The sequence below is a fragment of the Phalacrocorax carbo genome, chromosome 2 (genome assembly GCF_963921805.1).
Source record: "Phalacrocorax carbo chromosome 2, bPhaCar2.1, whole genome shotgun sequence".
In the NCBI taxonomy this organism is placed as follows: domain Eukaryota; kingdom Metazoa; phylum Chordata; class Aves; order Suliformes; family Phalacrocoracidae; genus Phalacrocorax; species Phalacrocorax carbo.
In genome coordinates, this window is record NC_087514.1 from 70,739,801 (window position 1) to 70,811,889 (window position 72,089).

The 72,089-nt window shown below is 41.4% G+C and overlaps 2 protein-coding genes across 2 annotated transcripts; one reads left to right on the top strand and one right to left on the bottom strand.

Annotated features, from left to right (window-relative positions):
* Positions 1-26,931: 26,931 nt before the first annotated feature.
* NDUFS6 (NADH:ubiquinone oxidoreductase subunit S6) lies at positions 26,932-34,071 on the bottom strand. The gene is made up of 4 exons (XM_064443219.1): positions 33,886-34,071; positions 33,045-33,098; positions 28,924-29,046; positions 26,932-27,078 (listed from the first exon to the last, which is right to left on the bottom strand). Exons 1-4 carry the CDS (start codon positions 34,030-34,032, stop codon positions 27,013-27,015), a joined length of 390 nt encoding a protein of 129 aa, XP_064299289.1. The 5' UTR covers positions 34,033-34,071; the 3' UTR covers positions 26,932-27,012.
* A 2-nt stretch (positions 34,072-34,073) lies between these two features.
* Positions 34,074-35,415, top strand: MRPL36 (mitochondrial ribosomal protein L36). The gene is made up of 2 exons (XM_064443220.1): positions 34,074-34,175; positions 34,288-35,415. The coding sequence occupies exon 2, from the start codon at positions 34,298-34,300 to the stop codon at positions 34,634-34,636; it is 339 nt and encodes a 112-aa protein (XP_064299290.1). The 5' UTR covers positions 34,074-34,175; positions 34,288-34,297; the 3' UTR covers positions 34,637-35,415.
* The last annotated feature ends 36,674 nt before the right edge of the window (positions 35,416-72,089 follow it).

The window sequence follows — 72,089 nt, forward strand, 5'->3', positions numbered from 1 at the left end:
TCCCCAGACTGTCACTTCATTTCTGCTCTCATTCATATTCCTTTACCATGTCCTCAGTGGTCCTACCTATTCAAGCTGGAGAGGATCAGGCCTTGGCACCTTTGTTAGAATAACTTAGCTAGTAGAAAATTAAAAGGATGGGACAAGAGTTCAAGTTTTCCTGTTGTCAGCTACGAACACATTTGCAGAGAACATTTCTGGAGGGAGGGAAAAAACTTTCTGCTTTGTGAGCTTTTATTTTCAGTTAAGGGAGCCAAAACTATAGTCGTTGACCCTTTGCTCATCTGAGACAACACAGGCACACCTGCCTCAGCCTGGCAGCACTTTAAAGTTCACAGGCAACTCATTCACATCTGTAACCCTATCCGCACTGCCACTCACACCTAAGAAAGCTCCCAGGACTTCTTTGGGGATCTCTGAGAGGCCCAAAGCTGCTTTGTGCTACTTGGAGGAGTTCCTTCACCAAATTTGTGCACGGCTGGGTCCATCTTCTGTTTGTACAGAATGGAGAGCGCTCACTGGCGGTAGGAGAGACCAGGGCTCAGTGATGGCGCTCCCTCAGCTACCAGGAAGCTTTGCAAGTGCCAGGGATATTCTGGAGCAGAAGCAGCCTGAAGTCCTGCATATAGAAGGGGTCAAAATTTGAATGGCGGTACTGTTAAATCTGAATTAAGACACAGAAAAATCAGTGTGAGTGTGACAGCCTAGCCTAGCAGTCAAGAGCACTTGCTGGGCAAAAAGGAACTCCTGGAGTATATTTAATGGCTGTTTGATTACTGAAAATGTTTATTCAAGCAGAAGCTTTAAACCATGCTCTGTCTCTCATTGCTGAGTGTCCCAGCTCACAGTGCCACATATATGCCTGGGTCTTCACACACCTTTTCCATCTGATCCAGCAGACTTCTTTTTTTGTGCAATTCAAAGCACCAAAGCATAAATGGGAAGGTATGGGTTGCACTACCCTCTCATCGAGGGAGCCCATGGCCTCCTGCTGAGGGCTGCCAGGTACCAGCTTTGATTTTCTATGGGCAGAGGAAGGTGCCCTAAAGACTCGGTCCCCAGTCATGCCAGAAACTGTTGGAAACTCCTATCTTGAACTACATGAAAAGGAGTGTGTGATGAGCAAAGAAAATCACAGTACATTTCCACTGCCTTTCCCGATGGATGCCCCTGGCAGGTCCCCACTCAGTGCTCTGGATGCTCAGAGTCCCATTCTATGGCATGTACCCTTCCCTTTGGTCACGCAGGAGAATCAGGGACCTGCCCAACCTAAGATACGGTTATAAATTATAGCTGTGGCATATAACTGCTCAGGACTCCGTTGTACGCCTTGAAGAAAGAGAATTTTAGCCAACGCTGAAATGCTTTCCAGCCTCAGAAAGTCAGTCACTGCTTTCTGAATCGGCAAGTATCCTGAAGTCTCAGGGAAGCCTGTGTAAACACCACGACCTGGTATTTCTGAGGCAGACACGAATCTAAATCAGCTGAGGGAAATAGTAGGCATGCCTTTGAAGCTGGGCATAAAAACATATTTTGTAAGGGCTAATCTTCATGTTGTCCTGCACTTCATTCCCCATTCCTTTTCTGCATTTCAGCCAGAATCTGAGTCTGTATGTCTTTTCAAACAAACCACAAATAATTTCCCCTGTTGAATGTGTTTGCTATGGTAGTGACACTATTTTACAGTGCACCAAGAATTTCCTGAGGTTTTTTTGATACTATAACAACACCTCAGTTTTAATTACTTGAACAAAAGGGTTTCAAGTCCATCACAGTGCCTTTCAAGGCCTGCAAAGATATTAACTGATTCCATAACCAATTACCTACATTTTCCTTTACTTATTGCAAATGTGACCTTTTGTTAGAATTTGATTGCAAGTTTCCTGCTGTGAGTATATAACTATCTGTGTGTCTGAGAACGGCTACCCTCCACTCATGTGATGACTGCTGTTAATTTTAATACACTTTGATGGCTGGAGAACAAATAAGTGTCTGTGACACAGAGCAGAGACATTTGAAGGTGGATAAACTACCACTTTAATGAGTAGAAATCAGCGAGTAAAGGGGCCTTCCAGTGACAAACCAGAAGACCTTCAACCTAAGCAAAGCATTTTTCAGTCTGGAGGGGTTTAAAAAGAAAAATTCTACTTTCTGAATAGAAGTAGAATAACAAAATACCCCATAAAAATGAAACAAATTACAGAAAAGAGGAATAAATAAATAACTGCTTTCAAGAGAGAATCTATTTCTCTTATAAATGAAACTGTGTGAGAGAAAATATTTCAGAGAAACTATTGCAGTTGTACTTTATTACCTGTTGATAGTAATTCTCTGAGAGAAAAAAAATGGTTTGTAGACCTGTTTTCACTATACTGGCACTGTATTACTGTTGTTTGGTTTTGGTTTTTTTTTTTAACTTGATTCCAAAGACAATCCTCAGGCTAGAATCCTACCTCTGAAGAAAAATATACTCACAGACTTGTTGGAGTCCAGAGGAGAGCAAGAATGAAAATGAGGAAGCAGAATGGATTTGCTTGCAAGACAAGATTAAAAAAAGTTACTTACCCTAAGTAATGATCAAGGTGAAACATATTAATTCTTTATAAATATTTATATAGTGTGAATCCTTAAGAGTGAGAGGAATTAATTAACAATAGGTAAAGGAGGACTGGGATATCAGAAAGGTTGTAAATAATCTAAAAAGCTGTAGACAGGATTATTTATTGTACAGAAAAAATATACAAATCCTTCAAAGAGAATGAATTAAAAATATTGCCTGCTTATGTAAAACGATATGAGATTAAAGTTTGGTTCTTGAAGCTGCATTCTTTTCTTTACTGTTATTTCCACTAAAAACGCACAATTGCACAGAAATGTTGCATCATGCAAAACCAGGAGACAAACAGAAAAGCCTTGCACCCAAGCTCTTTTTTTCCTTCCTTTTCTAGTTTTGCTCCATAGTTTGTGGGTATATTCTGAACCTTAAATACTAGCTTGTTATCACTAATGGAAGAGTTTGCAGAGCACAGCAACATCTCTGATTACTTGTAAAAAAGGAGGAGCAAGCAGAACAGATTCTCTGAATACATTCTTTCCTACTCAGTCACTATTGAATTGTTCCCCAAAACAATGAAATAATCAATTATTACCCTACAGAATTATCTTTCCTTTTTTCCCAACCACTGATTATTTTCATTTATTTTCAGAAAAAAATCAGGTTTTATCTTGCCCCCAGAAAGAAATCCCATCTTTGCACTGACTCCGGAATCTACCACTTGCCTGGACCCTTACTGCCTCACCAAACACACTATAAAATTATAGGAAAAGTTTCAGATTTGTATGAGGACTTAGGGCCTTCTACAGCATTTTAGGTTCACAGCCTATAGCTGACTTGTTTTCTGTTATCACTGTTAATTTAGTAAGCAAAGGGGCATTGCCTTTGTTTAAGATGCAAAATACTTCCCATTATAAAAGTCTTTCTCAGTGATAATTATTTCTGCTAATCACTTAACATTTTGGTCTGAAATTGCCCATGCAGAGTCAGATCATTTAATACTAGTTGCTGGAAGAGAAAATTTCAGCAAAAACAACACAGCTGACTCCAACAGATGAGCAGAACTACCATGTTGCTTATTCCAGTGATGGTGTCAGAGGACACCCTGCTGTAGCCGACCTTTTTCTCAGAAGGCAGGACAAAGCTCTTGGTCTGGCCCCGTGTTCACTAGTTCATCCTTGCTAAGGTAAATTTTAATGGTCACTTTATGGCCACTACCATGAAGTGGTCCCATAGTTTACTGGGACTTCCACTGTTGGCACACGCCATCCACAGAGTCATCCAAAACTCAGGGTGATGTTCTCCTTTTTTCTTTTTCTATATAGGCCACTAAGAGAAGGTTGTCTTTGACCCATTAGCTGAGTAGCTCCATGGCTGGTGGGTAGCTGGCCTTCTCCAAAATTGCCCTTCTACTCTTCTAATGTCAAAAACCTGCCATGATGTGGCTACTAGCTTGCACCAATCTCTTTTATTCTACTGACCCCAGGTGGCCAGCAGTCATCCATAATCCGCCACTATTATCTTGGCAACTAGTCAATGAGCTTTCTAAGCCTCCTGCCTTGCACATAGTTTCTCCGCTAAAAGTAAAGTTCCATATCAGAAAATGTTTTTTTCAAGACATTAATAAATATGTTCTTTCTTTTAGTGCACCAGACTGGAGCCCACTAGATACGTGGTGCACACCGACTGGAAAACAAAGCCAGTTCCCAAAGCAGTACTGTAATGGCAAGAGCATGAAGGCAGGCAAGGCTTCAGCTGTCAGAGCTATACTGATCATAGGACAGCACTTGAGTGTTAAGCTCATTGCCAGCTGCTATCCAGACTTGGCCTTCTACAGTGCAACTAGCAGATGCACTACATAACATTTTGGAATACAAATTGACATGCAAGGGTTGAAAATGATCCTGAGGAGGATGAGCAAGGTTCACGCTCAGCAATAGCCTCATACTGGAACTAGCTTATCAGCCAACAGACACAGTCAAGAGAGATCTGGCACACAAGTCCAAAGGCTTGGGTGGTATTTCCAAGAAGAATGACTGGTAACAAGTAGTTCCACACAACTTCTTAAAAAATCAATGTTGGATCCATGTTCACATTGAATAGAAACTGTCTGTAAAACAAAGCACTTTGTAGAACATTGCTCACAAAAATGTTCAGTTGGTCTTGCCTTTTTGTATCAGTGTGGCCTGTGATTTCTTTTTTTGGTTCTCAATAAGTATTACTAAAGCAGGAGGGAGGAAGTGCTTATAGTAAAATGGATATTTTTGTAATAAAATATATTTCATAGCCAGATGTATGTCACTCAAGGTCATGAATCCTAAACTGTGAAATCGAGTGAAACAGCAAATCTTACAAAATCTGCTTATATTAAGGGCAAAGAGTGTTTCAAATATAAGGCAATCAAGATGAATTGAAATCAGAATGATACAAGATGCAAAGCTGCATGCCTTGGAGAACTGAAACCACTTGCTCTTGGCACACATTGTATTTCCACAACATCTTGCAGAATGTCCACAATTTGTACCTTCCCCCATTATCATCTTCCTTGTCTTGTTCTTGTCTTCTTATTTTCCAAAGGGAAGTGATTTATACATTTCAGTCTTTTTTTGATCTCTCAGAACTGTATTTGCCTTTTTTTTTTTTTTTTTTACTACTTCATAACCTTCTAAAAGTAATTACAAAAGTATCGATAAAACCTGTAAGGAAAACACTAAGAGCAAAGAAAATCATGTCTCTCCGAAACACACCTAATAAAATGCAGTCGGTCTTTACAAAACACATCTTAAAAGTTGTACTGTGACAGTGAAGTTTCTTTATGAGTAATAAAAAGGAAAGCATGATACTTTGTATCAGTGAAAAAGTGTTACTGGACCAGCTACACAATGGCAAGGGCTTTCAGACTGATTTATTTTTTGCTCCTTCCTCTGTAACAACAGAACAATTTTAACCACTGTGTAGATTGAGACAGATTGTCACATTAGTAGCCACTGGTCTTGCTGGTGAAGCAGAATGACAAGAGGAATTGCACTGCTTTCAGATGCTACAAGTATTGTATGTGCAAGATGGACAAGACGGGTGGGATTCAGTTGCCTAAACTTTGTCACCTCATGCTATCTGAGATACCCTGGGGCAGCCACAACATCTGCATGGGGCTGGCAGGTCTGAGGTAGGGCTTCAGGGAGATTTGCTCCCTTGCAAATAGCAAGTGGAGGCCAGGCAGGCTTAAAATGTCAGAGCCAATACCAAAAGTGATAATCTACACCCCTGTTTAGATAATTGAATCTTCCCCTCCTCCTTGAGTATTCATTAGCTTGACCTCCTTGGAGTGCTTGGGGCTGTAGCTCGCCTTTCACTCCGTTTCTACGAGAAAATGGAATTTCTCCAGAGATTTCATTGAAACTGAACATTGCACCCCAAGCTTTTGATTTCCCAGTTATTCAGCTGGGAAAGGACTGAAAAGGTTTTCTGTCTGTTTCCTTTCTTTCTCTTTAGGAGTTCAGAGAAACTATAGGATGCACTAGCTGGGTCCTCACACCTCACTTCTGGCCACCATGGCAGAACAGAAGGAAACTCCTCCTGGAGGTGTTAGGGTTTGCTAACAATTTTCAATCTCTTTTTGAATTAGATGCCTAAGACACATGACCTCTACAAAATAAATAAAAGCTACTGAAATAAAAGCTACTGAAATCTTTGCCGTCTTATAACATTGCACAATGGAGAGTGCTCTCTGATAGGAGGTGAAAGATTTGTTCTGACATACCTAATAATTTGGAAACAAGGAGCTCGACTCAGTTCTCCTACCGGCCAGGAGACTGCCTGCAGCAGAAAACCATTGAAGAATTGCAGGTGCAGACTTCCCAGGCTTGACAGAGCTGTTCCATCTCATGTTAATAATTAAATATTCATTGGAGCATGGACCAGAACCTGACTCTCCCACTTCCCAGGTGATAGCCCTAATTACATGCCTGTGTCATCAATCTCTGTCTTTGCTGTAATGAATTATCATTATTTGTATATATTGGAAGAATTTTAACAGGAGACAGCTCCGCTCCCTCTTCCCCTCCCCTCTGAATATCTGACAGCCAAGAGGTTGCAGCACTCTTTCTTGCACAGATGAAGAACTGGGTTCAAGTCTTCCCTCTGAATTACATGGAGTAATGAATCTGAGAAGAGGTGCATGGAGAATCGCCATAGTCACTGCAAGGTAGCCCTTGAAGACTCTTCCTTTTGCTAAGCTGAGGGAGACCGAATCTGGTAAGAATTCAACTGAGGTCATTGTGAAGAAGGATCCTGACCAGGATGGCTATGGGTACATGTTTGCGCATGTCCATTAGCCACTGAACTAGGGCTTTAGCAATCTTGCTAGTTCCTTGAGACTACAGTTATGCACCAAAAGGAACATACAGATGCTTAAGTCTCTCTGCACATCCAGCCCTTGTTATCTACAGGATTACCTGTGGAGCTTTACATTGCTTCAAGTAGTTTTCTAATGAAAGACAGTATCAATAATCAATATACTGGCTCTACGCTCCTCTCCCTTCAGGTATCATTACACAGTCCTTGCCACTGACTTCAACAACATAAAGATTTCACATTAAGACTCACACAAAAGATCCTTTAGACTCTATAATCACATATTGCCTCTCCAAGGCATTTTCTGCAATGCAATGCCGTATTTTCATATCCATTACTCACACTCAGTGTAATACTTCCAGCACTAACACTGTTGAAATTACTTGTGCAGGCTTTAAATAGGCTGTTTTTACTACACTAAGTAAGTGTTTCCCCAGAATTTTCCATAGCTAGATGCTTCCTGAAATGCAGCACAAGAGAATTCATTTATCACAAGTTAAGAGTCTGTTAATGCTTACCTTTTCTTTAGGAAAACAAATAAGATTAGAACTGATACACTTAGCAGTATTTATACTAGGCTCGCTAGTTCTATGCATTCTCAGTGTGCGCAGAATTACTAACTCTACAGTGCAGAAAAGCTTTTTCTATTACACTCCGGTTAAAAGAGAGCATGGATTTTTTTACACAACATCTTTACACATTAACCTCTTTAATATTGTAGCTTCTCTCTTTAGTGTCTGAGTGCTTTGCAAATTCAAGCTGCAGCAGGGGCCAATGCAGTCCCCATGTGACAGGGAGAGGCAAGGGACAGAAGAGGAGCTTTACCCCTTGCATATCTGATCACATACCAGGGCATGAGCCTTCTTGCCCCACCATACACTAGCCATGACACAGCTCCCACTCACCAGCTTCTGTGTGGTGTCACAGATCCCCTTCAGTGATCTGCACCTGCCTCCTGTGACCAAGATGCCAAGAAGAAACTGCGATGTTGTGCTGTGGATGCCCAGGCTCCCAGTGCTGCTGCAAGGAGCTGGATATGGGGACTATTGTGTCTTCACCTCCTTCTGTAAATCTGCACCTGCAAATATTGACTGAATTTCCTATTACAGATAACATGCCCATAGCCAATCCATGCCCATACCATTTATCTTTGGTCCTTCCCTGTTGCATCTATCATGTTTGTTTTAAAAGTAATTACTATGTAAAGCAGCAGTAATTAAAACATTGCTTTATAAAATCCATTCAAAGCTGTAATTTTGAAAGTAGTCCCATGCAAATCTTTTGCACTCCAGTTGTGCTTTCGCTAACAGCAGTTACAACAGTGTCACCCCAGTGAGTTATTTGGAATTACTATTAGTTTCACCCTAACAGAAGTGACAGGGCAATCAGGCTTTCTGAATCAGCTTTAACATGGTCAGAGGGAGAAAAACACTGAAGGCAACACTAAATTTTTGCTATATTAGTGCCAGCATTCACACATCATGCCCTCACCCCGGCACAGTCTTTGTGAAGCCAGAAAAGATGTGCAGCAGGACAGTGTATATTGATTGACAAGGTCTTATGGGACCAAGGAGAAAGTTTCACCTGCAGTTGGGTATGAGGGAGGAAATGGCACACTGCTAGAGCTTGAATCATAGCATTTCTACAGCAGGAAAAAAGGGAAAAGCAGTGAGAACATCTGTTGGGACTCAAGTGTGCTTTCTGATATACAGCTACAAGTACTATTGATTTCATCTTCTTTCATTCATACATGAGAGAGACAAACTTTACCTCTGCTTATAATTGCTTTAATAATTAAGAAGCTAAAAGCCTACATGTGATCTCCCATATATAAGTAAGAAAATTTGATGAAAAATATGAAGAAAAAGGGAAGGGAATAATGTTGGCTGAGCAGTTGACTGGCTACGGTGCAGAACATACTAGCACATCTGTTTTATCACATTATTATTATTGTGGTGGCTTGCCATGCCATCTAGCAGGGACTCAGGGAACTACCAGTTCTGGGAAAGTAGTGAAAAGGCAACACAAAAGCAAGACAAGGAAAAAAGATCTGGAATATATATTTACCGAGAATAAAAACATTTGCATTTTCCACATAAAATAATTTCTGAATGAAGAATAGCTTCTACAAAGAGTATCTTTAACCTAATTCTGTAAAACAGACAGCACTTTCACAGGATCACTATACATGGAGTATGAAAATATTTATTTTCTACTTTTAAGTGCCTCATGTTTTCTCATTTTTTCTAATATTAACAAAGAAAATCTGCAGCTGAGTTTCCATATATCATGCGGGATAACTATTTGAACTCTGTTGTGTTCATTGTCTTAATCCATTCTCTGACTATTTTTCTGATGCTTCTTTCGGTTGACCCCGTCATGCTTCTAGACCAATACTGAAATTGCACTCACAGTGGTTGGTGAACATCACTGATGACCAGCTAAACTATACTCAAATATCTGTTGAGTGTAGTTGCTCATTTTAATTTTAGTTTTAACTTTAATTTCATGTAACTTTACTAATTAATGGAATGCAAAAATGGCTTGTTAGACTTTTCCTTTTTTAAAAAGGTATTATGCATTTCTTTGGTTAAAGTAATTTCCAATCCAAGAAATTACTAACCCCCACCAAACATACCAAATCAAGAGTACATTAAGCAAAACTTCATCACTTCAGGATCATACTAGAAGATGGTATTTTATATTATATGGACAAAATAATATTTCTGTTGTCTATTTAAGTATTTTCTGAACCAGGAGAGCAGAATGACAAACAAAATATTTGTACTCAATAAAAGCTACAGACACTATATCCCATGGCCACACAGGCAAAATATATCCACACCTCTACATATACCGGTACCAGGTCAGTGGTGGGTCACTGAGGACCGCGGAAACCATTAGCACAGAGTCTAGTGCTGAAGCACGTTGAGTGTAACTTTGTGGTGTAGGTACTAAGGGAGACGACTGGAAAGGTGCCCTCCTAAGTTTGCTCCTTGTGAAGAGAGAGGGTCTAGCTTGTGGGGCCGCCTGGGCCTCCCTTTCCCACCGGTGGCAGCTCTGGACGCTTTGCCCCTCGGAGGCACCGTTGAACACGGGGGGGCTGTGCCACTTGCAGGGCGCCGGGTCAGTGGGGTTCTCTGAGGACCCCCGACCCTCCTGGAATGTGGTTGCCACTGTCTCGTCGAGCGGCCCCCAAGCACAGTACAAGGAGGGGGCTGGAGCCCAGGGCTCATGACAGGAGGTGGAGGGCGGTCCCCGCGGCCCAGGGCCAGCCTTTCTCTGGGGCAAGCAACGTGGCAGGTGGGAGCCAGCCCCAGGAAAGGAGCCCTCAGCCCCCACCACCTTCCTCCTTCTCCCACAGTTGGGCACCTTTCAGGCCACAGGCCCCCCCACACCCAAACCCCCCATATTTCACCACACGCATCGCCCACAGGCACAATCGACATCACAATGGCCTCCTGCTGTCAAGAGCCACCTCACTGTTGCTTGGGACCTATCAAAGCAGGGGCCCCTGCAGCTGGCCCACAGTTTGCCGAGCTGCCAGCATGCCTGTAAGGAAGAGGAGCCAGAGCAGCGAGGCGCAGGGCTGCCCACCTTTGCATGGCACGCCATGGAGCCCCTCCCCGCAACCGCGCAGGAGGAAGGCCCGTGTCAGGAGGAGGAAGCAGAGGCAGCGGAGGAGGAGGAACAAAACCACCCCTCGCGGCAGGAGCGCCACCAACCTCGCGCCTCTGATCGACACCATGCAGCACCTGTCTCTGGACCCCCCAGAGAACGGCGTGGTGCCTCCACATGCCTGCCTGCCAGGGAGCAGCCGCAGCGGCGAGGCGGGTGGCTGCCCACCTTTGCGTGGGACAGCAGCACAGAGACGGTTCCCGCAGCCGCCAAAGAGGAAGGCACCTCCCAGGAGCCTGAAGAAGGGCCATCAGGGGAGGAAGAGGAGCAGGACGAGGAGGAGCAGGACAAGGAGGGGGAACAACATCACCCCTCACACCATGAGAGCGATGGCCCACGCTCACGCCACCGACCTCGTCCAGTGCACGGCTGTGGGCACACAGGGCAACAGCACGGGGCCCTGGCGTGTCTATCTGCTGAGGCACGGCGTGAGGCCCAGGCGTGACAGACCACCAGAGGACGACGTGGAACCCATGGAGGTGGATCCACCTCAAGAACCATCAGCGATGGCAGCGGGTCCACCTGCCACGGGCAGCGCCTGGCAGTACCCCAGCCATCCAGGCTCCTCTGCGTGAGATGGCGCCAACAGCCTCGCAGGAGCGCCCGCACGGCTCCCTGCCGGCGGCCCAGCCTACGCACCCTCGAAGCTGCATGGACAATAAACAGCAGCGCAAGAATAAAAACGCTGTCGGCCTCTCTTAGTTGGCACTTTGCCAGATCTGCGCTGCCATGTCCCCTCCTGCTCTCTGTCCCATCCCTCTTTGAGTGGCAGGCTCTTTCTGGAAGCTCTCCGTTTCCAAGCCCACCTTCGTGCTTTGGCAGTGCCTTACATTCTGGCTTTTCTGAGGCTTTAACAGCAACCATTTGATAACAGTTTTTTAGACGGACTACAGTTAGCAGCAGGAAAACCACTGAACCCGAGGAATGTCTTGTTTCCAGAGAGAACAATCTCCCAACAGATCTGAACCGTAGTGTTGAGAAAGTAAGTTGGTTGCATAGGAAACGCCGTGACAAGTGCAGCACTCTCCTGCCTAGACCTGTAAGAAGTACCACCTTTTAGAGAAAAATTTAAATCACCCCTTAAATCACCTGCGACGATCACTTAACCTTTCCCAGCACATAGCTGATGCTCCGCTTTTGCACCTTTTGCCTGTGGCTTTCAAAATTTCCTCCTGTTCCCAAAGGGAGGAGCTACGCTGACATTGCAATGAACTCAGCGGGAGGTTTTCATCGTTCTGAGATACTCTCAGACTCTGCCTTGACAAGTGATGTTGACTAAGCCTAGGCCAAGCTTAGTGAGCCAGGCTCAGGTAGGCCAACCTAAGCGTAACATTTTTGCTCAGAAGAGACGTAGAACTTCACGTCTCTACACTAATGAATGGGCAGTGGTGTGAGGAATAAAGCGGAGGAGGAGGAGCTAGAAGCTTCGGCCCAGGCCCAGAGCTACGACGACCTCGGTGGCATAAGCGAAACCTGGCGGGATGAGTCCTCTGGCAGGTGTGCTGTGATGGACGGCTAGCGGCTCTGCAGTGGGGACAGGCAGGGCAGGCGAGGCAGGGGGGCGGCGCTGGATGTCGGGGAGGGGCTGGACTGTATGGCGCTTGCAGCTGGCGACCACACTGTTGAGAGCCTCTGGCTAAGGACGAAGGGGAAGGCAAATAAAGCACATGTCGTTGTGGGAGCCTACTATCCACCAGACAGCCAGGCTGCCGCCGCAACCTCTGCCGCCGCCGTTGAATTATTCCGTGAGGAACTAAGGGCTGTCCGGAGATCAGCTGCCCTTGTCCGGCCTTATGGGTGATTGGCACTTGCCAGGCGTCAAGCGGGAGTCTCACACAGCGGGCACAAACTGGTCCAGGAAAGTGCTGAAGCACGTTGAAGGTAACTTCATGGTGCAGGTACTAAGGGAGACGACTAGGAAAGGTGCCCTCCTACCTTTGCTGCTTGTGAAGAGAGAGGGTCTCACGGGCAAAGTGGTGATTGGTGGCTGTCTTGGTCCCCGTGAGCACCAGGTAGTCGAGTTTCAAGTCGCTGGCGACAGGAGAAAAACTGCCAGCCAAACTTCCACCCTGGACACGAGAAGAGCAGACTTGCACCTGCTGGAGTAACCACTTTCAAAGGTCCCCTGGGAATCGTCCTCTGAAGGTCGTGGGGTGCATGAATGCCGGTCACTCTTTGAAGAGCCTTCTCTTAAGAGCGCGGGAGCAGGCAATTCCAGAGTGTGGGCAGTCAAGCAAGCGGAGCAGAAGGCCAGCTTGGCTGAGCAGGGATCATCTTCTCAAACTTTGGTGCAGAAGGAAAGCGTACGGGCATTGGAAGCAAGGACAGGCGACACGGCAGGGCTGTGGGGGTGCTGTTTGCCCCAGCAGGGGGAGAATTTGTGCAGCTGAGCCTCGATTTAGAGTTCAAGCCATCCAGTACTGTGACGGGCAAGAGAATACTTGAACAGCAAAAGGAGCATCAGAGATAACATTGGCCCATTGCTTGGGGAGGCCCGTCACCCTCACAAAGAGGGGCACAGACAAAGCAGAGGCAAAAACTTCTAATGCCTTCTTCACCTCTGGCTTTAGCACCGGTGGTGGGCCCTGGGTGCCCGGAGCCCTTGTGTTGGAAGACTGTGACCGGGGTGATGATCATCGGCTCCCAGCCAACTCTGAACTTCTGGAGGCACGCTGCTCCAGCTGGATACACCCAAGTGTATGGGGCCCGATGGGATTCGTCCCAACTGAAAGAGCTGGACGATGTGATCGTGGGACCTTTCTCCGTTAGTATTATTCAACCACCTTGGGAACCTGGAGAGGTCTCGGTCCACTGGAAGCTGGCAAATGTGGTCCCAATCTTCAAGAAGATTAGACGGAAGACCCTGGGGTAATTACAGGCCTCTCAGTCTCACTTCAGTGCCAGGTAGAATTATGGAGAAGGTCATCCTGGGAGTTACGGAAAAACACTTGGAGAGACAACGCAGTCCTTGGTCCTACACAGCAACGGGTTCACGAGGGGAAAGCCCCGCTTAACTAACTCCACGTCCTTTTAGGACAAGGTCACCCATCAAGGCGAAAAAGGGAAGCCAGCAGATGTGGGCTTTTCTGGATTTTAGCAAAGCTTTGCCTACTGCCTCTCACAGAATCCGCCTGGACAAAACGTCCAGCAGACAGCTAGACGAGTCCGTAACACCTTAGGTGAACAATTGGCTGACGGCTCGTGCTCAAAGACTTTGAGGAAATGGGGTTCCATCAGGCTGGTGGCCAGTCACCCGTGGGATTCCCCGGGGCTCCGTTCGAGGGCCAGTGCTCTCCACTGTTTTCCTACATGATCTGGATGCAGGAGTCGAAGGCACAGGCCCTCTCCTCCCCTCTGCCTCGGGGCTCCGTGCACAAGAGATGGCACCTTTCCCCGCTCCAGGGGCGGCAGGGCCGGGCAACGGCAAGAAGAGCTCACGCCACACTTGGCAATCAACAGCTCCTTTCTGGAGTGCCCGGCAGAGCATGTGGGGCCGCCTGAGCCTCCCTTTCCCACCGGTGGCAGCTCTGGACGCTTTGCCCCTCGGAGGCACCGTTGAACACGGGGGGGCTGTGCCACTTGCAGGGCGCCGGGTCAGTGGGGTTCTCTGAGGACCCCCGACCCTCCTGGAATGTGGTTGCCACTGTCTCGTCGAGCGGCCCCCAAGCACAGTACAAGGAGGGGGCTGGAGCCCAGGGCTCATGACAGGAGGTGGAGGGCGGTCCCCGCGGCCCAGGGCCAGCCTTTCTCTGGGGCAAGCAACGTGGCAGGTGGGAGCCAGCCCCAGGAAAGGAGCCCTCAGCCCCCACCACCTTCCTCCTTCTCCCACAGTTGGGCACCTTTCAGGCCACAGGCCCCCCCACACCCAAACCCCCCATATTTCACCACACGCATCGCCCACAGGCACAATCGACATCACAATGGCCTCCTGCTGTCAAGAGCCACCTCACTGTTGCTTGGGACCTATCAAAGCAGGGGCCCCTGCAGCTGGCCCACAGTTTGCCGAGCTGCCAGCATGCCTGTAAGGAAGAGGAGCCAGAGCAGCGAGGCGCAGGGCTGCCCACCTTTGCATGGCACGCCATGGAGCCCCTCCCCGCAACCGCGCAGGAGGAAGGCCCGTGTCAGGAGGAGGAAGCAGAGGCAGCGGAGGAGGAGGAACAAAACCACCCCTCGCGGCAGGAGCGCCACCAACCTCGCGCCTCTGATCGACACCATGCAGCACCTGTCTCTGGACCCCCTCAGAGAACAGCGTGGTGCCTCCACATGCCTGCCTGCCAGGGAGCAGCCGCAGCGGCGAGGCGGGTGGCTGCCCACCTTTGCGTGGGACAGCAGCACAGAGACGGTTCCCGCAGCCGCCAAAGAGGAAGGCACCTCCCAGGAGCCTGAAGAAGGGCCATCAGGGGAGGAAGAGGAGCAGGACAAGGAGGGGGAACAACATCACCCCTCGCGCCATGAGAGCGATGGCCCACGCTCACGCCACCGACCTCGTCCAGTGCACGGCTGTGGGCACACAGGGCAACAGCACGGGGCCCTGGCGTGTCTATCTGCTGAGGCACGGCGTGAGGCCCAGGCGTGACAGACCACCAGAGGACGACGTGGAACCCATGGAGGTGGATCCACCTCAAGAACCATCAGCGATGGCAGCGGGTCCACCTGCCACGGGCAGCGCCTGGCAGTACCCCAGCCATCCAGGCTCCTCTGCGTGAGATGGCGCCAACAGCCTCGCAGGAGCGCCCGCACGGCTCCCTGCCAGCAGCCCAGCCTACGCACCCTCGAAGCTGCATGGACAATAAACAGCAGCGCAAGAATAAAAACGCCTTTAGCCTGTCTTGGCACTTTGTGACATAAATATGCACCAGGCTGAGGAGATCATTCACCTGGTCAACGGCAAGCAGCTGTTGTCTCTGCTGCCCTCCAGTACTAATGCCAGGCTCAGGCACTCCCTGGAGGTGGAGACCTGCACAACCGCACGTGTGTGGGGAGCTCCCTCTGGCTCACCACATTCCTTCTGGTGATGGTTTTCACGTGGGTGGAATCCTTTGACCACAGCCCAGGACACCACTACCCTTGACCTTGCCACTTTTTCCTCTATCTGCATATAACTGCCATTTCCTTAAAGAATTTTTTCTGGGCAAATTCTCTTTACATAAAATTTTCATTTTGACTGTTCGTTTATCTTTTCTGATAATGTAATTGAAAAGATGTATGGAGAATGGATATAATTATCTTTCTAGTCAGTTCTGAGGCATTTTATTTTTAAATAGAGTTTCCAAGCTTTTTTTTTTTTGTACCTGGTATTGAAAGTTTTCTAAAAATGCCTCCATGTAGCACACACAAATATTTTCTGTATTAGGAAAAAAAAACCCAATCAGGCAAAAATCTATAACAAATCTTTCTGCCTCTGAATTTCCCTCTTTCCCCCAAATACTCACTAGTGCTCATCTTCTCTTCACTACTTCTTACCCTATCCCGGTAAATCCCACTCCCTCCTTCGTTTCTGCGATGACTTATGACAAGACTTAAGTGATTTTTAAGGTGGAGCAGATTATAATGAGGTACAGATTATATGATGTTAAATACTTTTTCTTTGTTGCCATTTTAAAAAGCCACAGAAGTGTACAGAAAATATATAGGAACCTTAGATGTACCTAGAAGACGTATAAATCTGTGAGTCTTTCATACACCTAGACATGCACACACATTTTTCTTGGCATTTTGTATTCAAAAGTAATAAAGTTGGACAGGAAATATTTCACAGGTGACCTGCTGCCAAGAAGAATTTGAATTATTTTTGGTCATTTTGAGTTATGAGGTCTCAAGATAAAAGAACAGAACATTAAGAATAAGCCATTAAGTCACTTAAGCAAACAATCCTAAAGGAGTTTGCTGCTAAAGTGAACCACATTTCTCTGTTCCTCTACCTGCTGTAATGAATGATACATGAAGCACTTCAGATAGTACCATGGGGTTCAGAGTGATGAGCTGACAATGTGACTTTCCTTGGCTACAGTGGCAAGCCACCGAAGAAAAAAAAGAAAGTATTAAGTCATTGTGGGGTTGGGTTCCTCTCCCCTCAACTTCTTCCAACTACCTGATACACAAATATATATTTTTACTTGAATGACATAAGGCTCTTTTCCCCCACCCTTCATAATTAAGAAAGTACTGCATCATATTTGTTTTGTAATGAAGTTGAGATTTACCAACATGAAACACTATCTGTATATTTGTAAAAGTATTTTACAAATCATAGAATCATTAAGGTTGGAAAAGACCTCTAGGATCATCAAGTCCAGCCGTCAGCCCAACACTACCATGTCTCCTAAACCATGCCCTGAAGTGCCACATCTACATGTCTTTTAAATACCTCCAGGGATGGTTACTCCACCACCTCTCTGGGCAGCCTGTTCCAATGCCCGACCGCTCTTTCAGTAAAGAAATTTTTCCTAATATCCAATCTAAACCTCCCTGATGCAGCTTGAAGCCATTTCCTCTCATTCTATCACTAGTAACTTGGGATAGGAGACCAACACCCACGCCGCTACAACCTCCTTTCAGGTAGTTGTAGAGAGCGATAAGGTCTCCCCTCCTCCAGGCTAAAATGTCCATATAGTGAAATCCTTATGCAATGAATACGACTCAGTGAAGACAGTTGTGCTGGTTTTGGCTGGGATAGAGTTAATTATCTTCCCTGTAGCTGGTGAAGTGCCACTTCCTATGCTCTGCCACGTGGGCAGGAGGCCGGGAAGGGCAGGGCCATGGCCAGGGCAGCTGACCCCGACTGGCCAATGTTCATTCCATACCATGTGACACCACGACCAGTACATTAACGGGGGCAGTTGGCGTGTGGCAGGGCAGTTGTGGCTCGGGGACACATGATCATAAAAAGTGAAATAAAAGATAAAACCAGTAAAATACAGGGAATACAGAATATGTTCTGTATAAATTAATCAAAATGTAAGGGACAGAGGACACAAGGAAAAAATCCATTCTGTAAAATATGTAAGGCCAGTAAATGGGAAAAGTTTTAGGAAAAGTTTTACACTCTTGTTATATTTCTATCATTAGATGAAATCAGAAATAGCTAGGTTGCAGATTTCAAAAAGTTGTTCCAAATGAGAAAATCCTTGTCAAACAAGGGTGTTTCTCATTAAGCAAGGCCTGACACCAAGCAAAACTGTTACCCAGAATTAGAAAGAAATATAAAACTATATGTGTTCACTGGGAGTATATGCTTAACATCCTTTCCATTTACTGCTGGAATAGAACATATTTCACCAACATTTAATAAATATAAATATATCTGATGTTTACCAATCACAGGACATTATTCATTAAATACTTTCTCTCTTTGAATATTTCTGGTATTTTTATATCTTTAATGTAGACCACTTTATTCCATGGCTGTTCTTGAGGAACAAGAATGTAAGATGATGCTGGATGATAGCTACTTCATCAAAGCCATGGAAAACTTGAGAGGCCACGGTAATCCAGAATGGCATTTAAGAAGGTAAGCAAAGCTTAGAGAAGTGCAAGCTTCTTCATTCCAGAATCTGGTATAATATCAAAAGCACCATAAAAGCAATACTTATAAAAATAAAATTATGGTAACCTTTGGAAGCGGGACTTAAGTTTGAATGGAAACAATCCTTTTTAATTTTCATCCCAAAAAGCAATGCAGATTTCACATATGTTGTCTTAACTGAGAAAGTGAGAACAGACATGAAGTCATTTAATTGTCAGTGTCCTAAAGCTCTGACTTTTATTTTAGTTTGTTGGCTTTCTTAAGCACCAACCAGATGATTACAATTCCTCATCATATAAACATCAGGATTTGAGCTTTGATCTTTTTCCACATTGCTATAAAGCCAGAGACTCTTTTGCAACAGCAGAGTTCAAGTCTCCTTCCCTCAGACTACTAGAATATTTTTGTGGGAAAACAAAGTTCAAGTCCTTTCCGTGCCTTACTCAGAACAAGGTCTGGAAGACATTTTTAATGCACCAGTGTTCAACGGAACCAGTGTGTCTGGACTGATGCATCATTTCTACAGATTGAGAATGGACCACTGCAATGATCTAATTACCTTTATAACACAGTCCATAATGGTTTCCAGATTCCAGCCTTGTTTCAATTAATACACATTTTAGAAAATACCAGCCTTAAAAATAAAGTCAGCAATGCTGCAGAATCTACTGCAATCTTTGGTAAATCACACTCACTGTAAAGCCTCCTTTCCCCGGTCTGAATCTGCTTGTCTATAGCTTCCAGCCACTAGACCTTATCCTTTTTTAGCCAGACTAAAGAGCCCATTACCAAGGTTTTGTTCATTGCATTTGTACTAGTAGACCCTGATCAAGTAATTCCTTAACCTTGTTTATGAGGCAATGCAAAAATGAAACTTGTTAGATCTTCCACTACACAATGTATTTTCTACTCTTGTAATTAGTACGATGGCTTTCTCTGAACTTTCTCCAGTTTATCCACATTAATGAATAAACTGTGGACCTCAAACTGGACACAGTATTCAAGCAACAAATGCACTCATGCCAAATTCAGAAAGATATACCTACTCAATACATCTCTAATTATTCCTCCAAAGTTCATAAAAGTTATTTAAGGCACATAATTGAACTGGCAACTCATAGCGATCTGATGACCAACACACTCTCCCAGTCAAAGTTAATAGTCAATGCTTCCTGTTACCTAAAATCATTAAGGCTGCTATTCACACAGGATAAATAGCGACTCAGGCTGTTATAGTTATCACTTCATAGAAATAATTTTTTTTCAGTAAACATGGACAGAATTTTATTTTTCCTGTACAGTTCATTGCACTGAAACACATTCAGCTTTGTGCCAGCTTTGGCTGGGTAAGCAGCAGTGAACGATATCACTGCTGAATCCTCTTCCTTACTTAACAATGCTTCAGCCCTTCAGTCCTCAGCAAACCATCAGTAGCTATTACATGGTTTTTTAGGACACTGATAAGAAGCTAAGTGTCATAGGGTTGAGAAAGGATGCCATCAAGAGCCCAAGAGGAATGCACCCTTTCAGCAACGAGTCTCATTTTACACTGACATTTTCACACCTAAGAATTAGCTACTCTTTAACACATGTAAAACATGTATAGTGTTGCTGGTTGATTATAAAACTTTCATTTCTGAATCAAAATATCATGGACTACTACTAAGTCTAACCGTCACAGAAATCAGAGGAGATTACATTAACACTTTTAGCTTTACCAACCACTACTTCTAATCTCATCAAAAATATGTCATGCTAGCTTGACATGGTCTCGTTTTCGTATAACTCATGTTGATTGGCACTAATTATACAACACTTATTTAATTCATTATTAATTAGGTCCCTTATTATTTTGCCCAGAATTGATGTCAAGCTGACAGACACATAATTATCCAGGTCATGCCTTTTACCCTCTTTGAATGTTGGCAGATTAGCCATTTTTGTGTTCTCTGTCCAGTATTTCAAAGCTTGTAAAAAATCAACAGTAATGATTGAGGAAGCTCATTGGACAGCCCTGTTGAAACTAATTATCTGGGCACACCAATTAAAAAACTTCTAAATTTAGCAGCTACTAAAGAGCAACCCCTTGAGTACCTATTACTGGAAATTATTTCACTGACCTCCTATTATACAATTACATAACAGATACATATTTTACTTTTCCTATCTTTTTACATCACTTAAAAATTTCACGACATCCCTCTCACATTAGACCAATACATCTGTTAAGACTCTCTCTGATTCTAAAGTAATTCAGTGCTTATCAGCCTTAGTTATGCTCACTATTGGTCTTGTTTCCCTTCTGTTTTCTTCATTTTCCTTCAGCCTTTTGTAATAAACATATTACTTAATTTTATAGCTCTACTAGCTGTCCTCTGAACGTGGGGATAAGTTTATAATCCGTGTGGCTGCCTTTACTCCTGACTCTAAGCCAACAAATAAAATTTCCACATAGCATGCCCAGTTTTTTTTAAAACTTTTCTTTTTAACCTGACTAAATACTCCCAAAAGAATCAGGTCATCATCATCTTCTGGCTTTCACAAATAACTCTGATTTAGCCTTTAAAACAGTCATAACTGTTTTCTGTTTCACACTATTCTTTTCACAATAATTCCTACTATAGACTGGATTTTGTGACTGCTACTGAGCTTTGAGCTGATTTTTTTAAAAAAAAAATATGGAAATATGACAACCCTAGAATCTCACTCCTGTCTGATTCAGCTCAGATAATAGTTGACAATGGCTCATATTTATAATTTTATATGTGAAACTAAGTTCACATAGAACAGTTTACATTTATCTACACCACATTTCAGTTGCTTGGAGGGGTGGGGAACACTGCCCAGTCAGTCTAAAAAGCTCCTTTGGTTATTCTTCAGAATAACATTTTCTTTACTATCTCAAATGAACTAATAAGGAAGATTGCCCATTTAACTTTCCAGCCCTTCTACAAATAAGTTGAAGAGTGTTTTACTGGTAGAGCTTTATTATACACAAATAAATCACAACCATTTCTGGCTATGCTACCACTAGCTGTTGCTGATTCAGGAATCAGGCCCACAGGGCTACTTCTCAGCCTCAGGACTTTGAAACCTTCTCAGACTCCAAAGCCCTGACCCCAAATCACTGCAAGATCCAGCCATGCCTTTGACCCGTTACTTTGAACTGACCCTATACTTTGCCTTTGCTTTTCTTGCACGAAAGTCATCGAGGAGCATAAGCCAAGCAAAATAACCCCAAGCACAGGCTCTGGCTTGATATCCAGTGTTCATAACTGGAGACCACAACTGTGGACTACATTGCAACATACGTACCTACAGATAATGTCAGTAATCCTTCTGCCGAAGGCTGCTAGGAATAAAAACAGCCAGCTCAAGTACTTCACTATTCCTTACCAAAAACCCAAGCAACCCATCCTTCTCAAGTATAAACAGAGCTGACTCGAACTCCCATCCAGAAATCCAGGAAACTCAGTTATCGGATCTGAAAACATCACATTTCACCACATCCAATTCATAGGTACTGTGTCCAAGTATCTTAAACCTCGAGAAACATACCTGTGCAGAAGGAACAGAAATAAAAACAAACTCAATGAAGTTTATAAATCAATTAATAAATCAACAATATTAGAGAATAATCATCTCCCACATGTAGACGTCCAATAGCCTCGTTCCTGATCCTCTTGGTTATGAGTGTCTGGTAGACAATACATTCAAATATTAGCCACTGTATCCCCCCTTTGCATGTCAATCAGCTTGTTTTTCAGAGTTAGCACAAACTGAACTTGGAGCAGGTCCAGTTCTCACTCTGGGTGTGCTGCTCCTGAGAGCACTCTGCAGGCAACCACAGCATCAGGGATTTACAGCTCTGGAGCCGATCAAGCAGGCAACTGCTACAATCTCTCTGCCAACTTCAGCCCTTAAAATGCTTCATTTCAAACCTGTCCATGGCCTCTCCCCTCACAGAGAGACCTAGGCTGTTGGGGACAAGAGTAGAATCTTTCCCACACAGAATGTGCATGTTCCTAACTACATCTTTTGGAAAAACAAAATAAAAATCATTCTGTCCCAAGTAAATATACTACAGCAGGTTTCTACACTAAACTCCCCCTCTTCCTTATAGCTGCCATAGCAAAAACAAATTTAAATCTTTGAAAGTTACTTATGCCAACAAAAGTCAGTGATTTCAATATTTGGACAGAGTTAACCAGAAATGACCTGCTGTTAATACCAATCACAAGTGAAGACTAATAGAATTTATGCAGTATTTTACCAGGTTGCTATGCTATAAAGTCTCTTAGATCTTCCTCCTATGTAATTAGTACAATAAAGAGATCTCATTTTAATCATTAATGAGTGCAGTGCAAACAGTCTAGATCTCTTGATCCACACAACATTAAGATAAAATCTAGCCAAATGCCTGCCTACTTAGATCTCTTTAATTTCTGCCTTAGACCACGTGACAGAGTTTCAGAAAGAACAGGCTTTTGAGTTAGGCACTCTTTTATTGAAGCAGGAGATAAGCATTAGAGGCTGTTCCAAAGAGCCAACTTTATTATAAGATAACCATTGCTTTGTCAAAGACCGAGTCCTTAATAAAGGGATTGGGGGGAGACGACAGAAGCATGAAAAGAGGACAAGAAAGAAAACAAGACGACAGTTAAAAAATTTAAATGAGAAAATACATCCAAAGCCAAATGTTAAAAAAAAAGATGGGAAAATACCTACAAAGCTGCAGCTAGTTTTACAAATTTTTGCAATGTTTAAGTATATTTTCATTTCACGACTGGATTCACACTGCTTACGCATGAGAACTTTTTGCTTGAATTCTAGTGCTCACTGAAATGGCATCTCCACTGGAAAGTGCTGTTGACAGCATTTGTCCTGGCATACAGTTGCCAGTACGTCAGTAAAAATGTACGCACAGCAGGCTGATGGGGAGGACTTCCTAAAGCAGGATGTTGTATCAGCAGAAGATGTATGGGTAAGTGCAATTATGCATATTCTCACAGCATTTGTATCACACTAAGGGAAACTAACAGCCCCTTTAAAAAAAAAGGTGCTTTAAGGAGATGTTCCCAGTGCTCCATCACATCATTCCCATATTGCACAGATTACATTCCTGGTTCCTCTGTTGCATTTTCATAATCTATTATTCCACATGGCAAGTTTTGCTTTGTCAGCTCGATTTTTGACACCTGAATGTTGGACAGTGAAATGAGCATCAAGTGATTGGATGGCAATGCAAACCTGGAATAATCAATAATGACTACATAACCTTCAGGCGCAGAAAAATCTGGTAATTATCAGTTAAATGCGCCAGATCTCAGAGACATCTGAGCTCCATGAGCTGCTTTGTGCATGGGAAAAATGAAAAATCATCATGTTCCACTTGCAACCCCCTGCTGCAATCAGTCAGTAGGAAGTGATCTGGGAAGCCTGGAGTGAAAGCTGTCACTACCAGGGCATGCGAGGTCTCCAACACATACCTTGTTGCACAGGCTACTAACACTGGGCGGTGTCTGACAAAATAAAAGCATGTGAAAGGATCATCATCCACATCAGAGTGACATTTACCACAACAATACATATCATGGTTTTAATTCTTTTTTTTGCTCTACTGTATTGCCTCTGATTATGAAAACTGAAACTGCTATTCTTCCCTAGTTACACAAGCCCTGCTGGACCTCTTCAGACACATAATTTGCAATGTGAACTTTATGACAAGGCGAATGCAGCATCATTTTTCCCTGATCAGTCTATTTCGCCGTCAAGACTGAATGGTGAGATGCGTTCCTCAAGGATCCCTGGCTTTAAAGTTAGATAACATACTCAGAGACCACCACAGAAAGACTGAATTGCCTCTCAAAACATCATAGACCAATAGCAGGGAACACACCAAAGAATGCCAACAACGTGGATATTACAGAACCAAACACTTCTATTGCTGTTACTGTATGCTGTATTTTGTCTGATACTTGCAATAGCATTAAATAAGAAGTACAAGTATTACTGGCAGGTCAGAGAGTAAGTATAGGGATACCATTTGCTGATTTGGAGAAGCCTGTTACAAGAGCAACTTCCAGGGCACAATCAGATGCCATGTGCCTTTTAAAAAACTTTTCAGTCATACTTGCATATTATGCCATAATCATAGTAGTGCTTTGTACTCTTGTGAACAAACAGGACTTGCCTTGTAAATTCATTTTAGTTAGTTTTTAATTAGAGGACAGAGAGCTACCAAGTAATACGGGAAAAAGGATGGATGGTCCTTATTTGTTTTGGAACTTTAAATAATACAGTGATTTTCACTAAGAAAAGCTTGATATATGTGGCAGTAGAAGGAAAAGAGCCTATCCAGTTTTAGTAGGTAAAGGCAAGATACAGTTTTTAGGACAAGCTCTGCATCAATGTAGAATACTTCATATTTCCATAGCGACAAGAGTCTAAACTATGGTTTGCACTCCAGTAATTGGAGTAAGAGACTATAGTTCCAGCCTGGGATGAATTATCTATGAAGAACAAAACAGTGACTGATAGAATTTAAGTCTGAAAATTTTATTCCATATTGCTTTCTAGCCTGAAATTGTTGCCTGAGAACTGCAATGCTGATTTAGTACTTAGATGTTTTAGTCTGTCCTCATAGATCCATTTTCACGTGTATCTGCTTGTGACCACAATACAAGTTTGTTTTCCCTCACTACTTCCTGCAGATCAAGACTGGCCTTTCCACAGGTATGTGGATGGTGTGGCTCAAAGTGCAAGGCTTAACATAAACAGCCATTCCCAACTAGATATATAAACTTAGCACACAGGAAGTGAGCAAAGTCTGAAGTTTTCCTATGAAGGTCACCAAAGCGAAGTAGAGATGTTCTTTGTTTCACTGGTGCCAACAGCTTCACATATCACAAGTACTTCGGGGAGAATACCCAAGAACAGCATTCCATAGTTGAGACCAGTGGGATGGGATTTGTCTGGGTCCTCAGCAGATGCTGTGCCAATTTAAACATTGTTAATTTATTATGAGCAGCAGTGATCCAAGCAGATACATTATTTATTAGAAAATCAAAGGCCCAAGGAAGAGGGCCACATACGATTCCTTGTTTCAGGTCTCTTTGCAGAGATGATTGCACCATGACAGAACTGTGCCAGCTGAGATGCTCTGCAAACTGGTAGAGAGCCAAACTAAAAAGCAACCAGATTTATGCTTAAAGACAGACACTGCAAGTTCAAGTAATTATTTTATATTTAGAGCATGAGATGGACTTACCAGAAGACCATTTATAATGTCGCATTTATGCTCATTGGCAGATCATTTGCATAAGGTCAGATAGGCTGAATGCAAGTTACTGGGTTTTATGAAAGGATCCTTTGCCATCTTCATCCGTGCTCAGGTGCTACTCAAAATGCAACATACATTAAATCTTCCTGAACTTGGCCAAAACTACAACCATCTAGCCTCAGTCAGACCCTTCGAGAAAAGTCAGCACTCAGTAACTCATGCTGAATTTACAATTAATTTACTATGCATAACTAATATCACTTCCTAAATCTATGTCATTACAAAGAATGAACTGAAGGCCAGTCAGATCATCACTGAAACCAGCAGCAAGGGAAAGGAGAAAAAGAGGGAAGTAGGAAGAAGGGGAAGAGACAGAAAGACAGGCTAAACTTTTACAGGTGGAAAGAATGAAAAGAGGAGTGTACATGCACGTGAGTGACTGCAGTATAGCCTCTAAGCACACAACTTCTACAGACAGAATATTTCACACCTTGCTTTAAGCCCGACTGTGTTGGTTCAACTTCATCTATAGATTGACACAAGCAAGTTAAGCAGCTGTAGGCCCACATAATTTGGTTCAACTTGATACCACCACATCAATTTAATTAAAGTGATATAAGCAGCAGGTTTAGAATCATGCCACATTAACCTTTGGCCAAGCAGCAATTCACCACCATCACCAGCATTTTAAAAAAAAGTCACTTACTAACAACAAATTAAAATGCTCTCTGGACCAAAGACCACAGCTCAGACCCTCCTTCTCCAGACACATGCCCTGTTTGAGTCATGCTTATATGATGGAATGCTACATAAGTGAAATTAAGCAAGAAGGTAGATGTCCTACAACCAGCCTCACACAGCCCAGGTGATGTTACACATAGGTGGATGCTACCTGTAATGGAGCAATCCCTACTGAGTCTGGTAAGACCCAGTTCCAAGGGAGGTTTCAAGGGTGCGAATACCAAGCAGAATCAGATATTTACACTCTGATCCTCTCAGTTGGAGGACAAATGCTTACGTTGTCACCTTTCACATGTGCCAGCTTAGGTAGTTCTCCAGCTCACACTGATTACCATCCTAAGGCACTGGCTGTTTCTCTTAAACAAGTAGCAAGTGTAGCTACTTAATTCAGACAATCTTGCTTCCAGGAGTAAGCACTGTAATGCTGAATATCATATGTTTGTGCTTCCATTTGTGAATCTAGCTATAGTTACTAGGCCATGAACAAACTAAGAGTGTCAAACAATGCCAAAAGACAAACACTTCGGATAATTAATTCCCCAGTAAACTTTTACATCAATTCAGTGTTGAAAATAACGCAGATCTACCCAGTACAAACCAAACCCATGCTGCAGCCAAACGCCATTTCCAAGCCTATGAGAAGTCTGCCAAAGAAGGCAGGATATTTGTTCCATGAACACCAAATTAAGTACAAAGCAGATACTGTAATACCATTCAGCTCTCAAATATGCGACAAGCTGAGTTTTAAAAAGGTACAGATTGGACTTTCCATAGTTAAGATAAACACAAATACTAATCTTGGGTTTCTAAATATATTGTTTATTTATAGTTAAATGTTAACATCTGAACAGAAATCTGCAAGCACACAGGGATAATCTTTCAGTGATGTTTCTGTTTAAACTGAAGCCCACAGTAGCCACACGTTCCAGTCTTCGTATCTTTGTCCTGCAAAAATATAAAAATACAACAGCTGCTAGTTTCACTTTATGAAACTTCTAGAAATTACACATTTTCTTATTTATACATACCATCTTAAAATGGATCAATATAGCTGAAGTACAGAGTGTAATCTTACTCGAAACACTGGAAGTAAAAATGATGGTATGAGGTTCGTGCTCCATTTCTGTATCCTACGCAGCTTCCCTCCGCCAGCCTTTTAACTACCAAGCCTAATCTCAACAATATAATTTTAAAGCCAAGCGATATCTCTTCAGCAATAAAGGATCCTCTTATCGAGCTCAACATCTTAAGTCCCAATGTTCTGAAAATATCATTTCACAGTTATTTTAATACACAATATGATTTGGCACTTCCAAGTCATAGCTAGACAGGAATTTTGGCCAGTAATGTAAGCTGACAGAGTTAGATACAAGAAAGATGAAATTCCAGTAAGATTCTGGGAGAAATTCTGAAACGAAGTGTTTTAGAGAAAAGTAGCGGTTACTACTGTATAAAATTTTCTTCCTCTGTCCAAAAGATACACTTTTTTTAATTTAGAAGTGTGACTGACTGCAAGCTGTTGTTGTACTCATCCTTAACATGACAAAAGAAAAGACATTTAGATAAACACTAAGGGATCTTCAGTGATTTAGCAATATGATTATTTGCAGTCATGAAATGAAGTAAACTCATGGTTCCCCTTCCTTAATAAGGATTAGAAGTGAGAAATCCAGACTACCCTCCATCCCTGAAAGCCTGCATTTCAGTTGTTAGGGTAGGGGGAAACAAGCTGGTCTAATACTGTCCTCTCTTTGCAGACATTAGCTTTCAAGAACTACAGATGTCTTGTAATTTGACTGTTAATACAAAAAGATCTCAAAATTCACAAAAACTAAAGCATTCCTCAAGAAGAACATAACGCAGGTCAAACAAATCAACATAAATGCAACCAATCAGCAGTGCGCTACTGAAGTTAACTGAAGAACGCAAGCTTCCTAAGTTTTATGCATTGGAACCTCCAAGCATTTGACTTTGAATAATGTAAAATTAATCATTATAAAGTGCTTTGTTCAAAACAGAAATGCTTGTTATTATAGTTAGGGGTTGCAACAACACTGACTCTGAAGGACACCAGCTCTCCCCCACCATTCTTTTGGATATTAAGCTAACGTCAAGGTTGAAATGAGCAAAGATTTTAAGACATCTGCAGTCACGATCTGCCTGAGAACAGTACCCATGCAACAGGTCATCACTGCTTCCACTGAGGTCATATGACAGTAGCCTCGATATTCTTACTCTCTAGAATAATAATACTCTGGAAACTATCACTACTGTCAAGGTAAATACAAAGATAATAAGACATTTATTCTTCACTGATTCTCTGACTATGACGGAACCTTTCAATCTTCAGAACTACCAAGACTCCCAACGGCTGAGAGTTTTGTTTTGTTTGTGCAGGATTCAAAATAAATTGCATATTCCTAAGAATACTGCAGATATATCTTCAATCTACATGGGAGCACTTAAATAATTAGAGTACGTTTCTCAAAATACAGCAAGCATATTTTTTATTCATGAGGCACTGCTTGCTCATGGTTTATTTATTTTTTCAAAAAAAAAAAATTGTCCCATCAAACAAATCAAAATCAAAAGAAATGTCTGGTAACTTCAAATGGAAGCCCTCTACTTCTTCTGAGTAGAAACCTTAGTTTTGTATTAGGCACCAAAGAAAATTAATACCTCGGGTGGTTAATCCTTTTACTTTGTTAAACTAACATGCCAAAAAGTAGATGATCTTACAAACAAGAATTGACAGGCAAAACACACTATACACAGATCAGAAAATATTACCAAGTTTATGTATACTTTGGGATGTCCCAAAGCTCCACCACCGCCATCACACGATATCACTCTGCTTTCAACTTCACTCACAGGCTGCTCTGCTATCAAATCAATTGCAAAATTCTTGTTCACCTGTAAGAGAAAAAGGAAGCTTTCAGATACCTTCCTCACTCAAACAGAAAGCAAATGCTATTTACTGCCTCCCCAAGCTGTTCCACTACGGCCACCTTGAGAAGTTCCTGCATATTTCCTTCTACCTCCTCTGCAAAATCTTAGGCTGTGCTATAAGCCAGATCAGTGGACTAAGCATGTTAAACTCTGCAAAAATAACCCCCTTCCCCTGACACACAGGCCACATCAGTGCTCAGGTTTACAGCATGACCTAAGCAGATTCAGCAGAGAGATGAACAGGAACAAGCAGCCAAGAACAGAAGATATTTAACTGACACTGCTTCTGTATTCTGGTTTAGCGACTACGTGATAAAACTGCAAAAGACTCACTGCTGATAAACTCAAAAATAATGGTGGGACACGTAAGGTCAGGAGTGAGATAAAACAACTGCTGGTAATTTAGAGCCTCACACCATGCACCTTATTCTATCACTGCACAAGGATCTCAGGAAAACATGAACACAGTGCATAACAACAGTCAGAAAGGCAAATTGTTCAGTATTATAAAAAGAAAAACCTCTAAATGTCACTATGCCATTCTGTAAATCCATCTTATACAGACTTCCTGAACGTGCACATCACTGACAAGTAGGGTTCTTTCCTAGAGCACTTCTACGTGGCCTGGCAAACATATCCACCTCTGGACAGGCCCGTGACACTGCAGCTTGTGCCTCAGCAAGACCTATAGCACCCAGCCACAGCACCTTCCTCCATCATCCACACCAGCCTCTTCCAACCTGGTCTGCACTAGCACTGCGCAACCACCCTTACCCATCAGGTAAACATGCTCCAGGAGACGCCAGCTTTTTCAAAGGCAACGTTATACACACAAGAATATAAAATAATATGCACACCCAAAGAAGGCACTATCTACTGCTCTGTGTATAAGGTTCATAAACATGCTGGTATTTGAATGAAGATGAGATTCTTAATAAAAAGTTAGCTAGGTGTCCACTAAATGAAACTCTAAGAACTACAATGGTATTTCTATATAGTTCTAGTACACAACAACTTAGGATCTTTCAGCAAGCCTCCAATTAAGCCTCCCCCAAATTTGCATTTTTGGTACAGCAGTGGAAAAGTCAGTTTTGCCAACAAGCAGATTTTCTTTACCTAAAAAAGATGATAGTTAAATAAAGTTAACAAAAAATTAACTTCCAGTACGGCAGCAAATTGGGAACATCAAGAATCTCACTGCCTGGGGCCTGTGTCCACAAGCCACATGTAATCTTTGCCAGCCTACAAGGACTTTTACTGCGGCTTTTAACAATGCTTAAAATTGTGTGTCCTTCATTTCATGCTAAGGGAGAAGGGAGAAAGCACCATGATGCACCTTTGCTTCAAGATCAGAAGGAGAACCCTCCTCTTCCCTACATTTTTTAACCACAAAGATGTTTGTGGGGAGAGGTGGGAAGCAAGAGCCTGCTACCCACTGTACAGCTATGACTTGTCTGTGATTCAGCCTACTAAACAAGACAGTCTAGGAATTCACAAGGAAGACATGCCAGAAAAAAAAAGGATACTGAGAAAAAACGTGAGGAAAAAAAGAAGTGGTTTCGGTTACATCATGTCCCTTCAATTAAAGCACAGCAGTAGTTAGCGGGAAGGGGCCGTCTCCCTCAGCACATCCAAATGCTCCTTGCCCAATGCATAATTCAATGAGCAATTTTTTCCTGGTCATACTGCCAGTTTGACAATCCCATTGCTGTTTCTTTCCACCTACTCGCCTGTGCCAGTACATGGTCTGTGAGGCTGAGAGATAAAAATCAAACTTGGAATTGACCCAGGTCCAAAAATCCAGAGGGAACACAGGAGGTTATATTTAAACTGGACCAGCTCTGAGGTCAGTTCTCCTCACAGCTTCAGCCGCTGCACCAGCCCAACAGAAAGGGCAGGGCCAAAGCAGGAACGGCGGAGTCAAATGAGGTCTTGCAGTGCCTTAGGGATTGTACAAGAGCAGGAAGACCCTAGTCGGACTGCAGCAGATGCAGTTTAACAGCTGCCACACTCAGTTTTCTCACAGCTACTTGGCTTTAGGCCCTTGCCAGAGAGCACTAATCCCGTGGTTCTGCACATCCAGCGCAGAAAACAATGATTTTATCTAAAACAGTAAGTTCATTAACAATTAGGCTGGCAGAACTGAGGGGAGAATAACCACATACTCTGGGCCATGCTCCCAGGCCTGGCCACTGCCCAAGGGGCCACATGTAGCACCCAGGTGTGGGCCCAGATGTCCTCACTAAGGGCACCTGCATCCAAAGGCTGCAGCACCAGACAAGAAAGCTGGTGTGGCTGGGCAGATCACAAGCCAGACTCAACAACCCAGAGCATACTAAAGGCAAAGAGAAGCAGCAACCGAGGAAGTAGTCACCAACTTTGCAGGTTAAGTTTAGCTTCAGAAACAAGACAACATTTGACTTCAGACACAGCTGTGAAACCCTAATACTAGCAGCTGAGGCACACAGGGGGATAATGGCAAAGCCCCTGGAGAGAGATCCTGTTAATAAGCACAGATAAGGATCATTTTAGTATTTAACATATAGCTTTTATTCCAATTTCACAACTAAAACCTAGCATTAAACCTTGCTCAGCAGACTTGCAGCTTGTCATTTGCTGGAGAGGGAAGAACTGGACCGAACTGAAAACCCTGGGTGTTCCTCACCACAGAGGGTCTGAAATCAGCCGCTGGCAAAGGGCACACCAGAGGAACCTGTGTCCTATGGACAATTAGGCTTAAGGAGCGTTTCCTACGAAGTTACAGAAGCAGCACAGAAACAGGCATTGAGTTTGGGAGAGACCTACTTTGCCACTATCCTCCTTCAGCATTTTAAGTGACATTTTCATTTAATTATTTCCCAAGTAGAATCCCCATTTTTGCCACATAACGTGAGTTAAATTGCATCCGTGATACAATGTGGTAAATGCAATACGAAAACTCAGAGATCAGCATAATTAGTTCAGGTTAATTTAGGAAGGGCATAATTATACACAACTATATTAAAAATCTACTACACCTTATATTTAACACTTCTACTATGCATACACTTTTACAGCATTAACACTACGGCACTAATCAGATTCTCAGGCATCAAAGAATACAATTTAGCTGACACAATCTGTTTCTCTTTCAAAGGCCAGTAGTCCTCTCATGGAGGTGCGCTGCTCGATCGTTAGAAAGAACGTGGTGCTAAAGGACTTAGAGTTTCACATACCCACTCTATTGATAAGCAGCAGCAACAGGCCCACAAAATAACTTCACAGTAGTATGCTTGGCTGATGCTGGTGTTACTAGACTTTGAGGCTTCACTATTTCAGAATACTCTAAATTTTAGTTTTACTTGTTACATCACTGTTTCAGCAAATGCTTCCCAGGCTCTGGAAATGAAGTGGCCTCATTAAAGACTCAGTTTGGGTAAAGATCAAGATTTAAAATATGCAAAAGCAAATTAACTTTTAAAACACACATTTAAACAGATATACAGAAGAACAATTCAGCAGAGCATTTAATTATGTGATTCTTCTGAACACAAATGGCACTAAAAGCATGTTTAAAATTTTCTTTAAAATATATGCTTAAAACAAAAAGCGGTCCAAGTTTAAGATGCTCAAATGCCTACAACTTCCACAGCCTAAATGTAAGCACTTAACAGGATTAGGGCAAGTGTTGAATTTTCCAAATGTGCCAAAAGTAGGGAGGTACACAGAACTGTATAACCTGGCTTAAAAGAAGAATTTTCACTGTAGTAAAAAAACCACTGAAAACCAAAATCCAAAACAAGTTGATTTTGCAGGATTTTTTTCTTGTTGTTGGTTTTGGTTGTGATTGGTTTGGTTGATTTGTTGTTTTGAATTTATTTGTTTTCTTTTTAAATTACAATCAAACTGAGGACATCAATATCAGGTATTAAAAAAACCCATAAACCACCCCCTCTCCCGTGAGTGAAAGTAGAATGAGTTACCTCCTTTTGTCGTCCAACAAATCTAACTCTTCTATAATCCTTCTCTTCGTATACCTAAAGTACAACATAAACTTGATCTTATTTGAAAAGCAATGAACATAAACAAGGAACACAAAGGTTTACACTGTCAAGACTAAACAGTTGAAATAATTTCCTCAGTTTCAAGTATTGCCATAGTTTTACAAGGATGTACTGCACAGAAAAAGTAGTTTCCACCTCTCTCAGAAAAGAAAAAAAATTTTAGGGTGGAAAGTAGAAAAGAAAGGGGTGGCGGGGAACAAATAGACAGAAGCCTTAGCTCCGACCATAGAGGAGAACGTAAGATTTATGACTTATAATGCTGTTCCTTGATCCCACACTGCCATCTGGAAGGTGAACTCAACTAGCAAATTTGAGTTTTACATTTATTTGATTAGAGTAACCACTGTGAAAACCTTCCTAGGTCAGCTCCATCAGCCATGCCTCTCCCACTTCTCCACCCGAGGCTCTCCCACCCCCACGCTCGGTTTTCACATTAATAGATAAAACGGAGCTACAAGGCACTGACACAAGGGTACCTCCTACCCGCCACCTCTTCAGCCGCACCAAGTGCTGGATCCAGACCTCGGTAATAGCTAATGACGCTGTTCCTAATTAACAGGTTGGGGTTGCTTTTGGAACCGCGCTTACCTTTAGCCGACATCCCACCTCAGAGCATTAATTTCCGCAGCGCGTACTAAACGCGGCAGCACCCCGTCGTGCCGCTCGCAGCCCTGGGAGCGCCCGCCCGCCCCAGGCAGCGGCGGCGGGGCAGCACCGACCCCCGGGCCGCCCTCCTCTCGCCGCGGCTCCGCGCGCTCACCTGCCCCGTGTGAGTCACCAGCTCGCCAGTACCGGAGGCCCGCACACCGTAGGGCCTAGCGGCGACAACCGGCGGCGGGAAGAGCAACAGCGGCCGACCCAACACCGGCAGAAACAAGCGGCGGAAGGTCGCGCCGGGCGCCGCCATCTTGACCTGGCCACGTGACCCGCTGGGGCAGGCGCAGGCGCAGCCCTTGCCCCGCCCCGCGCTCTTGCGGCGGGCCGCGCAGGCGCAGGGGGGCCGAGGCGGGTCACCGGCTGGCGGGCGCCTGAAGAGCGGCGGCGGTGCCGGTCAGTGCCCGGCGCCTTCCCTCGGGGGCTGGGGCGGCTCGGGGCGGTTCGGTGGCAGCGGGGGAGCGGGGCAGGGAGGGCAGGTGTTCTCACCGGTGTGGTGTCCCCGCAGGGCGCGAAGCATGCTGTCCCTCCTGGCCCGGGCGGCCGCCGGGCCGCTCCGCTCGCTGGGCCGCTCGCCCTTCTGTTCCCTGGCCCCGTGGTGGCGGCGGGCGGCGGCGCCTGTGAGCCGGGCCCTGCCGCTGTGGTGCGGGGCGGCCGCCGCCGCCCCCCGCGCCCTGCTGGCCCGCCCGCTGCCGGCCCCCCACAACGGGCTGCTGCCGCCGCCGCCGCCCTGCGCGGGGCTGAAGTCGAAAACCTCGCTGAAGAGGCGGTGCAAGGACTGCTTCATCGTCCGGCGGCGGGGCCGGCTGTACGTCTACTGCAAGACCAACCCCCGGCACAAGCAGCGGAAGCTGTAGCCCCCGGGACCTCGGAGAGCTGGCTGCGGGCGGCACGGATCGGAAAATGGTGACGGTGTCTCATCTTAACGCTGACCTAGAGCGAGTTGTGTCCCTGACGGCCAGTGCCGTAACTTCAGGCCGTGGTGCTGAGAGCCGGAGTGGGAAGCTGCAACCTTCGTGACCTCTCGTCATCTTAGCCGTGAAGCCTTACTTCCAGGCACCTCGCTGTTAAGTTAGTAAAGCTGAATCATCAGACTCTGAGATGCGTTTGTGTTTAATTAAAGCGAAATGAAGATAAACGCCGCCGGTTGCGTATTACTACAATATACAATGAATCTGTCTTTAAAAAAAACAAATGAGAACCCTAGGTGTTGAAAGCTCTGATAACAGAAGCAATAGTTTCAAACTCAGGCGGGCTCTTTTGTGGCAAATAATATTAAATATGTTCATTGAAAGATGATGTTCTGGCGTTTGTCTTGGTTCAGAGGTGTGGTAAAAATTTAACTATAGAGTTGCAGCAGACACGTAGCTTCAGTAATGCCGGTGTAAATAAGCCTTGTTGCTTATCATTGCAGGTTCTGAGGGGAGATGGTGGTACTTTAATTAGTATGAAGTAGTCAACAGGTTTTTAAGTTTTAGTGTCTAAAGCCACTTAATGATATATTGACCATTCACAGTGTATTTGGAAGTGTTCTTAGCCGCCTCTTGCTTCAGAGAAGTTATCTGTGGTGTTTCTGGTGTACCTGCTATTCTATAGTTTCCTGAACCTTAACCCAAATAAAAATTTGGGAATCGTTGCCTTTTGGGTGGAGTTTGTAAACCATTTTGTGTAGGTGTCTACAGCAAAGAAGATAAAAATAGTAATTTCAGATTCCAGCTAATTTGCCTTAAGTTTCTGCAAAGCTTTAGGCTCACTCACAGAAATCAATGAGTACTAATAGAGGTGTGGGGAGAATGACTGGGAACAGTAATGCCTCAGAGGTCACATAGCCAAGCGTACTGTCAAATGCAAACTCTAATGGACCTGTGAATTAAAATTAGGCAGCCAAAATCGCTACAGTCCCTAAAGGTGTTTGTCATGTTTCCAAATACAGCTAGGCTTGAGGCAGCAGTGTTTGATCTTCCTGTGAACCAGAAGTTCCCAAGGCAAGGTACCAAACTAAACGTTTGGACAACTATCAAGTTACTGCTCCAAGTTTGCCAGAGTACTCTGAGAGAGTGTTCCCAAATCAGAAGAGCCGTAGTAACTTATAGTTGCATCTTTTTTTACTAGGTGCTCGGTGGACAATGAGAAACCAAGCCTGGAAAGCTGTGGCTAAACAACTTGGAGGCAATAGTAATTGACTCTTTCCCATGTGTCGGGGCAGTTTGTCGTTTCACTGATCTCTCTCGCCACTGGAAATGTGGGTTTGGAGAGAGAGGAGCAGGTTAGTTAGCGTACACGTCCATCTTAAGGGGCATCAGACAAGTTCATGGCAATGAAGGGGGAGAGAAATGGCTAGCTTCATCTGACTAGAGGGAGACAGGCTGATTCAAAATGCGAAAGTTTCCTCAACACCAAAGAACTTTGAACTGGTGCAAAACTTGCTGTACTTCAAAAGGTTTGATTGACATTTAGGGACTCACAAATAAGAACTGCTTTCTAAATACCTGTAGCTTGTGCGTATAAATAAAATGTAAGCAGAGGAATCTCTTGGAAAAGTTTTACACCTTTGATACACTTTGCCAGTTAAGTAGTCAAAGCAGCTGGAGATTTTAAAAGCTCTAATTCTCAGATTAGAGTTAATGGTACACATTTCTAGGTGTGCGCTGTGTGTTTAGTTCCGGCAGAAGAAAAGGCCTGTATGCTGTGAACCGCTGTGATGCCTTGTGAGTGTAGCTGTTAGTACACCTCTAAGGTAAACAGTGTATGTACATCCAGAAAACCCAGCGATTTCCACCCCACCCACTTTCTTGGAGGATCATAAGGAATGTGCAAGGACTGAGCTGAGGATTGAATGAGTTGGCCATCAGATGAAGCAAGGGTCTGCAGGGTTTTTTTAGGAAAGGTAATTGGCAGCTGGTTTTATTGCCTCCCAAGGAGCTTATCCAGCCCTTTGGTTCTGTCAGAAAAAAGGACGGCTCTCTGGTACAGGGCACTGTACTGGTGTGTTGCTGGGGGTGTGATCAAACAAGGGCTTGCTTGCCAAGAGCAACATCAGATGGTGAACCTGCGAGTGCAGGTTGCCAGGACTAGGAGCAGCAGTCAGTCTCTGGCCAGGCTTTTTGAATGCAGTAGGGTGGGAGACTTGGGGACAGGTTTACTCATTCCTGGCTGGTACTTGTTAAATGCAGTCTATGCTCAGCAATGGGGAGTGAAATTCAGGGATAGGATTACTTTACAGCTGAGAGGGATAAAAATTATGTTTTCACTTCCCCCGTGGCCTAAGACTTAAGTTTGTCTACAGTGCTGACTCAGCAGCCTATTTCAACAGCTTAAAATTGGGAAAAATTGTTTCACAATTAAAGCCATTGAATTTAGTGCTGCAAGACAGAAACTTGAGATGTCAAGTGATTTGAATTCAGATGTTTAATACGGCTGTAAATTATTCGTGTGTCATCATCTGAACGGCCAGTTTGTGGTACATGGGGTGGAGTGTTCCAAAGAGTGGAGCATTCACGGCCATCACTGAAACAGCATGGCTGGTTGTGCTAATAGATTTGGGAAAGAGGATTATAGGATTAGAAACTAGAAGGCTCTGAACTGTAATTGTACTCTGCCATTGACTTGCTGTATAATCCTGAAAAAGTAATACTGCCTTTGTCTCAATTTCTCCATCTGTTAGGCAGGAGTAGTGTGTCACACTTCAAAGTACCTTTTTCAGTTGATCCCTGCAAACTGTTACAGAGGTGTTGTAAAAAAATCAGATTCCATAGTTTTCTGTAATTTGGATGACATGAGGAAGGTGACTAGAGCTGGTGGAGGTGCATGTTTATTTTAGGCTTATTTACATCTAGAAAATGAGAAGCTGAAATAATGTCAGCCAGTAGCCTAGTTGTTGGTAGCTAAGGGTTCACATCCTTCATTACATTCAGACTTCTGAATGTTATGCTACTTAAACAGCTTTTTTCAAAGGATAGGGTACACAACTGCTACTTATGCTACCCAGGCCAAAAATTAAATCCTGGAATACTAAAAATACTGATCTATATTAGTTCCATAATTGTATATGTTTGTTATTTCATCCCCCTCCACAGATATTTTGTGGACAGAAGATGAAAGGGAGGGGAGTGATAAGGAGAACGCAGCTAGAATATAAAATGGTTTAGGGGGTAAATAGGACCCAATAAGACCTGAAGAAGAATCCATACACTGAAATAAGACTCAGTCTCCGGTTGTGTTTTTGGCTTCCAGTTTCCTGCTGGTTTTGTGCCTAAGTTACCCCTTCCAGAAATTCTTCATTCTTTAAATCCCCACACTGAAGTAGGAGTGTGACAGCTGATGTCTCCTGTGACCGTCTCCATCGTAGAACTGTGAAAATCATTTGCAGTTGTGAGTGACTGAACTTGTTTAACTCCTCGAAACTGTTGTAGGGAATAAGACTGTCAGATTCCTGATACGCAACAGGTAGAGATGTATTTAGGTCAACTGGAGGATAAATCCTAGAGCTCATGTATATTAATGACTCTCAGACTTTGTCTGTGATTGTGTGTATGGGAATTACTGTATTGGTTGCTAAATTAAGGACAATAGCTCTCCAACAATGACAGGTGAGAGAGAGGTCTTTGGGAACTGTACTACTGGGGAGCCGTGTCTGCTCGGGTCAAGGCAGCACAGTTAGCTGACTGACAGGTGACTTTTCCAGATTCTGACACCACCAAAGTCAGTTTCCGAGGGTCAGTTAAAGTAATAGCTATTTTCTGGTTCTGTAGACATCATGTTGCTCTTCCAATTATTTTATCATACCATGTACATAAGCAAAAAAATAAAAATAAGCACAAGAAAAGAGCAAACCTTAAGAACAATTGCTAATGCCTGTGTGAAGTATTAACAATTGGAAACTTTCCTTTATTGGTAGAGGTGAAGTGGATGACTCTTCTGTAATATCCATGAGTCTATGACTAGGCAAAGGAAAATTAAAACTTGGAACTATTATTTTACAAGAAAAATAAAATTAAAACATAAATACTCTTAAACAAGTAAAAAGAAAGCGAGAAGCAGCTGCTTTCTCCTCATTTAACAGTGCGAATAGACACATCATGCCATTGCAGGCACTGTTCGGAATATCTTCTCTGTAACACAAAGGTCTTTCTGTGGTTTCAGTGAGCTCGGTGCACCTGGTATTAGAGAGGTTTCATTACCAAAGCTAGTTTACGTGTGTCTCCAATGTTACCATATTCTAAAGTTCTGAATCAGCAAGGGTGGACATACCTTGATACACGTTGCTGAAGACTGTCAAGTGACTTTAAGATGTAAATTAAGGATACAGTAGTCCCATTCAGTTTAATAAGCCTAATGATACATTTAATTACTTGCATTCATTGCATTACAGCTCATCAGATTATTAACTTGGAGCTTGAAATCTGTACCAGTAGCTTAAACTGGGGCAGGGGGGCTGAATATTTTAGTCCCAGAGGCTGAGAAGGGTCTGGGTTCTTTCTGACAAGCCAGCACAATTTAACTCCCCACACCTATGAGGGGTCATGCCCCCATCTGTCCGGTCTCCGCTGCTCTCCAGGGCTGGATTTTACTTCCTGTAGGAATAGCTGAACTGCCCACGAAGCTGCTATTGAACTGTCACACTTTACAGCCCAGTTTATTTAGGTAAGTGGTGGTGGTTTACTTCTATACCTCTGGGAGATAAACTGCAGCAGTTTCGTTATTGCTCCGTATCCTACTCGTAGCGGAGGCAGCAATCTTTATAAGAGCTTCATCACAGTGAAGACATTGAACCTGATCTAAAAATGATGAAAGTGGGTACGGGGAGAATATTGGCACCCAAGATGAAGCTGTCACTTGCTGGACTTATCCACCTGCCTCCAGAAATGGAAAATTCACCATTTCACCTAGAAGCTTGTGCATCAGACTTTGAAATCCATTGTCTGTAAATGTGAATACAGTGTTGAAAGAGAGCAGTGTTTGTCAAGAAGCCACCTGTTTTTATGTGCCACGTTGTGCAAAAGCAAAAAAAAAAATTAACTTTGTGAAGTTGTTTGATCTTTAAAATACATTGATTCCATTTAGTGGCTGAAGGTAAGTAAAGGAACAGGCAAGGAATAATATAAGCCTCTCTGTTGTGCGTGGTTGAAGATTGGTAAGGGCCAATGCCTAAATGAGGAAAAGGTTGGGAACAAGCAGTCTCAGAGCCGATACAGTTTAAAATGGGGCTTATCACTGTGAAGGAAATAACCTAGGAAGCTACTCTTTATAAAAGCAGTGACTGAGATACCTAAAATAGGTTGCTTGCATAGGAGGTTCAGGCTTTGGTAAGAGCCATTGCATGCAGATTGTGTTCCAAGTACTTTGGTTTCGCTCTGAATGCTCATCCTGCTATTAAATGACAAGTTGGTTTTAAGAAAGTTGTCCGTTTGTTCATCCTGGTCACCAGTTGAAAAAAGGGAACTTATTTGATATGTTTGAATGAATGGCAATACAGCAGATATGAAATGGTAACCTGAGACTCGGTCTGAAGGCTGAAGTATTCTGTCCTACCATATGTAAAGGCATGAAGCCTATAACAGAGTTGGAGCCACGTAATGGGTAGGTGAGCAGCCAGTCATGCAGCTACAAGTCTGTTCCAAACCACTGTCACTTCACTGTTAAAAATGAGCTTGTTTGCTTTAATTTGCAGTTACTGAATTTTGTTGTGCCTTTCAGTGTTAGAGTCCTGGTTTTTTTTTATTCAGAAGGTACAGTTACTAAATTTGAGTCACCCTTTAGTCTTTTGATAAGCTAGTCAGATTAATCACCTGATATTTTATATTTTTCCTTTTAAAAAGTTTTCTAGCCTTTGGATATTTCTATTTTCTGTACCTTTTCCCCATTTCTTTTTAAAAATACAGACATAGGAACTGTAGGCAGAATCTACCTCAGTGGTGCTGAGCATTAAGGTTAAAATGCTCCTGAATTTTGCACTCACCAATATTCTGCTTCCTTCACCTGAAGATCACATTATTGCTACAGCTTTCCATAAAGAGTTCATGTTATCAGTTTTCTATGACCAGTAAAGGCTTTACCCTGCTTGTCACTTCACAGCCCTCTGTTCTGCAGGTGTAGCTGCAATGCCTGCTTGCTACGCGAACGATGTTGCATTTGCATGTAACAAACCAAAATTGTTTTTAGTAGGTTCAGTGTGTTGAGCAGCCTAAAGTTTTCCCTGTGCCTTCCTTGTCATTATTACCTCTTTGCTGATTTTTATTTTATCAGTGCTTGATCTTCATCACTGCTGAATCACTAATAGAAACACAGGGTATCTGTCACTTGTCCTAATACCTCTGAAACCACAGTGAAAGACGTTCAAATTTCACAGTGGTTCCCATTTGCAGTTACGTTTTGACATGTTACTAAAGTAGTTGTTAATTCATATGCATATATTAGGGTTTTCTTAGAGTTTTGAAACATAAGACATCTCATGAGTCAGGTTGAATCACTCTGTTTTTGCTCCTGCATCTTGTTCGCTTGATCATCTGCCCTGCATACATGATGGACAGCTTCCAGAAAGCTTGCATTCCTCAGGCAAAACCCAGAAACAGTTCAGTGTCTAGACTGCTCTAGCTTATTCTCATACACAGTATGGCTGGTTCCTCCAGCCTATAGTGGGTCTCTAGTGCTATTCCAGCTGGCCTTGCTGTCTCACATTACTTCATACCATGGCCTTCTGCACGCAGCATACATCCTCAGCTTCATCCAATGAAAGCGCAAACATGGAAGGCTGCAAATCAGCCATCTCATTGTCTCAGGCACATAGTAAGGAAATGCTTTTTTTTTAAGGAACCTAAGATTTATAGCATGTGAGGTGTTCAAAGAGCAGACACGAGGGAAAACAGGCAAGGAAAGGCAAGAAGATTGCAATGAAAGATCCTTTCTGGTGAGTTTTGGGTGCATACCTCGATGCTGCTTGAAAAAGTGAAGAGCAAAACTAAAAGCATCCCACGTGAAGGCTGACAGTGAGAGGTGGCATAGTCAGGTGCTAAGCATGAATCAGATGACAACTGTGGATGGCATGAGCAGCAGGTCACGGAGCTGTGGTGGTAGTGCTACTGGTAGGGGCCAAGGTAGAGGTCATTGGTATTAAGGCCTGTGAAACATTCAGCGTTTAGAGTATCCTTAAGCATTTTGTGGTTGTAGAGTCTCCAGGCACTTTAAAGGACGCTGCCTATTAGCAGTATGGTCACAGTCAGCTCTAGGCCAGTTCGTCAGCAGGGTGGTGATCACTGGAAAAAGTCATAAAGGCAATATATATACAAAAACTCCAACTCCCTGCTATTCTGGCAACTGCTTAATGTAATTATTTAAATAAATTCATTAAGTTCTGCATTCAAAACTAATTGTCTTTTGCTACTACTCTTTGAAAGATAGGCTAGAACTTCCCTCCTCTTCCTAATCTTCTAACTCCAGCTCTACATTTATTCAGGACTTATGCCAACATTATCTTTTATGTTAAACAGTGCTTCTGTTCCTAGGGAATTTACCTGCTTGATATTTATTTCCTGACAGCTATCATGTCCTTTCTCAGTCTTTGTTTTCCAAAGCTAAACAAGTCATTTTGGTATTTTCTCATGAAGCAGACTTTCTGCTCCTCTCATCATCCTAATAGCCCTTTTGTGTAACTTCTGAATTTGGGAGATAAGGTTTGTAAGGAGAGGTAATATATTTTATTAGATCACTGACATAGTTAGAAAAAAATCAGAATGCTTTTGGGTATACAAGTCATTCTCACGTATGCCCAAAGCTTACCAGCTTTTTTTCCAGCCGTCTCAATTGTTTAATATTGCCTCTGCCTACCAGCATTTCCTCTTATACATTCCTAGGCATTATTGGCTACACCATACACTTTTTCAGTTAATCTTTCCTGAAATATTTTATATAATTCTATCTTCCCAAATATTTCTGGTCTTGCTAATACAACAGATGAATATCTACCTCTGTGTTTCTTGGAAACACACCTCACCCTAGATATTTTGCAACAACTCATGGGCCAGCTTACACTGGTGCCCCAGCATCTTTACTTGAGATACCAGTGTGCACAGGTTTTTGTCCTAGAAGTAGCCAACAGCCTGCTTTCCTTCAGTTCATGGGTGATTTTATTCTTCCTATACAGTGTTTCCATTTCCTCCCATATTGGTTTCCTGTTGCTACCTTGCCTGCACAGTTGATTGAACATCCCACTTTTTGTCCTAGATCAGAAGGGACATGCCACTAACTTCTCTTCTGAAGAAATATTTGGGGTTTTGGCACACCCATCTTTTAGTCACTTCCTCATCAACCTTAAAATTCATTAGGGAATCCTCCCTGTTTCTGTTTTAATTAGCTGCATAAATGAACGGTCGAATGTTTTGCTGATGACCTCATAGATCTACTGTATTTTCCTCTCTTAGAAAAAGTCAAAGAAAGATGCTTTCATTTGATGTGATGTACACATGCTACATCATGTTTCATTGAATCCTGTTTTCTGTTGATTGTCATGTCATTACTTTTGTTCCATATCAAAACCCTTTTACACTGCGGAATTTAGCTTACAAGCTTGTGGTACTTACTTTCAACTGCTGGTATTTCAGTATTTTAAAAAATATATGAAATCAATAGGCCAAAAATATCCTGAGCCAGCTCTTTAAAGTCTCCTGGTCTTAAGTTATCTGGACCAGCTGCTGTAATGTGTTCTTGCCTAGGTACACACTAACTGTTGTCTGTCATAAAGTGGTTTGATTGTGTAAGACTGCCAAAAGACTGAACAACAGCTTATGTTTTGAGTTTGGGGGTTTTTTTGTTTGAAACAGCAAGTAAGAGCAAAGGCTGTTCTGTCGTCTTCCCCCACCCGCCCACCCAGGTTCAGACATACATAAGGGGTCATGTTTTCACAAGAGAAAACATCATGCCTTTAAAATGCTAGGCAATGTGTACTCAATTCCTCATGAGCACAAGAGAAGTTTGGTTTCAACACATACTACCAGGGGTGTCAAAAACTCCAGCAGTTTCTTAGCCACCCAACGCATACAACCATAGAAATCTCTGTGCTTACACAAGGGTTTTTATATCCTTCAAGTAGTACATATGACGCAGTAAAAAGATCCCTTCATTAGCTTTCAGAAGGTACATGTATCTGAATTTGGATACTGAAATGCATCAATACTTGAAAATAAATATTGCACACGCTATTTTTTTGTTTAAAGATTTTAGAATTTCAATAAAATAGCAAAGGCCTGATCTAAACCCCACTGAAGTCAGTGGGAAGAAGCTGAGTGACTTTGAGGAGTAAGATGCCATGTATATGTTCTCCACAGAGTACACCCTGTCAGAGGTCTCCCCCAAGAAGAGGAGATAAGGTGGGAGCTGGGATGTGTGAAACCTGTCCAGTGGTACATGCCTGTGCAAAACAGCTGATCTAAGGGCTTGAAGAGTCCCTCAAGGACACACAAGCTGCATTTCTAATACAATTTTGAGTGAAGAGGGTTTTCTTTCCAAAAGTCGTCTTATTCTCAGCTCCAAATAATAGATCATCCTTCCAAAACTGTATAAAAATTGGATGTCTTATAAAGATGAATGGTATGCTTTGTAAGATATCAAGTGTATTCCTCTTAAACAGTCTATTTTTAGTGATTTCTTAGGAAATTTTATGCATGTTTGTATATGTGAAGGTTTGACTGGACTCACCAATCTTCCTTTTTTTTTAATAAACCAGCATAAAGTAGAATTTATTTACATAATGCAATGATCCATGAAGGTTACCATAACATCAAGGGACCATATTAACCGCTTGAATGGAATTCATTAGAAATTAACTACCACTTAAATTAATTTTCCCACATTCACAAGGCTGTAATGGTGGAAAAAGGAACCGTCCATCAGCATGTACTGACAGGAGAGCTGTCACTGCTTTTATTTATAGGCGAACACATTAACCCATGAAGCAGCCTTTTCAGACCAAATCTTGAGCTTCTGTGCAAATAAGCTGCTTCAGAAGACTTTTCTTTTAATAAGTAATCCAGCCTCAGTTAATCAGGAACACGTACTGCCTAATGCTTTTGCCACTGGCTATATATATTGTAGCCTTTTCATAAGAACAGGAGGAAAATTTGCTCCTAAAAATCCCAACTTCACACTGTACATAGTTTATTTTCAATGGATAATATAATTGATTAGATCTAGTTATTGTGATATTGTTATTACCAGTATTGGTAAAACTACACAAACAAAATATTGTCCGTTGATGATTCTTCTTTTGCAGTTTGTTACATCGTTTGAGTTGTTTAACTTTCTTACAAATTAATACACTTGCAAGTGCAAGTCTCCAAACCGTAGGATGAAAGTCAGCAAGACTTGCACCCATCTGTGATCTAGGTATACGTTGGGCAAAGTTACTGTAGTGCGTTGCAGGCATCAATTTGCATAAGCTACAATGGGAAGGAGCTTTGTGGCACCTGTTAGATGACCATAGTTGTCACAAACCAATACAGCATTAGAGGGGCATGTCTTTTATCTATGTAAACCTCATAGCTGAAGCAATCTTAGGACCATTTCCTGTACTGTTTAATCCAAACAAATTTTTTTCAGGAATAATTTTCAGTAAGGAAATGATAGGATTGTTAGCTTTTAAGAAATGCCCCCTATCTCTCTCTGTTAGTATGAAAATAACAAAATAAAATCAATTTTAAGTATTTTTCCATTGATTGCTAACGTATGTAATAAACAGTGGTGACTCAGCCATGTCCAATGTGGCTCTATGCCAGCAATACTGCTCACAGAAGTGTTTCACTCTTATTGCTGTCCAGAAAGAGGAAATTCAAAAGTTACGGTGAATCTCATAGTGTTGTGAACACTTTCTCTTGCGCTCCTCCATGGTTTCCATACCAGTGTCAAAGGAAGCTTTACCGCACAGTTTCTCATTTGAGGAATATGGAGAGTGGGTGGCCTTTGCAGGTATATCTATGAGTTTATTACTCTCTTCAGACATTTGGCAGATATAGCAATTATATGAGCTTTTCCTAGGTTACCCACAAGACACTATATTCTAGGGAACTAAAGACTGTCCTGTTACTCCAGTGATAAAATTGCATGCTGTTATCCTTCATGTTGTTCCCTCTGAACAGATTATTTTCAACAGCTTCTCAGAGGTATAGAGATGTTACATGCTCAGGGCTAAAAATATAAACCCAGTAAGTGAAGGGAAAATCTTTTACAAGTCTTTCCCCACAATACTATATGTACTTTTCCATTTCAGTTATTTAAATACGGCTGTTCTATGCTGTTCAGCTATGCTGAATTAAAAATTCAATGTCAGTATTACCTAAAAAGACTATTGTTGCAGTTATGTCAGTCTCAGCCTGATGTCACACGTCTTAACAAAGAATTTGTTCCTGTTGACTTTTCTTATTTTCTATAGTTATACTTTAATTAGTTAAACTGAAAATCCTTAAGTACTTCTACTAATGGTTTGGGATGCTGTTTGTTTAGAATATAGGCAAGTGATTCTCCGATGTTCTCATGGCAGCCTAAGGAACGCTCATAGCTGGAAGTAGACTAGCCACTCTCCTTCAAAAGCAGCAACTGTCACCAGTACAACATATGATTTATTTATTATTTAATGGATTTAGAGCATTTAAAATCCTTACAAACACTATTTTGTCTAATTCTTCCACATTTTATGTGGCACTGCCTTTTAGTTTGATTTGTTTGCACTAATGTACACACTTAATGTATAATGTGAATGAGACAAACTAGAAAATTATGCCATTCTACTTAGTTCTCATCAGAGACTACGGTTAATTTGGTTAATTGATACAATATTGACTAAGTAATGACTCTCACTTCTGTCAACATTCTTACATTTGTTAAATTCCCCTGCCTGATTCTGCTTTTCTGCTTTATTTCCTTTTAAAATTTAAACATCTTAAAAAAGGCTCTTCTCAATTAATGCATTTTATGATTAAGGAACACTGAAACTAACTTTTAGCCAATTAAATTTTTACGAGTATTTGCTATTGTCGACAGTAGTAAAAACTTCTGTTTCAGCCACATCAATAATTAATTTAGAAGCACATGCCTGAAATACTTCCCACAAGCCAAGGAGCTGTTATTCTCCCACAGCTTCCTTCACAGTCATCCTGGTGACTCCCTTGGCACTAGTAGGCCATTATTTTGTTGGCAGCATTTTGATTTCTGCATGGTTATGATTAACCTGTACAATGTGTTCCTCTTAATGCAAAGCTGTTTTCTTATCCCTTCAATTCTACAAACTGGAAAAAGCATATAGCCGGAGGCCACACAGAATAATACCAGTGTCAAGCTTTGAAAAACATATTTGTTTTGTGTCCTCTAAGGACAAATGATAGACATGTAAAAATGTTTTCTCTTTTTCTCTTTCAGGGAATACTTACTTCAGAATTAACTTCTGTCACAGAAAACATAATTTGAAGCACCTGCTATATATTATTTCAGAGCATTTTTTCTATAAAGAGAGAAAGTAGTACATTGTGTATGACGTGTGATTACAAGGTTATAGAAACTCTTTATGTTTCTCCTGTTATGGTTTCTCCATAAGAAAGCTTGTCACTGGAAACAGGAGTGTGTCCTTCCTTCAAAAGAGGCAAGTATGTAGTACTATCAAAAAGCGCAGAGTAATGAATGTAATCATTAATCACTTTATAATACTTTAAATTCCTACACCTCTGAAGCACTCAGTGTTCTTCGTGCAATCCAGTCATGTATCACTTGAAATATTTCAGAGGAGAAAAGAGATTTTTATGATGCATTCTTAAGTGTTCTGATGATTACACATGCTGTAACCTATTCCTTATAAACACATTCCATCTTTAATTTTGTCCTTTTCAAGATACAATCATCTTAGTGTCCCTTTATTCATAAAGATTGTTCTTTTACATACTTTCTCTATCCTACCTATTTGTTAATTCTGTTTCTCTGTGATATCAAGCATACTTCATTTCATGCTTCATTGTCCAGATTTTAGTTTCAGCTCCAGTATATTAAATGTTCCCACCCTTTTGCTCCATATTTTATAGTCGACAGTACAGAAGTGTTAAAAGCCTCTCTCAAGCAAAGAGAAAGATGAGTGTTCTTAATGTGGAATTCTCTTTCTTCAGAAACTTGATTGACCCCAAATCTTGTGACTCCAGTCAAGAAAAATAAAACTCATCCAAGGCAAAAAGTACCACAGCAACACTTCTCTGAAGGTAAAATATTAGAAATTTTCTCATTTCTTCCTATGTGCCACTCCTTCCCCTTGAAATAAAGACAAAAACTATACATTAAAATGGAAAAAAATAAATAAAAGGATTAGCTGTATAATTTTTCCTTAAGTCTACATATTATTAGGAATTTTATGTACCCATGTTTCTGATATCAAAGTATTCTACTTCATTACATTGAAGACTTCACTTTTTATTTGAAATCCTTAATTTCCTGACTCAGTTGTTGTAGTGGACCTGATTACAGAAAATTATTTCCAGGATCTGAGGAAGTCCTGATAAAAGGGGGCAGCTTGGAATGGTGTCTTAGAAAACCCTGTGGCGGATGTAAAACAGATTATAACTATAGCAGAGCCCTTGAAGTCTGAGGAGATGCTCATAAAATAGTCATGGTTTAGCCTGTCCATCACTTTCTTTTTGTCAAAGGCTGGATGGCTGAATGACAAATGGTAATGATAAGTCAACTAGAGAAAATCTTAGAAGCAGCACAGATCATCAGAATAGTTGTGGTCTGAGAAAGTACAGGTTTGGCCTGAATGAATCACATTTCCCAAACTGGATACATGCTATAGTGAAATGACTTCTCTGTGCTTTTAAAAATCATGCTGAGAAGTCATATGTGGCACCCTGTCAGCTCATGAAGGCTGGCCTTCAACTGCAGAGTGAGCACAGCCCACCTCCCTGGGAGAAGGAGCGTGCAGTTTCCTGAGGACTAGGTCAGGAACTTGAGGTGCCCTGGGCTGAAGATCCATGGTCAGTACCCAGGGATTTACTAGTGAGCACCCAAGAGAGCACCTCCAGGGGTTTGGCCTGAGAGGGAAATAGTCTCTTCAGCTAGTCCTGGTCACACTGAGTCAAGGGGAACCAAAAGCCAGCAGTGAGAGTCCTTCAAAGTCTCCTCTTCGCAGGACTCCAATGGGAGAACTACAGCAATAGCTTGGCCAGCTTGGCCTGATGGATCTCATCAAGGCATGTGGCAGAGGGCCCAGTAGCAGCCTCAGCTGTTGTGCAGGATAATTCTCTCTCCAAAATGGAGTGAAACTGAACCATAGTTTGTGCTTTCCTTCCTTCTCCTGGAAGATGAAGTCTCTGCATTTGTTATCAGAGGGTCTGAAAGCAGTCAGCTGGCAACAGCATGCAGGGCAAAAAGGTCTTCCCGCTTCAGACAGCCTGCTCTCATTATTTCTTAGAGCCTCTTCCAGCCATTGCTGGCACCCTCATGTCAGTAGGGCGGGCATCCATGGGCAAACACCCTCCTGCATGTTTTGGGAGCCAAACACTCCTCTGTGCTGGCCCTGGCTGAGGAGCCGCTGAGAGGAACAGGACAGCATCCTTCTGCACTGATGGTATGTGCATGGACCTGCCTGCGGGGGGGAAACCCCTGCAGCTGAGCTAAAGGAGGCTGAAAGGGGAGCTCGTGACAGCAGCGCTGGGGAGAGAGTGGCGCAGAGGTGAGACTTTCGTCGTTTGCACAACAGAGTGATTTCTGTAGCTGTAGATCCCTATTTGCTCTCTAATATCTGTTGTGTGATGTGCTGGCACTTCTCCAGAGTAGAGGATAAAATACAAACAGGAAGCTTCTGTCTGTTTTGTCACCTTTGCCTTTTCCATAACATCCTTTTTCTCTAGAACAATTAAATTATCCTCAACTTTCCCTCTTCAGTTGCAAAGTATCCTGCAGATTTTCTGCCTGGAGTGGAATTGCAAGGAAATTTTGAATGTATTTGACACAGGTATATTTTAATTAAATGTAAAATTCCAGCAGTTATTGAAATATTGTCTAAGGCTTGGGTTCAACTGGGTTTCGGAGAACACACTGGAAAACAATGACAAAGCAGTTAAACAAAGAAAGAAGCACTTAGAATCCCAACAAGTAACAACTTAAAAATAGGCAAAAGGTGATATCAATAAGTAACAGAAAGAAGGCTAAAAATATTGGCAGCATTACAAACCGAAAATAAAATATTTTTAATACAGCAGAATAACAAAGAAAACCAACCAGCTATGTGGATCTTAGTTGTCAGTTGAAATGCTTCGAAGACTGTAGAAAATGTAGATGTTATCTTTATTTTGCCTTGTGAACTGATGGCTTCAGAATTAAAAGAAGATAGTATCTTACTGATGGTACGGGCATAGAACAGAAAGAAGCACATGTGTTCTCCCTCTTCACAATCCCATAGTAGTAATTAAAAACGCAGAGGAAAGATTTTTCTGTCTATAATAGTTGGCCTCATTAACACATCAGCTACTCCTTTGATTTAATGAAATATCAAACAGGTTGTGCTCCCACTTACAGTCATTAGGCTTGAAGTGCTGATTGCTGTATTCAAGGCCTTCGGCTTTTCTGTGGCACCATTATGAGGAATACCCACAGGTGTCTGTCTTACTGTTCGTGTTTGAATGTGCATTAAAATGGATTAATTTGTCAATGAACAAAGCTGATTTCTGGGCAGGTTCAAAAATTTTTGTTTGTATATACATATATACACACGCATATATGTATGCACTTTTAAAAGTTCCTAGGTCAGAACTTCTCCATATAATATATTAATGATTTAAAGCCACACTTAGACTTTTTAGCACACTTCCTTTCCTGTACATGTGCTTGAAAATTCTTAGAAATAAAAAGACAATAATGGATTTAGATTCACAATAGTTTTCCATTATTTTGGCACAACAACTAAGAAACTGAATTAAATTGTTACTTATAATTACAGCTGCTCTTAGAAAAATAGAATTTATCAATGGAACTTCTTCATGGATCGGCTGTTCTGTATGGGCTACACCACTGTCTGCTGTCCAGACATTTTAGTTCACTTTTACAGGAAATATATCACTCATGTCAGTGAAAAAGTAAGAGTTACTTCCTTTGAACAAAAGGGCCGAGCCTTGTTATGATGTTTCTGTTGTTTGTAAAATGAACTGAACTGTATGCTTTACTGGTTCTGCTTGGACCACCATGCTAAGTTGTGGCACAGAGTTTACAGCAGTGAGTGTCACAGATAAATGCCTATTTGATGAGCATCACCTGTTGGTGGTTCTAAAAATACCCCTTCCTTTGGAGACACAGTAATCTCTGTTGGGGAGCCGATGAATTCAGAACCCTAAAATGCCTTGAGCCCAAACTCATGCATCTGTTGAATACACGAGCAAAAGAAAATTGTGGAAGTGCTTGGGTGGTGTTTTCATTTTGCTTTTATGTGATTGCAGTGTGGCAATTAGTAATTTTAGAGAATAAACAAGATGACAACTGCCTAACAGCAGAAGGCAGAAAGAAAGAATTCATCAGTGCTGGCGTACTCCCACTCCCACCGTCCCATTCACATTATCTCAGTCACACACCATAATTGGAAGTTAAGGCAGCAGCTCTTTTTTACACAGCATAACAATATACAAATAACAAGCATTAAATAAGAAACATAGCACCACATCAAGACTAACAAAAGTAATAATGCTGACCTTGCTAGCACTCAAGTCTTTTCAACCGCGAATAATCTTCCATCCTGACAGGGAAGAGCAAGACACCTAATCCTCTAGCATGTTCATGACAGAGGAATTGCCACTCCTTCCCAATTAATCATTATCTGAGGCAGTTCCCTTATACTTGAAAAGATTATTCCTTAGCCAGTTGCAGCTAAGTTTCTCCTTGTACGGAGAAGAGCCAGCTAGAGGTCTCTTAACTTTGTTCCAGCAATAACCCTTGCATTTCAAGTCTCGCATGTTGTATTTGCCCAGGCCCAAATGCCATACCCTCCCTCCCAAAATGGCTGTCAATGGCTGTTAGCTGCCCTTGCCTTGCTATCTTAAAGAAAAGCATATCTAAATATTTTTTAGTTTTTTTACAGATCAAAACTGATGTCTATTTGTGGTTTTTGTAAACACGCTTTGGGTAGAGCTTTAGCATGGTATTAAGATTAATGACCCTTAAGAGGAGTCCTGCAGGTTTCATTTGTATTCTTCGCACTATGTTTTCGCACTTTCCGAGAGCAGTGCTGAACTTCTGAACCACTTTGTCAACCTTGTTAATTTGACAGTAATTTACATCTCTCTTAATTCATACTGAAATACCTTCAGCTGTAGCTATTTGTTAGTTATTCCACTTGCAAGGGGAAATCCTGGACTTACTGACACAGCACAAGGTCTCAGCACACCCAGCTGTGTAAATGACCTTGACTAAAAGCACCCATTTTTTCATCCCATGTTAGTGTCCGAGTGTATGTAAAATAGAAGTCAGGCGCATCGTGTATTCTGTTTCCATTTCTCACTCAGGACCTAGGTCTCTAAAATCTTTCTCTTCCTCCCTGAAAAGAGAAGAAACAGGATCTCCCTTTCTAGAGAAGTAAATATGTAGAAGCAGATGAGACAATCAACAGTGTTTATCTACGTTCGTGTGACTTTTGTTTAATGACTAGAAAAAAAGTTGGGAGTTCAAGGTTATGCCTAATGAAATTCTTGGAAAGGCTGACACAATTAGACCTGTGGTTAAAATTATTCGGTGTACTCTGACGGTGTATACAAACAATGTTCAGCACCTCAATTCTGCAAAGTTGTACTTGCCCTTACCTGGAGATACTAACAGTGTCTCGGGAAGGACTGACTTCTAACCCAGCAAGCTGCAGAAATGTCTGCAACTTCTGCAAACTTGGCTGAACTGTGTTTCATATTGGAGAAAAGGCTAAAGCAGGGGTTGGCTGCCTCAAAGGGCACCATCGATTTTACAGAAGTGATGTCTGAGAAAATGTCTATTATTAAACTTATAGACATACCTTTTGAGACAATGGAGCACTAGAATGCAGATGCTGTCAGCTTGAGGGTGGTCTCAAAATTGTACCTCCTTAAATTTACTGACTATCTCTTCCTTTTTTACATATATTGAAAAAGTAGATCTCTCCCTCCAAGATCAGATTAGCTGTCTGTAGGGTACCATTAGATTCTACTTTTTTAGGCAAGGATGAGCAAGCTCAGCTCCACTTTCCAATGCATCTTGTGGCCACATGGCTCTAGTTAGTACTTTGTTAAGAGCAGACGAAAAGCCTTGAGCAAGACAAAATGTATTGACTTCGTCTCAGCAGTGCATTAATGCTGCTAACTGATTTTTGCGTGTTTTGGAACATGGGCTAAATGATACGGATAATATCTGCCTGTGAAGGACTATAGAAATATACTCTTAGCCTCAGCATTGGACAGGAGGGTTCAAGTTCAATTGGTTATTCATAGTTGAATATAAATGCTGCTTAGTTGATGCTTCCTGATACACAGCCTTTTCCTTCCCCTTAAAATGACACTACCCTCCCCATCATATTGTATGTGATAAGTGATGTATATTATACTTCTCTGAACCAAAATATATAATGATAATTTGCACCCAAATTTGTAAGAGATCCAGTTGTTCCATGTAGGCACCTTATTATTTACAGTTCCATCAATATTGACGTAACCTCTGTTATGGACAATATATCCATTTGATTATGTATTGTCATTTGCAATTACCATTTGAGCTCGACAGACTGTAATCAATTCTTTTACTACTGTTATATTGATTTAGTTTGATATTAACCTTTTTACCAGAAATTGTGTCTAGCTGTTGCTACAAACAGCTAATTCATCTTCAAAAGGATTGGAATGCAGCACAGAAACACCCCCAAAATTTATCACATCATCTGCTGCTTTAGGATAAGGTAGCCAAACCCCGTCCTATCTTTAACATGCTTTTATTCTAAGAAATCTGAAGCTTGTTAGAGGATATGATCTACTACAGTATTGAAAACTTTCAAGAAATTCTAGTGCTACTTCAGATATGATAAAGCTCTTACACATTTTTATCTTTAATCCAGTGTATCTAAATGCATCTTTTTCTTCACTCTAAGGGACTGTTGGAGTATACACTTCCCCTTTCTACATACTTTGACAGGTGGTAGGAGAACACCTAGGGAGGCCCAAGCTGTGGATGATGAGGATTTAGGCATTTCAGTGTCCATCTGTAGGAATTTATGGCACCTAGAGACCTGTAGACTTCCATTAGTTTTGTCCTTAGAAATTAGTGTGTCCAACCAAACGACCAAATTAGTGTATCCTACCAAAGGAAAGAACTGAGGATGCATATGGGTGAAATAATTTTATGGACTTCATTATTATATGTATATCTAAGGCAAACTACATGTACATCTAGGAGTTTGTCTGGATGCCTACGTTGCTGACACAGATCTACCAGCAAGACCAGTAAAGAAAGGTTGTATGTCTTAACACACCAGCTGAAATGGTTGGAGACAACTGACATCTATCTCAAACCCTTTAGCCAGGTCTGACGAGAACTAACAAAATCCCAGCAAAGTCCAGGTGAGACACAACTGATCTTGTGCTATAGTGCCTCCACTGGAAGTGTCCAGCGATGGTACTGGCTTCAGGACTTTCCTCTTCTCCCTCCTGCTGTTTGCTGTCCTGCTGTCTCAGCTGTGCCATGCTAGCCCAGCAGGTTTTACCTATGGTACGTGATAGGGAAAGATAAACAGGAAGCTTGTGAGAGGCAATAATAGTCTACATTTTAATATTGAGAATGATAAATGCCGTCATTTTATCTTGTTGACAGTTTGCCCACAAAAGAAAAGAAAATAACTTTGGAATTTTATATTTCTTCCTCTTGAATTTTCACAACAGTGAAATTCTGATAGGACTACCTTTGAGGCTTTCAGTTAAAAATTCATAGTGTGGTTCACAAAAATGCTATGTGAACTGAGAATAAGGCAAGGAGCCTTGCTTTGGATAAAGCCATTGCCTTTGTAAAGTAATAATTATTGTTCTTTGAAGGAGGATGCTCTGTATTAACGTTTTTTAAAAGTGAAAACTTATATAATGAAAATATAGTATGTGTTTAAAGGAAACTGCTTTCCGTATACTCTACTGTCTGTTATATTTCTCTAGAATAAGCATTGCTTTTAGTATCGAACTATTTAAATTCCTGTGAGAGTCAGGGTTATTAACAGTTGTAATAATTGTATGAATTGTAACAGAAGAGTAAATTTCCATGAAATACACATTGCTTTCCTGAATTGTATTTTTTTTCAAATCCAATTAATTGTCTAAGCGGAAATTATAAATATCACTACGGATGTTTTTTCTTTGTTCACTGGAGGAGACTTGCCCATAAAAGGCTTACTTACATTATATTAAAATCATTAAATTTTAAAAGAACTTAGTCTTTATTAAACAGTTCTCCCTTTAAAAGAATAAAATCAACAAAAGCATTAGTTGCTTCATGTGATATATGTACTTCAAAAACATAAGTGTATATAAAGTTGCTTACACTTATACTTTATGCTTTAGCAAACTTTGCAGGAAATTGAGAACACAGAAGAATCTTCGAGTTTGTTTTTTTAAAAACATTACACTCGTTTGTATTAATCAAGAATTATACAAAATCAATGACAATTTGAATTACGAAATTGGACATTAGAAGAGAATCTCCGTAAGGGCCCATTTATCAATAGGAATCTGAAGGCATTTTCTAGTAGGCAAAGAATGGCACAGTTGTAGGGTTTGGGTTTTTTTAAATATATATTTTTAATTTATGAGATAAATAATTTTAGTTTCAGATAGACTGCAAAACAGCATAAGCATTGACCACCAGGAACTGTGGATGCAGTTTTGAAATTCAAATACCAAAACAAAAATACACGTAACTTGAGAAAACTCCTATACATACTTTCAGGGTGAGGTGTAAGACACATCCACAAGCAGAAAAACAATAAGATCTCCAATATACGAAATCATTATTACTATTATTTTAATGCATTGCATCAGCCCAGGCCAAGGATAGGTTTACAGTGTTAAAAATGGTAGTAACACCATAGAAAAGGCAGAATTGCTCAGCAGATGCTTCTTACGTGATCTAACAGGTAGGGAATCCCAGCGTGCCTATACTTGGCGTGGAGATCCCTACAATGCATCCTTCATCAAGCTCCTCCCTATTTCTCCCACTAGCCCTCTGAATTGTTGGGGGGCTTTTTGTGTCTAGGTTGACAACCCACCAAAATAGGAAGAACAAACTTGCACAAAATGTTGGTTTAAAGCCTCCTGGATCAGAAAGGGAACAGAATCCAACTTCCATGTACTGGGTGAATGTTCTACTTGCCAGATTGAAAAAAAGGTCTGTAACCAGGTGATAACTGTTCTTAAATGTGGTTTCTTTTTGTCTGACTGTGTTTTAAATGGATGCAACTATATTTTTGGCTACCAAATCCAGTCTGGAGGGAGGCCCTGAGACCACAGCTGATCAACCTCCCATGTGACATGGGCAGAGAGGCAGATAGTTTCACAGTCCAGCTCAAGCATGAGCATAAACAAGCAGAGCTGGCGCAGAAGCAGAAAAGTCCCTCCTGCTTGGAGATGCGGCAGAAGTAAAACTCTGCTCCTCAAAATTTTCAAATTGAAAGATGGGTATCTAGGAAGTTTAATTGCTTCAGGAATGAAGGACAGCCAAGCAGAAGTTAATGGGATTGCAGCTTGGCTTGTCCTCTGCCTAGCACCCCTGCCAATCTCCCGTTTTCCTTGTGTGTGTGGCCCAAAATGGCGGCCGCTTGACTAACCTTGTTAGGTGACAGGTTTGCAGTATGACTGCTGTAGCCAACAGAGAAAGCAATGCCCCTCTGTAAATGGGAATAACGATTCTCTTTGCCCTTCTAAATGTTCTGAAACACACAAATGAAAGTCTTACACAAGAAGTAAGTTTCTATTTTAAAACAAGCCTGCAATATTGTTTGCCTGCAAAGAAACAAAGGTTACATGTTTCAAAAGTTTGCACAGTAAGTACTTACAAGCTGCACATTGTTTTTCATTACCAATGATTTGTTTTCTTGCAGAACAACTTCTTCTAAAATATTAAACATAGTCAAAGTGACTAATGCATTTTTTTAATCTAAGGATTGCTCAATTAAAAATTTACAAGGCACGCAATTTTGATTTCTGCCAACAATAGTCAAAACTTGTGTATAAAGATTAATTACTTATAAAGTAAAACACATCTTCTAAAAACTGACATTAAATTTGCATCTGCACTGTATATTGGATTTTATTCTACTCTCTTTTAAGCAAAGGACTTCTGGTGGACTTTTGGTAGAGTTTGAAACTGCTGATGGAAATGCATTGATGAATAGACTAGTGCTTGAACCAGCTGAAATGGAGACACAAACCATATTTTGTACTTTTGGTTTGGATGCATTCATTATACCCTATGGATATCCTACTTAACAGTATTAAAAACATACTGAATTTTTAATTTTATTATTGTGAATTATTGTCTTACGTCAAAAGGTATTCATATTTCATATCAAATTAAACAACTTGGATAAAATCTTCTTTAAAAATAGTTGCACTTTATTCACTATGTTATAGTATTTTGTACTGACTCTACATGATTAAGGTTTCTAATGACAGAAAAATTTATATTTCTTTTACTATACCAAGACTGCCCTCTAGAGTCTCATTGGGCCAAATTAATCTTTGGTGTAACTCCTCTCTCTCCAGGTTAGGTTTGAAATGTACATGTCTTTACAAGCCCCATTATGCAGTACTCCAATCTGAATGATAGAATGCTTCCTTGAAAAAGTAGGTAATACAATTTCAAGACAAAGATGGGAATTTTCTTCACTTACTATGGGCTCTGATAACTCATTACAAAAAAATTACTTTTAGCCTCTTTACTGCACATATTTTGTGTTCCAACTGAGTCGTACAATATTAGGAAAATGATGAAAAAGAGAACAGTTTTAATCTCTTCCTAAAACCACATGAGAGATGTGTATGTCTATAAAAAATGACAGAGGGCACGCATGCAGGATAACTGAATTAGGCTGGTACTTGTTCTTTCTTTACAAGTGTTAAAAAGCAGCACTTCTCCCCTCTGAGGGTTGGATTAAGCTTCCACTGAAGCCAATGGCAAACCTTAAGTAATCAAGGAAACAGAATTATTGCACTGATTGCCAGCAGCATTTGTATTCAGTTCTTAAATTAATAATGGGTATCTGGTTCAATAAACAGTTGTGTTTCCCATTAAATTGTAGCTGCAGTGCTGCTTCTTATTACTTACCAGTGTATTATGCAAAAAAAGGCAGGGAAAAGAGGACAAATGTGAAATAAACAGACTCACACAATATGGCTTTAAAATATATAATGCAATGAAGCGAACTCTTAGAGCACACTTTAAACCATGCACCACCTTATATCATTGAAAGAGAGACTTATTTGCAGATTAAAAGAATGTAATTCTTAATTACAACTCTACAATTTAAATGAAAGAATGTAATAATAAAAAAAAAGATTTTCTTTTTCTTCCCTCAAAGAAGTGAATTTTCACTTTTTTCCTGTTTCCCATGTCCCAGTAGAAATGGTTCATTCAAATCAGGTTGCACTTTGCATGTATTATATATTCTGAGGCAAATCTGGGATAAATGGCCTCAGCAAGCTAACTGAAATTGGCTTCACTTAGATAAAGCCAAAAGGATTTGGCCCTACATTGATATTTACAGCAGATGCACATGAGACTGAAGAATGGCTTATTGAATTATTTACTGGATTCTGCATTTATTCAATAAAGTTTTTCTTTATTCTGATCTTTCTGTAGGAAGAAACAAAAAAAATCAATCTGGATCACAATGAATGGCACAGATTTCTTTCTCACTGTAATTTTGTTGAGAATAAACCCCAGTTACTTCATCATTCTATATTACATGGTCCAGAGTTCTGGTAACGTAACTGCACCAGTATCTGTCTTACCAGGGAGATCCGAGACCATTCTTTTGTGAGCAGCAGTGCACAATTATTCTTGGTCACTGTGACTGGCACGTGAAGAGTTACAGGCAGAACTTTTGGACATCTAGGACCAATTTCCCATATTGAGGACAGGGCATGCAGTAGAAACACTATACACACAGAATACACAAGAGTCTTTACTTTGGGTAGGTTGCGTGCAACCTAGGAAACACATCTTTAGTATAACATTGCAAAAATTGACCAACATTATGTTACACATTATAGACCTAAACTGACAAAACCACTTACCAAATAAACTAGGTTTTTTGCATCTAAAAGAAATTTTTGGAGTTTAATCTGAATGCCACTGCAGTCAGTGGAAGTCTTTCCATTGACATGAATTGGCTTCTTACCTGTTCCTTCTTATCCTCTGTATATGTGAGATGGCAGGAATCAATTTAGACCATCTCCTAAACACATCTACACAATCTAATGATCACAGGACACTGGATGAAGAATACAAAAGCCTCTGTGCTCGTTTTGTCTGGGATAAAGTTAATTTTCTTCATAGTAGCTAGAATGGAGCTGAGTTTGGCATTTGTGCTGAAAACAGTATTGGTAACACAGGGATGTTTCAGTCACTGCTGAGCAGGGCTCACACAGAGTCAAGGCCTTTTCTGCTCCTCACCCACCCCACCAGCGAGCAGGCTGGGGGTGCACAAGAAGCTGGGAGGGGACACAGCTGGGACAGCTGACCCCAACTCACCAAAGGGATATTCCATACCATATGATGTCATGCTCAGCATATAAAGCTGGGGGAGGAAGAAGGAAGGGGGGACATTTGGAGTGATGGTGCTTTGTCTTCCCAAGTAACCATTACAGGTGATGGAGCCCTGCTTACCTGGAGATGGCTGAACACCTGCCTGCCCATGGGAAGCAGTGAATGAATCCCTTGCTTTGCTTTGCTTGCACATGCAGTTTTTGGTTTCCCCACTAAACTGCCTTTATCTCAATCTACGAGTTATCTCACTTTTACTTTTTTTCCCCCTGATTCTCTCCCCCATCCTACCAGGGTGGGGAGTGCACAAACTGCTGTGTGGTGTTTAGCTGCCTGCCAGGTTAAACCACAACAGCCTCATTCATCTCCCTGCTGTTCCAGGAAACCAGTTTTGATATCACTTTCTTCAGTACTTCCCTTGGCCATAATGGGAAAATATTCTACATTTCTCATTTAAATTGGAATAGGTTTCCTATTATTCTTTATAGTTTGGATCCTCTTTTTCTGACTATGTCTTAGAAATACTTACCATCAGTCCCAACATATAGATATGCTTTTATCTTTTCAGGAGTATTGATTTTTTAAATCTTCTAATTCTGTTGCCTTTGAGCTGATCATTTTTCACTGTTAGGCCACTTTTTCACTAAAACAGAAAAACAGAGCAAAAAAGAGGCATTTGAAGAAAAAAAGTTCACTACTGACTTTGTTGAAAGTCACATCGAACATTTTTCCCCACCTAGCCCTATTACAACCATGATTTCACAAATACTGGATAGTTCACTGGATTTGGGTGCTAAACCAGAGAGTTGTTATATTTCCACTCTTTAGAAAGATAAGAGGCATTTTAAAAGCCACCTGGTGTAATACGTGCATGAAGGATGTGAGGTAGAGTTTTGTACTCAGCCGAACAGCTTCCTGACCATCAGCCTGCAATTCAATTTGAGGCATCACTTTCCCAGTCTCCCCAGTTGGAGAATCACAGAATCACAGGTTGGAAGGGACCTCAGGGATCATCTAGTCCAACCTTTCTAGGAAGAGCACAGTCTAGACAAGATGGCCCAGCACCCTGTCCAGACGACTCTTGAAGGTGGCCGACGTGGCTGAGTCAACCACTTCCCTGGGGAGATTGTTCCAATAGTTGACTGTCCTCACTGTGAAAATTTTCCTCTCGTGTCCAATCGGAATCTCCCCAAGAGCAAGTTGTGTCCATTCCTCCTTGTCCTCTCCATGTGACTCCTTGGAAAAAGGGAGTCTCCATCTTCTTTGTAGCTACCCCTTAAGTACTGGGACATGGTGATGAGATTCCCTCTGAGCCTCCTTTTGTCAAGCCTGAACAAACCTGGTTCTCCCAGCCTATCCTCGTATGGCAGCTTCCCATCTTGGTGGCCCTTCTCTGGACCCCTTTCAGCCTGTCCACATCCTTTTTGTATAGCAGGGACCAGAACTGTACACAGGACTCCAGGTGTGGCCTGACAAGCGCTGAGTAGAGCAGGATGATGACTTCTTTATCTCTGCTGGCGATGCCCTTTTTGATGCAACCCAGCACCCTGTTGGCCTTGGCCGCAGCAGCACACTGTTTGCTCATGTTGAGCTTCCTGTCCACCAGGACCCCCAGGTCCCTTTCCACAGAGCTGCTCTTCAGCCAGGTGGATCCCAGTCTGTGCTGCACTCCTGGATTATGTTTTCCCAGGTGCATGTCCTTACACTTGTCCTTGTTGAACTTCATAAGGTTCTTGCTGGCCCACTCTTCCAGCCTATCCAGATCTCCCTGCAGAGCAGTTCTCCCTCCTGGAGTGTCTACTTCCCCACTCAATTTGGTGTCACCCACAAACTTCATCAGGCTACACTTGATGCCGTTATCCAGATCACATATAAAGATGTTGAATAACATTGGGCCCAATATCGATCCCTGGGGGACTCCACTAGTGACAGGTTGCCAGTTTGAAAAGGAGCTATTTACCACCACCCTTTGGGTGCGGCCTGTCAGGCAGGTCCCCACCCACCGCACAGACCGGTTGTCTAGGCCATAACACATCAATTTCTCCAGGAGGAGACTGTGGGGGACCGTATCAAAGGCCTTGGAGAAGTACAGGTAGACAATGTCCACTGCCTGCCCCATGTCAACCAGCCAAGTCACTTTGTCATAGAAGGCCACCAGGTTTGTCAAGCACGATCTGCCCTTAGTGAGGACAGGTTGGCTTTTCCCAATCACTTGCTTCATTTGACTTGTGATGGCCCCCGGGAGGATTCGTTCCATAACTTTCCCAGGGATTGAAGTAAGGCTGATGGGCCTATAGTTACCTGGATCCTCCCTCGAGCCTTTCTTGTAAATAGGGGTAACGTTTGCCTTCCTCCAGTCCTCTGGGACATCCCCTGTTCTCCACGGCTTCTCCAAGAAGTTTCACTCTGTCTCAAATCACTGTGATAAAGAGTAAGCTTGTGAGAATGACACTACTGCTTGGAATCAAGGGTGCATGTCTGCATAGTGGAACTATATATTAGTGTTCATAGCTGTAGAGAGAAGAAATCAAGAATTTATCCTTTCTTCTTTTTGCAGATACTCCTTCTCTTAGTAATTAGTACATTGTTTAAGAGTAAGATTTGTCTGTACTCCCCACAGCAGGAAAAGGGAACTATATGAATGTGACCAGCTGCCAAAGTGAACGATTGAGGCACTGCAGACAGGGATCCATGGACATTTCATCTGATCTGGTGCTGATGCAGAAGCAAAAACATTTTTCTGCTCTGTGCCTTGCACTGGCACTAATGCAAACAGGTGAATAGTCAGTTCAGGGAGCCAATCCAGCTGAAACCTTGCAAAAATCAGGATTGCCTCTGCACATGCAAAGGATTGGAAGGGAATGCATGGTGTACGGCTGAGGCGGAGGGAGGTACAGCAGCCCTGAGAGAGGGCAGCTTTAGAATAGTGCCTGAAATATTTTGAGCAGAATCAGTAGCTTGTGTTTGGTATAAGAGAAGGTCTAGTTCCTGCTCTTCTTCTTCTTTATATTTGCCTACAGGTAGTTTTCTGATCCCATATTTCAATACTGAAATAAGTAACTTGCCTTTAAAAGTGCTCATGATTCAGATGACCTCAAAGACATGCTTGGACTATGTTAATGATTTAACAAGAAAGTTCAGCTAGAAATTAAACTACAAATGTGGTATCTGTGGAGAAACAACACCAAAAGGTTTTTCAAATGGGAAAATCGCACATTCCCTCACGCTATATATAATTGCTTCCCCATATTCTTTTCAATGCTAACATCTTTAGATTAAGTACTTCTTCAAGAAGGGGATATGTGAAGAGGAAAATACATTGAACACAATCAATAGAATTGCAGTTAATTATTCTGTCAAACCTTTCTTTCTTCCACTTACTTTCTCTTTCCACAATACCTTTCATTTAACCAAGCATGTTTCTTTTTACATCTTGGCATTACCAAATTCATCCTCTCTCTCTAACATCTGTTACACATACAAGAACTGTATTGTCTCTTTTGGAAGGAAACTGCCACTCAGTGTTGTGTGATTGACAACTTCCACTCCATCTCTGACTATTGTTTTAACTTTTTTAAAAAAAACTTATTTCTAATCCTAAACCCCAACAGTGTGAGGGAGGAAGAATCATAGCATATGAGATGTCTAAACATACCATTATAAAGGTATCATCATATTTAAGCTGGTGGACAAGAACACTAGGTTTGCATGTGTCCATGTGTGGGTGATTCAACAGACATCCATACAGCTAGATTAAGAAAGAAAACGGTCTATGTTTTTTTTCCTGGCCTCTCAATTTCTTGCTTTTGCTGCATAACACTGATGTCACGTAAGGATTAAAGATATAGTGTTTCTTCTATAATGCAGAACGACAATACTTTAGTTAATCTAAATAAAGTAAATTCTGAATTTGGGATTAATTCTTCACACGTTACTCCTAAGGGCACAACACTGTCCTGACTGCTGTCCCAAACAGAAAAACAAAATACAAACTGAAATTTTGTCCCATCGCGGTGGGTAAGCCTTACTGGTTCCCCCAGCACAGATGCTGCACGTAGAAGGCATGTATCTGGAGACAATGGCATGTGCTGCATTGCTCTGACTTCCCTGAGTCTGCACCAGTGGTGTTGGAATTAAGCCAGATCTTGGAATGATCAAAGCTTATATACTTGAAAATTTTTTTATAAAAGTAGTTTGAAATAGCCACTTAGAAACTCTCTGTGTTCTGAGATATTCTGTTGAGCTGGCATGCTTTCATTCTAAATTTATACGGTCTCCACAGTAAATTTTGAAATCTCTTCAGAACTTCCTTCAAGTTTTTTTTAAGGATCTTCCTGAATTCTTCCCTGTAATTAGGGTCATCCGGAAAGCAGATATAATTTATCCCTTGCATTTTTTTTCCATTATTCTTTGGATCCCAGAGGATACACTGGTTGCCCTCCTCAGTAGTCCTTCACATCCAATATTGACTCTATAGTCCCCAGAACTTCTCACAATACCTTCACTGCATGAAAGACAAACACAGAGTCCTACAAGTAATCCTGAGTCTGCAGTTCATTCTGGTGCTTTTCCACAGGGTGTTGTATTATGTGTGTCACAGGTCTAGCTATAAAAGACACAGGAACTGCATTGTCTGCAACAACTGGCCCCAAAGTGACTACCTTTGACCAAACATATGTCTGTACTAAATGTCTTCGTCTGACATCACACTTGTGCTTCTCAGTCCAGTCTTAACTTTGTAGTCAATTTTTTCCTTGTGGAACAGACTTCTACTACTACAAATAACTCCGTAAGTAAAGAAATACATTCATAAGCTGCAGTGGCAGAAAGCATGGCATGCCTTTAGTAATAAATGCCCTTTTCTTAGTCTTATTCCCACCCTGGAAAAATATCTACTTTTGTCCCTTAATAATTGCAGGTGCTTATCTCGTAGATAAGCACATAAATGCTGTCCTGTAGCCATAACGTCATAACTCTTTTCCTGTAACTGAAAAAGATCTTAAATACAGTTCACTGGAACATAGGATAATGACCTTTCTTGGGTCCTGGCCCTTGGTATCACAAACAACTGTATCCTAAAATTGATTTAATAAATGTATTTGGCTTCATTACAAAGTTAGGCCTTTGTAACTGCAGTGACTTCTATGGAAGAACTAGGATAATGCTTATGAACCTTCTTTTAATTTTAGGTCTAAATGCATTTCTAATCTTTTAATGTCTATTTCTTCTTATGGCAACATTGCCTTTTCATTTAAATAGCTATTTCCCCTCACTGTGTTTACACCCGTGATATATTTATAGATCACAATCATACCCTCCTCCACACTACAATCTACTTAAATAAACAAGTCAGTCTTCTGCAAAGCCCTTTTTCCGTAAAGATAGGTTCTCGGCTTCTCTAGTCTCATTAATAGCCTCTCTGCACACCCGATCCAGTTTCAGTTCACTGCTTCTCGGCATGGGTGGGAAGAGTTGCCTGCAGTACACTTGCAATGTCAGCAGGCAATGTCCATGTGCAACGTCGCTAGCCCTCGTCCATCTCTACTGCTCAACCCTGTAGTATTCCAGAAGTCTTCAGTATTGACAGAGCTTTTGACTTTGTACCAGTGGCATCAGAATAATTCCAATACAATTGTAATGTTCAATCATGGAAATATTAAATGAGGTTGACTCCAAAGTTTATGAGCCTAACCAGATACATTTCAGCCTTTTATTTCAATCTGCCTTTTTCAGCACTACCAGTTCCAGTCTTCACTGACCTATTTTTCTTGCTTCCTACCTCCCTTACGCTTTCTCTAGCAGCTCCTATTTTCTCAATTTTGTTTGAGGTTTCCCACGTGGCACTTCTTCAGGCACACTAATGCAAATCAAACTGACAAAAACTACTCCCTCTCTTTGTTTGTATATTGATCTCAACAGATCAGTCCCACAGGATTTTGTTTTATTTTTGTTTTATCACACTTGGTATCATTTTCTCTTTTCTTTCTATATTTTTTTAATGCATTCTTTCAGAGATTCTTATAAAGTATAATATACCTTTGAGATGAGGTTTCCAGGCCTGCTACTGGTTTAGATCACATTTTTTTCATTCTGTAAAACAGACACTACGTTCACTATTTTTAATCATATTCTCAGTCATCCCAACACCATTTCATACCCCAATGTCCTTCTCCTCATCTGATTGCAAGACTGCTGAAAAAACTCTGTTGTGATGCTTCAACTGGAGATTCTTTTGCCAGTTCTTCCAGAAATCTCAGATTATTTTATCTCCCCCAGCTTGAACGCAATAACATTTCTTGAGTGTTGCTTCTGTCTCAGCTGAAGTTATTTATGTTTCCATTATCTTATTAACATTTTCTATCTTCCTTTTTCTCCCACTAAACATCACATTATTTGAAACTGATTCAAAGTATTCACTTAGTTTTGAGGCTAAACTGAAAATGCCTTCCATCTAGAGGTTAAATAGCCGCTGTGTAGCTTTACTTCTTCTCTCTTAGCCCTTGTCATTTAGCCTGGTCAGGCACTGGAACAGGCTGCCCAGAGAGGTGGTAGAGTCGCCATCCCTGGAGGTGTTTAAAAGACGCGTAGACGTGGCACTTCAGGGCATGGTTTAGGAGACATGGTAGAGTTGGGTTGGTGGTTGGACTTGATGATCCTGGAGGTCTTTTCCAACCTGAATGATTCTATGATTCTATGATTTGTTTTACTATTATTTGCAATGTCTACTTCATGTTGAGTCTCTGCTTGTTCTTAACATCCTTCTTGAAACGGGTATTCATCCAGTTAGCTCTGGAGTCCTTTTCCATGATTTTTTCCCATTTGTTTGAGACAAATTTTAATAACATCAGCACCTTCGGTTTAATGTTGAAGGCCCTGAGACTTCATTCTACCTGGATTCACTGTCTGTTTCCCTTTGTTTATTAAGGTTTACCTTCTCACTTAGCTACAGGTCTGTTAATGTTTAGCCTTCTATTTAGGTAAAACTGAATTGACTTGTGAATTGTAAGTTTTCCTTCTATGTTCTATTTTACTTAAATGTCCTTATCACTACCCAAGATGAAGCCTAAAACAGCATTATCTCCTGGTTTTGCGGTGACACTTTGGTGGAAGAGATTGCTTGCTTCCATATTAACATGGAATATCAATATCACACCATAGTTATTAGTGTTTATTTAGATATTTCTACATTTTTGTTGTTTATCTTCTGCAAAATGGTTCAAACCCCTGTTTCACCTCACATCACATTCTTGTTCCTGAAAGAAATCACCACTGTTATGTTGCACTAGGATAACACTGCAGCAAATGTGCATAGATATTGTGGTCCAGTAAAAAAATTTACTGTTATTGAAATGTAAGCACATCTTTAACTTGCAGATGTAACCAGTGATGTTTTTTAAAAGATTCCCACTTCAGTTGTGTAAGAACAGCTGAGCTCTTCAACTTTCTCAATTCTATCAACCTCAGAAATGTTAAGACTATGGGGGACTATGAGATGATCATGTTGTTGCCCCTCCACCTGTAACACAGGTGCTAAAATTTGACCCACTGAACTCTCTCCCAAGATGTTTCCTGTGTAACAACAGAATATTTTTAAGAACTCAATAAATTTTGGATGTGAAGATGGAAAATCCATTGCTTCCCATGGTAATTTGATTTTGCCTGGTTTTAACTTCCAGTTTTTATTATATACTTCTACACCAGATTTTTAAAAAATCCTTTATTATTGGGTATTTTCTCCCTTTAAATACACTGCCTTTATATCACTTCTCAGTCTTCTTTCTAATAAACTAACTGAGCCCTTCAAATTTCATAATTTACAGTATTTTTTCCAGCTCTTGAATTTGATTGTTTTCTCCATTTTCCCCACATCCTTTAAAAAATATGGACAGCGTGGGTGGAGATGATAATTCAGTATGGGTCTTAGTGCTACTTCCATTTCTAGTGCAACTTGGTCTTCCCTTATTCGTTTATACTCAACAGGCTTTTTAGCTCTTTTTTCCCCGGATGATTCATAGGGGGTTAACAAGTCATTACCACTATCAGCATGTGTGTGCAAGGGGAGCACTAGAGTTGTCTGCATGCCCAGATAAGGAGAGTGATATTATTGTGGCCTTGTCCCCCCCCAAAACACAAAATGTCGGTCACAAATGGTGCTGATGTGCCGTGCCTCCATGCTGATGGAGGCTCTCTTAAGATTTGTTTTCAAAATGGTGGAGGGTAAATCAGGAGGGATCGCCTCCCACTGTTGTACAATCTGAGAGTGAAGTTAGGAATGAGGTTTAGGAATTAGACACTGTATCGCCCTGCTGCTTGGCTGCACTACTCGCTATCATATTCTTGGAAAAGAAACATTAATGTGGTCCCTGATAGGTGACTCACCTGAATGAAGGAAAAATACTGTGACAGTAACAGCTAGTGAGTGTGAGTCAAAATTAATATTGCAGGATGAGATGTCTACTTTCTTGAATTTATAATTGCTTCGCAGTGAAAATATGAGATTATAGTTGTCAGATACTATGCTTTTCCTCACTTGGTCTTGCTACAATTTTCAGTGCTCACAATTTGTTTGAAACTGAAATTCAAGAATTGCAAAACTCAAATGTCAATAGAGTTTTAAACTGTCCTGTTACTAAAACTAATACAAACTATTAGTTAAAAAAAAAAACATACCACACAATAAAAAGAACAACAGAATAATCCTGAAACAGAAAACCATTTGTTTGATGTTTCTGCCTAACAGAATATTACTTGTGGATGCACCAGTTTCTATCAAATATAAACCTTTTTCAAAAAAACAACTACTGTTATATGAGAAGATAGCACTCTGGTCCTCTCTACTGGGTCTAACAGTGTAAGATTAGCAATATACACAATAGCATTTAAACCCTTCTCCAAGAAAACTGTTTGCCACATGGATTTTTTATTGACCTGTGTTTTTTGTTTCAAAGACCACGAGCCCTATACACTTTAGTTCTTAAAACAATATGTTTGCATATTCTGGTCACTAGAGAAAATGGTCTCCACACTGAAAATGCTTAATCACAAACAAAAAATGTAACCTTGCCTAACCCCTTCTAGTGGAAATGCCGCCTGGCAGAGGGGTGTCATCGCAAGAGCTGCATGCCACTTCCTTAACCAGTAGGCATACCCACGCCGGTACTCAAAACCGGGCACAAATGTAACCAATCGGTGGTGTGATTTTCACAGGCCCTCTCTAAGGGCTTCATTTTAGCCTTTGAAAGCACCCACATAGTGTCAAGTTTTTTCAAGATGAAAGAGGTGAAGTTATGCAAAAAGTCTGTTGAAGTTTGGGTAGGATATCACTGTTTTAACAGTTAAGCGACGTATGGCACCTTCTTCATTCTGCAGCTGCTGAAAAATCTCAGAAACAATAATGTTTTTGTCCACTGCACTTTTCTATGTTTTCAAAGAAGCAACATGACTTACCTTATGTTTAACTGCAAAGTATAAGTGCACTCTGTAACAAATAAATGTAAGCGGTGTAGGCTGGAGCCCTGGGACACATATTACTTATACATATCTTGTTGGTAACAGAACATAAATACTTCACTAAAGTCTCCATTTGTAATTTGTGCTGAACGTTTCTGAACATATGAAATATGAATTACGTTTTGTAATGGCCCTTTGTGTTGAAGTCTAGCGGGAAAATATTGTTCTCTATGAGACAAAGTAAATTGCAATGATTCCTGAAGGGACTTGACTTTTGTACAAGAAAATACATTTAATCTGACATAGTTACTCTAATGATCTCTCATGTTATCTTTTATTGAACACAAAATGAGGTACAGCCATCAAAGTTTAGCATGCTACTGAGTGCACCATCATTAGATTACCAATATGGGGCTAAAGGGAATTTACTTAGCTTTACACACTTTTAGGGACCCACAAGTTTAGCACAGTGGTCTGTAGCACCTGGTATTTAAAGGAGGAAGGCTTGCAAAATGTACTTTTAGAAACATGTACACTCAAAGTAAGTTAGAAACAATCACTCTCTCTTCACGTGGATGAGACATCAAGGGATCTCTTAAGAAGAGGGGTTTAAGAGGGGAACTCATTGCTGTCTTCAACTGTCTACTGGGGCATTACAGAGAAGGCAGAGGCAGACTCTTCTCAGAGGTGGACAGCAAAAGGACAATGGGCAACAGGCTTAAGTTGAAAGAAGGAAAATTCTAATTTGATACTAGGAGAACAATTTCACAGTGAGGTGATCAGACATCAGAAGAGGTTGCCCAGGGAGGCCATGGAATTTCCTTCTTTGGCGGTTGCTCCAAACTCAACAAAAAAGAGTCATATGCAACCTAATCAAACTTCAGAGCTAGATATCAATTCAAAGTCAGCCCTGCTCTGAACAGGATTTTGGGCCAGATGACACCAGAGTTCCTTTCTGACCTACATTACTGCATGAACCTATGTCGTGGTTTAGCCCCAGTCAGCAACCAAGCACCATGCAGCCGCTCGCTCACTCTCCCCTGATGGGACGGGGGAGAGAATCGGAAGAGTAAAAGTGAGGTAACTCATGGTTTGAGATAAAGACAGTTTAACAGGTAAAGCAGAAACTGCGCACGGAAAGCAAAGCAAAACAAAGAATTCATTCATTCACCACTTCCCATGGGCAGGCAGGGGTTCAGCCATCTCCAGGAAAGCAGGGCTCCATCATGCGTAACGGTTACTTGAGAAGGCAAACACCATCACTCCAAAATGTCCCCCCTTCCTTCTTCTTCCCCAGCTTTATATACTGAGCATGACATCATATGGTATGGGATATCCCTTTGGTGAGCTGGGGTCAGCTGTCCCGGCTGTGTCTCCTCCCAGCTTCTTGTGCACCCGGCAGAGCACGGGGAGCTGAAAAAGTCCTTGACCAGTGTAAGCACTACTTAGCAACAACTAAAATATCTCCACGTTATCACCACTGTTTCCAGCAAAAATCCAAAACATAGTCCCATACTAGCTACTACAAAGAAATTTAACTCCATCCCAGCTGAAACCAGGAAAACCTATGATCTCATTCTAGGTTTTATCATAATTATAATGTATCTATTATGTGAAACCTTATTTAATTTGAAAAATGGAGTATATTAATCTGTGACAGTTCTGAGGAATCCTAATACAGTATAGTTCCATATGAAGAATACAAAATTGCTATTGTCTTGTATTATAAATATGACCAATAATACTTCTTTATGGTTAACCTGCTTCCAGTTAGTTATATAAGAATGAATCAGCTTCAGCAGAGGGTTTTATTAGCTTTTAACAGAATAACTGGCAGCATAATCAGACTTTTTGTTATTTTGACATTCTTCATATACAAACAATTGTTATACATGAACTTCATAACTATTTTGCTATGTCCATGATATCCCTTTATTCATCTGATTACTGTTCCTAATCTCGGCACAGGATGAGACAGGACTTTGGAGAAATGGTGGTGTTACATATAACATATGTAAATGAAGCCTACTGAAGCTGCACTTCACAGTCTTTTGTTTATTTGGTTCAGTTTGGTCTGGTCTGTCTTTCTACTTAAAGAGGGATCAGACATTTTTTGTTCTTTAATATTCTCATTTGCAAAGCTTTTGCAGACAACTTCTTTTTTTTTTAAACCCAGAAATATCAGCTCCAACATCAAAGCAAGCTCAGAGGAAACAGCTGCACCCTGTACACTGATTTTAGATAAACTAGCACAGAGAAAACCTGTTCCTGACACTTGCAAATGCCTTTTGCAAAACCCAGCATCACATGTTTGATAGTACACAGTTTCTTTCTGAGTTTTTGATGCTTTGAAAAAGAATTTGTGAAACTGTATAGCCTGTTCACCGTAACATTAAAGATTAACCTCACTTCTATTGTGATACTGTAATACAAAGTCTGGCAAAAGTTTGTGGCATTCATGTACATTTCCATGCCTTCACACATCTGACTTTATTTCATGTATGATAGCGGCAATTAAGTATTTTAAGTTTATAATGCTTGTTTTCGTTATTATATCCTTTAAATTTATTAACTATATGCTCACCTTTAACTTTTCATTAATGTAGTTTTGAGACTGAATTGGTTTGGGGTCTTTGTTTGCATTCTCGGAGATAAGGAAAGGAGTAAAGTTAAAGCTTTCAAGCATAGAAAAGCTGTTACTTGTTCAAGACTTTGTTGTACTCAGCCTAGACCTTTTGAGAAGTTGGAAGGAGTTAAAAAAGTTGTCCTTGGTAACTTGATGTAGCTTTTTGTAGGAGTTTCTTTTTGTTAGTTACTTTTCAAGGCACTAAGGAATTTCAAGTGGTAGGATGAACGTTGAAGGAAACTAGAGGGGGACAGAACGCAGGTTTATCAGTTAAAAAGACAATTAATTAAGGAGATGCACAGCTGTTACTTAATTCTGGTTTTTAATATAAATACAATACTTTTGAAAAGATTAAAGACAGAGAGAAACTTCTCTACATTGCAGTAATTTTCCATTATAAAGCTGCATTTATACTTCTTTGTAATATTGCCTTTGACTACTTATTTTAGCTGAAATTTATTCTTAAACTGAAG

Excerpts from the sequence above, each read along its gene's own strand:
- NDUFS6 (XM_064443219.1), bottom strand. The coding sequence starts at position 34,032 with ATGGCGGCGCCCGGCGCGACCTTCCGCCGCTTGTTTCTGCCGGTGTTG. Across the intron at positions 33,099-33,885 it reads TGGTGACTCACACGGGGCAG|GTATACGAAGAGAAGGATTA; the intron begins GTGAGCGCGCGG and ends GTTGTACTTTAG. Across the intron at positions 29,047-33,044 it reads TTGTTGGACGACAAAAGGAG|GTGAACAAGAATTTTGCAAT; the intron begins GTAACTCATTCT and ends TTTCTCTTACAG.
- MRPL36 (XM_064443220.1), top strand. The coding sequence starts at position 34,298 with ATGCTGTCCCTCCTGGCCCGGGCGGCCGCCGGGCCGCTCCGCTCGCTG.